The following is a 72089-nucleotide window of genomic DNA, read 5'->3' as shown; positions in this document are numbered from 1 at the left end:
CCTAATTTTTGTGTCCAGCCTTGGCAGATCTCAGGAAGGATGGCTAACAATGTTTATGCTGCCGTATTAGATATCACAAACAATTTTCTTTTTCAAGGAATGAGTCATCTTTCCTCATTTTTAAGGAATAAATCATCTTTCAAATCCTGTGTATTTGTTCATCAGGATACATCTTTAATAGGCACATCGGTGCAGTCAATTGCTTCTGCAACATCGAAAATCTAGCAATCCAAACAAATCATTTTCACGTGTTGCAGGTGCTGTCTATTAAAGGAAAGATGCACTTTGATGTTCTTTTAATTAAAGTTTCAATTAAATTAGTTAGCATTCTGCAAAGAGATAATTCCGTTTCCTCTGGTTATCAACCTGTCAATTCCAGTTTCTATAGACTGTTAGTTCTGTGCTTCCAGTAGTTTTATTTTGGCACGCACACAGGAACCTGGGAGTGCTGGTTTATCTTTACATTCAAACTTGCCTGCAACGCTAAATTACACTTCATATGGCACAGTTTAAAGTCCTTGTAAACATTCTGTCTTACCACTGCAAGTTTCAGAATTCAGCTAGAGGTTCTATTTGATTTCCATTTCCACTTTGCAAGGGGTAAATAAATTATTTGAAATAAAAAGAAAAGTGTTATTTTCCTAATATTTACCAGAACCCATTACTGCTTGTAGTAGAAAATCATAATGAATTAAAATTTCAAAATCTAAGACCTGCTTTTTTTTTTTTTTTTCTTTTTTACCTCCGTGGTGACAAGATCTTGAATAAATAGTCTTCTTTCTTTGGGTTTAAATTTTGTCATTCACAAATTCAATAAAACTGCAGTTTTTAGGGCACTGAGACGTAGGCACTGAGCAGGCATTGATTAGCAAATGATGATGAACAAGATATAGCCTGTGTCCTGTAGCAGTTCAGCCTAATGAAAAGCTGTACATTGCCTCGCTGAACTCTGCAATTGTGTGGGTTTTATAGAAGCATCATTCCTATTGGAACTACAAGTGCGTGTACACACACACACACACACACACACACACACATACACACAAGAAAATCACTGCATCTTTACTTGAACAAAGTGAGACTTCTCATTGGTAAGACAGAATTAGGTCTTCATCTAATCCACAGAGGTAAATTCAATTAGTTCTATACTCAAGAAAGAGTGAGAAAATAATCTAAAATGTGTATATCTGTTTTCTTTTTCTAAGTATTGAAATAATGTTGCATATCTAAAGTATTTGGGGACACAAATGGTTAATAACATTTGGAGAAAATAACACGAGCCTTCACGACATTCGAGACTGCCTCCCCTTGTTTCTAACATGGTGCATTCTAGAACAGTGTCAATCCTTATCATTATTATTGTAATATTTGCTTTTGATATAATTATCTTGAAATCTATGGTAACTAAATGACCCTCCAAAGATTAGTTTTTCCATAAAGGAATTTTGTAAAGTTTTTAAAAAGTGCATTTCCCAGCAGTATTAGAAAATACAGGAGGAATTCTAAGATATTCTGTGCTGTATCTGCCCCATTATGCCAAACACTTTAGAGTCCATTAGAATGATCATTTAACACCTGTATCAGTGCCTTCTCATAGTGCAACCCGTAATCAAAGTGTGAAGCAATCACTATAGCAGTTATAATTTAGATTATGACTTAATAGCACTAGTCGTGAAGGACGAGATTTGAGTATTTGGAGTTTCTCTAACCATTGATTGCTGTAAGTGGGCACAATTGAGTCAGCAGCAAAAAGCTATTCCTTCTTTTCTGAGGCAGGAGTGATGACTGAGCTCGACTGATCTGGCTGTTATGTAAGAAAGGCTTTGCACGCTGGTAGTATCTTCCCTATAAAAAGTACTTTCAAAGCATTGAGTTTTACCATCATACCACTGATGAGCCTCTATATGTTTGTATTTAGTAATCTGGAAAAAAAAATGGAGATTATTTGAAAATCACGGTCATCAAATTCCTCTCTTTAGACCTCTAATAGTTTGGCTTACTTGAGGGATTAGAGAAAAAGAAATGAGGGATAAATATGTACAGATAAAATGTCATACATACAAGTAATGTAATATAATGTTTTGGAATATGTCAATATATTTTCAAACATATTTTCAGGCCATTGAAGGAAGAAAAAAAACTATTGAAATAGCTAGTACTTTCACAGGAAAAATATATGTTTACTCCTTACTGGAGAAACTACCTTCTGGAATTTTCTATATTGGTAGATAGAGATTATGTGCTCTATTGTCTGTCATTTCTAAATGAACTTACCTGGAGCACGCACAATCACTACCAATTGATAACGACTTCTGGAGAATAAAAGCACAGATATTGGAGTCAGACAAGCCTTTGCTAGGTGGAATTTTTATAAGAAGCCCTACATTGCCAATTATTACATAGTCTTGAATCATATATGGCTTCTCTCATCTTCAGTAATCTTATCTATACAATACAAAATAATATCCTGTGAGTTTTGTGAGGATTGAGAGAGGTAATATATGTACAATATTCAGCATGGAGAGTGTAACAGAGTAAGTACTAAATACACAATAGCTAAGATCTGTATTACTATTTTATTTGTATATGCTTGTATGCATCAAATTGGATTTGCTTGTGCTGTTACTTTTCAACTTATTGATTATTCTCCTTGTTAGCAAGGCTTTGAACTTTAGGTGACTAGTCATTCTGATATATTCAAATTTTTGCTGTTGCTCTGTAGAAATTTTATCCAGGAACAGGAGTTTTATATTTAAATACTGCCCTTCCAAAACACTAAATTTTATATCTTTTTGTTGTATATCCTCTACAAAAACATATATATATATATATATATACTCGTTCACCAGAAAGACAGAGAGATAGAGAGACAGAAAGCAAAAATCCACTCCCCAGGGGGGATGGCCATGCCACAATCCCTTCTCCTCCATTCTTCTCTCAGGATCTTGGGCATGCATGCACACATGCCTGGCGTGAGTTTAAGCCACTGGGACTCAAAAATCGTGGTTGACTACATGGAAGTCCAGTGACATAGCCATTACGGTAACTGCTGGTCCTTATATATATCAGTATATAAACTTTTGCTTATTTTGATTCTCCACTTTACACTCAGAGATATGATCAGATTTTACAAAAAAACCCATGTACATACTTTAATTTCAAACAGTTAAAAGAAACAGTATTTTTTCATATTCACCATAAAATACCCATCTGTGGAGTTTATGAAAAGTATTTTAGAGCTGATAGATCATTGCACACAATGACGATAATTATTTAATTAATCTCAAATAAATATTACTATTCTACCAAAGTCCCTATGGGCACCATCCTGTGGAACTCACTCTAAGTTTGATCAGTTTCCTTTAGCTTGAGGAAATTTTATTTTCTCATGAAATATAATGCAAATCAAGCCACTGGACAACATTTATCTTCAGAGGGCTTCTCAAAGTTGGCTTTCCACTTTTATGAAATTCATGTACCAACTGCTAAGAAGCTAAACTTTTTTCTCTGACTCTTATATTTGCACAGTTCTAGTAATTAGTATAGGTGATTCCCATGGGAATAGGGACAGGCTCTATTTTTGAGGAGTATTCAGTCATTTATGAATGACAGGCTTATAAACAGTGTAACGAAGTTAGCTTTCTAAAAGTTAAATACTCACACTACTGTGCATTGGAAGGCTGACCACTAACTTTATATAGTAGCCAAGAAAATGCTTTAGAACATTTTCTCTATGAAAGGTAAGTAGGATGAGTAAAAGACTGAGTGAGCAGATCAAAATAAGATGAACACAGCTAGAATGCATAATGCCATTGAGGGTCACCAAGTATAATTAAGTCAAGATAAGTTGGGTCATTATCAGAGCCAAGTGTGCTCTCACGGCTTGTATTAGCACTGGAGGGTGCAGGACTAAACTGGAAAAAGACGAGCGAGGGCATGTGTTGTAATTAGGACATTTCTCAAATTATATGGGAAATAGATTGTAGTTGTCTAGGACCTTGATAATGGAGATAAGAAAGATGGGAGCAACTTGATTAAAAAAGTAAAGTTCAAAGATTGATCAGGAAAGGGACAGAGGAAAAATGGTGTGAAGGATTCCAAGTTTCCTAAGGTGGGTACCTAGGGAGCGATTCTACTGACAAAGGGACAAAGAGGGACAGTTTCTAAAAGGAAATGCTGAAATCAGTTGTGGACATTTTGAGGTGAGTGTGTATTCTCAAATACATGTGTCAAGGGAACAGTAACATCTGGTGTTAAATATGTTGATTTGTTGGTATGTAAATGATAACTGATTCATGGAAGACAAGTACCCAACATGTAAGGAATGGATTTCAAAATGGAGTGATTAAGCGGAAGTTCTCTTCTAGGGTAATGTATCCTAAATATCTACAAGATTATTTTAATCTACCCTCCAAGAGTTTGTTTACTGGTCCATGACTGTTCCATTAACACAGTCCAGAAAAATAATGTAAGGCTGGTGATGATCTCTTCTATTGGCAATTAGGGTAAAAAGATGAGGGGAAACTAGTGAATTCAACACAAACAAAATTCTAGGACAAACATTGTTAATGGAGTATATGATAGACATTTCCTAATACTCTATCTTGCTTTGTCTCCTTATTTGTGACATGAGAATAAAATTAGTATCTACTTCAAAGAGTTAGAAGTAGATAAAATACGATAATTTATGTAAAAGACTTTGAACAATGCATGTGTAAAAATACCATTTCTATTACCTGGAGAAAGTATCAAATACTGGCATAAACATTAGTTAAACAAATTTACACCAAGCTGATAAGAAGGACCACGAAGGAGTGAAGGGAAAGTTGTGCATAAGCAGCATGAAAAGGAAGAGGATATGGAATTTCTCAGTATAAAGACACCAAGAAGGGAAATACTAGAGGGCATATTTGTACGGAAGATAAGAGCTGTTACTCAATATTGATGACTCAAACTGATTTCTTTGAATCTAGGACGATTTTCATTATTCAGTTCGTGGGCTGTTGTTTACTTTTCCTTCAAGTTTGTCTTAAAGGCAACACTTGTCTAATTGACATGAAAGAGTAAGTGATTTGTGGGTGAATACTTAATGAATCCACAAGTAGAGTAGATCATAAATATTTCCCTTAAAATGTAGAACTCTATACTAAGTATTTTCTTAGAGATACTCATTATCCAGTAAGTTGAGTATGTCCCACAGAAAGTTTGTAGGTGACATAACATTTCCCTTGAAGCTTCAGATTCCTTTTTGTCCAAGTGTGCAGATAAGAAAAATGAACTTCATTATTCCGATCTTTTCAATTCTGTTTTCCTACTGTGATTTACAATGAACCCATACCATAGCTCAGCTGGTTGAGATATGTCAAAGCAAGAAAAATAGGACTTAAGTAAAGATTTAAAACTATGACACCACTGGGATCCAGAATAGGAACGGACATCTAAATCTTGGAAACTCCAACAAATAAAAGCTCTAGAATTAGAAAGCAGTCAGAGAGAATCTTTGTAATTCCCAACTAAAAGTGAAATTAAATTTGTCTCACAATCTTAACTTCAAAATGTTGATGATCAAATATGATTTTCACCCAGGTAAATGTCACTTTTGCCCTTATATAAGTATGTGTCCCTGGAAGCATAGATTTCATGAGTTTTCCCTTAATCAAAAGACAGTTTAAAGTGGACTTTGTATTCTGGATAAAGAAAATCACACAAATTCTTTTAACAGAATATTTTATCATTTCTTTTGAGCTTTTTGAAATAAGAACTAAATTACATACCCTCAAAGCTAAACACTACTTCTGGTGTAAATAAAAATAAAATATTTTAGTAAACATAACTAAAAGTAATTAAGTTAATATAATATTGATTTTGAAAATGCTATTTCATGGTGTTAGGAAGATTAGGATAGGTCTCTGCTCATCTTATTTCCAGATCACCATTCATGAAAACCAGTACTGAATCTCTCTATCAAGAATTTTGTAGTGAGCTTTTCTATACATAATCTGTATTTCTTGGAGTACCATATATTGAAAACCTTAAGCACTATTTAATCTTTAAAAGAATGAAAATATGAAAACACTCTAAAAATAAAATGGCAATAAAAACAAATGTATTCTACATTGGAACTCCCAGCCTGTACAGCATATAGTGGATGGCTAGTCAATGTTTACTTCTAGTATTCTTTGTTATTCTGATACTCTTATTTGCATATGCATACATACACATAAGCACATTTGATTAATATTCATTGAAGGAATTCCTACATTCAAAATATTTAACTAATGCTTTAAAAGAAAGAGTCTCAACTACTCTTCATTGTACTGTGTAAGTATTAAAAGTATGTGGAAATCTCCAGAATAACATTTTCTGTTTTGAAGAGACTCTTAAGACCCTAAATCTCTTAGCCATTTAATATCTGTGGTGTGTCCTAGTACTTTCAGGTACCAAGGTAACTAAAGTTATGCTCTAAACCTCATCTCCTAGACCCTCAAAACACTCAGACAATGTAGGGTGACCTCTGTCCTCTCTCTGTCTGTCTCTCTCTTTAATTTTTTAAAATTTTTTATTTATTTATTTTTTAAATTTCTAAACCATTTCTCACCTCAGGCCTTTTCTTTCTCTTGCTAATTTCAGAAGCCATTTGAAATCTGAGGTGTGTCCTGGCACAGCTGCACGGTTTTCATTTTTTTACCTTGTAAATACGTATTTTTCTTTTTTGGTTGTTTTTGTCTATTTTTTTCTGTTTTTTGTTTTCTTTTCCTTTTGCTTTCATTTATTTATTTTTTAACCTTACTTTCCTACTCTGCTCTTCAGTCTCCACACAATGAGTGTCTAGAAAGGCTTAGATTCACAGTAGCCAAGCATCTGAATATTTTAGGGTCATTGGAATCCTCAACACTTACTGAACCTCCTGCTTTAAAGAAGAAATTTCTTTTTATAAATCTGAATTCATAATCTTCCTGTGGATATCACATTGCAAGCACAGTAGAAAAATGATTTTGTCACAGAGTGACTGGAAACCACAACAGAGGCACAAGAAATATGAAAAAACAAGGAAAGTATCTCTCCCCTACATGAAAAGAACAATCCTTCATCATCCACAGACAGTACAGTGGAATTTGTGGAAATGTCTAATAGAGAATTCAGAATTTTTATAGTAACAAAACTAAACAAGAGGCAAGAGTTGAAAGACAATGATCTCCAGAAGATGCAGGAGAAAAGAGACAATGAATTCCAGGAGATGAGGAAGATCTTGCAAAATCCAAAAGAGGAAATACACACCTTAAAAAAATCAAATGGAGCTCTTAGAGATGAAGGATCGAATCTCAGCTGTTGAAGGCAAAAATTCTGACCTAGAAAGAAACAACCAAAGCCTGAGAATATAACCAGAAATAATGATAATACTATCTTAGAAATATTAGATACCATTAAGTGCCCAAACATCTGGATAATTAGTATCCCAGAAGGTGAAGAAACTAATAAAGGCATTGATATTCTATTCCATGAAATCCTAGAAGAAAACTTTCCAAATCTAGAGAGGCATTCAAATATTCAGACCCAAGAAATACAAAGGACCCCTAGTAGAATCCACCAAAGAAGAGCTTTTCCAAGGAGCATCATAGCCAGTTTGGCCAAATCCACAAAGACAAGATACTAAAATTGGCAAGAGAAAAATGTCAGGTTACTTATAAAGGTTATCCCATCAGGCTAACATCAGACCTCTCATTAGAAACAATACAAGCAAAGAAAGAATGGGAAAATATATTCAAATTGTTAAGTGAAAAACAGTTTCAACCAACAGTTTCAAACAGTTTCTACTTGGCAAGATTATCCTTCATATGGAAAGAAAAGATAAAACCATTCTCATAAACAAAACCTGAAAGAATTTACCAACACCAGACCAGCTCTTCAAGAAGTTCTAAAAGGAGTGCTTTACCAAGAAAACTAAAGACACACATACAGAAATAAAAGAACAAAAAGCAACCAAGAAAATGACCAACTTAATGCTAGGGACAAGAAATATCAATAATAATGTTGTATGTTAACTTCTAGGATTTAAAGGGAAAGACCCGAGCAAAGTAATACTGCAAACTCAACAGAAGAAAGATTAATTACTTAAGAATGAACTGGGGAAATAGAAATTTATGACTTTTGAGTAAAACATTACTGTCTTTTTTATTACTACGCTTAGTTTCTCCAATTTAAGGATTTGGCTTTCTTTTGAGCTATTGATAGGTTTATCAATTTGTTAAAATGTTTTTTCTTCTTGTTTGTTTCTTTAAATGGAAACATAAACTTTTCTCCCTTTCTGACCCCTCTGAAATTGGAAAATATTTGGGAGTTTTCTTATTTTGTGCCAGAATGTTTATTTGCTTAAGTTCAATAATACCTGTTGCCTTTAATCAGAAATTGGAAATACTTGTTATTATACAGGGCACTGAGTGGAATATCATATCTGAAAATTAATCCAGAAAACTGTGGAACTAAGGTAGATCTCAAGTAAGCCAACAGAAGCTCTTAGAAAGATGGCCTGGTACCATAAACAGCTCTGCCTGGCAGAGAGGATTAGAGAAGCTATATGAAAGAATCCATACCAGAAAATAACCTGGACTTTTTTAGTCCAGCATTGTAGTCAGTAGAGATTGTAAAAGAGCAGTCACAACCAGAAGATTATTTTGAGGAAGATTTTGTAGGAAGAAAAAGAGACTGATCTTTGCTAGTAGATTGTATACCACAGAAATTTCAAAGGCAGGGCTGAATTGAGAAGGTTTATGTGTGACTTGTGTGCTGGGCAATTGCTTTTCAACAGTTTGAGTAGCTGACATGTAAATATTTTGTCAACAATATTTAAAACCATACTGTCTCTGTTATAGAGTCACCAACAAAATTATAAAAAATATTTGGAACATTATCTTTAAAATTCAGTTTTTTTAAATTTTGAAAGTTGTTTATTAACTGTCAAGAACTATGGAGTTTGAGCAGAAATTATTTGATATGTAAAGTAAATGTTAGTGGAAAAATGTAAAAATAAATAAGTAAATGATTAGGAAAAATAAATCTCTCTAAAAAAAAAGACATTAAATCTCTTGAAAACCTACGAACAGAAGATAAGTAGTTAGCAAAATATAAAGAAAAAAATACAATTTTTAAATGTTCATATCTGCTTTTATATACTTGAAAATCAATTGTTTTTGGAGTTTGGTCGACTCTGCTTATTCTAAGAACTGAGTTTCAGATTTCATCAAGTAGGGACCAGCAGTTAGTGTAATGGCTATGTTGCTGGACTCCCATGTAGTTGACTGTGGTTCGAATTCCTGTCCGGTGGCTTAAACTCATGCTGGGCACTTGTGCATGCGTGTCCAAGATCCTGAAAGGAGAATGGTGGAGAAGGGACTGCGGCGTGGCCATCCCCCCAGGGTATGATTTCTTGCTTTCTGTCTCTCTGTCTCACTCTGTCTTTCTGGTGATCGCATGCGCCCTACAGCAAAAACCTCTTAAAAAAAAAAAAAAAAAGATTTCGTCAAGTAGTTTTAACATCTAGTAATCCAATTAGAAAGCTCTTAATTAATGATAAGTGAGTTGCATTCTTCATTCAATTTCTTCCTTCTACTGCCTCATCCTGGACAAATTATAAAGTATAAGATGTTATTAATGAAAGACAGGTCATAAAATATTGATTATTCTCTTCCAAAATGATGTTTGAAATTTATAGGCCCTACATAAACTTTCAGAAGGTACTGTTATCTAAAGATAGATTAAATATATAAGATTAAATATAACTTGAAGGTAACACAAAAGAAAATAATATTTGTATTTAATGAAAGAATTCTAGTCCAAACATTATGAACTTTTGACCTATTATTAGTAAGAATAAAACAGTAGGGACAGCTGGTGGCATGGCATCTGAAACAGCTGGATCCCACATGGCCAGTGGTGCAGTTCAAGTACCAAACTGACTGGCTTGAAAAACACACTGCAGATGTGTGTTTGTATCTGTCCCAGATCCTGAGACCAGGGACAGAAGGAGAAGAAAGGATTGCAAAGTGACCATCCCCCATGGATGTGGTTTCTTGCTCTCTCTCTCTCTCTCTTTCTTTCTAGCAAGTGTAAGTACCCTCTGGAAAATTAAAAAAGGAAGAAGAAAAAGAGACAAAAAGAGAGAAAAAGAAAGAGAGAAAAAGAAAGGAAAGAAAGAGAAAAAAGGAAAGAAGGAAGGAAACAGTAAATTATTAGGACTAAATTTATCAAACAGAAACGTATATAGACAGGACACATGGATTGTGGAATAGCATGCCACAAGCGTAAAAAAAGAGAGACTTTACCAATCTTATCTACCTATACATGATTGAGATACACACACACACACACACACACACACACACACACACATATTTAAGAAAACCTTATATAGAAGAACATGAAGATTTACATCGTAACGTGGTGTTCTTTGTCGAAAATGACGAATATGTAATATCCTTGATTTGACTTTTGTACACTGAATGCATGCAAGTCAATATTGTGACTCACAAAGATATACAAGAGTTAAACGTAAGTGAGAAATTATTTAAATTTTGTTTACATTTTAAGAAAGTCTTAGGTTCAGTGAATTAATAACATTTGGTTAGCTAGGTTCTATATTTACAAATAAAGGTAAAAAAAGATTAATGGATGAAATATTTGGGGAAGAAGAATGATATGTTCAATACCTTATATGTCTGATCTCTCAGAGTTCTGCCTTATCTTACAGAGCTTTATGCAATGCCCCACGATTATTGAGATTTGTTTCAGTTAATTTGTTACAGGTGTTTTTAGTTGTAATGGTTAGAGGTATTAGAGTCTTACCAATTAAAATAAAGCTTCCCTTTGTTAAACCATTGAAAAATCATTAAGCAGGGTTTAAGAAGTTGAAGAAAGCTGATTTGTTCATCCAGCTCCAGATAGTGAAAAAGACAAATAAAAGGAAATTTATTTTAAATTTGAAGTGTTATCAACTACTTTTCTTTGAATAAAAGTGATATAAATAAAGCGTTAAACCATGGTCATAATGGATTACACTTGTGCTAGTTATTCCCTAGCCAGGACTTTAGTCATATTGTTTGCATTTAGCCTGTGCTAACAGCTCTGCTTATAGTGTTGTCAGAGTTATTATACTGCCTTCTGCAAAGAAAGGCAATATCTGTATTCCTAACCTTCTAGAACATAATAAAGGAGCAAACACTTATGCACAAAGCCTCTTTGAGCTATTTAAATTACTTTTCTTGACAAAAAGAAAGAATGACACTGAGCATTCCACAAAGAACAAAAGCAATTATTCACACCATGAAATGCAAGTGTTAATTTAATCAGTACTAGAAATACTGTTGCTATAAATTCAGAAAAAACTCATAGCCTATACTTTTCTTATAGACCCAGTATAGCTTAGCCCCATGACATTGTACAATTCCTTAAGAAAAACTTAAAAAAAATTATTTGAGATGAAAGACAGCTAGAGAAATGTCACTTGACACTAAACCAGGAGTTTGGGTTAATTCTCTATCTCCTGATAACTTTTTTTAGTATAATATGTTCATAAATTCTTGTAATTCTAGGAAGGACATGCACATCTTTATTAAAGGAGATTTTTGAAATAATACTTCAAACTAAAAGAGAAAAAGAAATATAGGCAGATCATGAAATCATTAGGTCACCATATAGTTTAGAATCATCAGTTGAATATTACACATATATTAATTGCTAAACTGAACATTGTTGATCGTGAGAATAAAACATTTTTTTCCATAGGATTATTTGAAATGAATATTCAGTAGTAAGAAGACATGTATTATAAAAGCAAAATTACTATCTTATATATATAAGGTCTTACTGTTTTTACTTTTTAAATTGTAAATTCCATAAAAGATCAAGCGATGCCCTAGACCCCAGATGACAGTATTCCATGACAGGAAAATGCAGAAGTGAAAAAGTTCTTGGACACTGATACAGCCACACAAATCAGGCCAAACCATTTTGTGTAAACTGAGAGTACATGGGTCAGCCAGCGGTGTGGTGGTGAAGGTACTAGAACCCAAATGGCTGACTGCATAAAACCCAGCAGCTTGAAAAACTTACCAGGCACATGTGCTTGCATGCCCAAAATTCTGAAAGGAGAATGGAGAGGACAAAAGACATGGCTCTCAGATTGATTCATGAAATAATATATTCTTTCACCCTTCATGAACACACATTTGCAGACAACAGCCTTGACATTTGCCACCTTAAATACTTGGAATAGCCCATCCATGCTCCCGTGTCTCTTTTAATTTACCTCTGTGACCAATGAAACAACCTGGTTTTCAGCCTGAAATACATAGGGATGAATAGCTCGCTAACTTCATCTTCTCTCTTTATTATCTCATTCCATTTCCTGTCATGTATTATTTAGTGTACTTAAAACTGAACTTATTGTCTTTACCATCAAATAACTCTTTTTGAGAGGAACTTCTGTTAACATCATCCTCCAGGTTTGGAAATTAGGAGTCTATTTTTCTGTGTTCCCAGAATAAATGGTTACTCTGTTTGACCTCCCTAGATCATGGTTTTATTTTTATTATTTATTGATCTTCCTGGCAGTAATTATTTTCAAGGCCTCATACTTTTATGTAGGTTCTTGAAGTGCTAGACCATCTCTAAAATTTATTCTATACAGGACATCACACTCTGAAACACAATTTTGATTATAATTTAAATTTCAAGAAATGCTTAAATTATTGGTCATTCGTATCATTAAGAGATTCATATTTGTTAACATGAAATTGTTCAGTGTAAACCTCAGTAACTTTCAGACTTTACAGTAATAGCTATATATCCTTTATCACATCTCTGTTTTTAGTTAGTTACAATGGTTTCCTTTATCTTTAGTCAATTGTCTAAGAAAATTTAACATCCTACTAACATTTGAAATAATCTATTTTAGTTTTTTTATAATTGTTCTTTAATTTCTTTATTGAAAAACCATAATAATTTATACAAAACAAAATGATGTTATATGTATACAATGTGGAATTGTTGAATCAAGCTAATTAGCATATCCACCACCCTAAATAATTATCATAACTTTTTCCTATCTAAATTAAACTTTAAACCCTTTGGCAAGTAACTCCCTAATTCCACCACACCCTAGCCTTTGGCAACCACAATTCTCTCTCTGTTTCTATGACTTTGATTGCTTTAGATTCTTTATATAGTAAGTGAGAACACAAGATCTTTCTGTGCTTGGCTTATTTCATTTATTTAATTTATTTCAGGTTCACCCTCTTGTCTCAAATGAAAGAATTTCCTTCTTTTTAAAGGCTGAATAATATTCTATTGTGTTTGTATTCCAAATTTCTTTACTGATTCATTTGTTGGTGAAGACCTAGGTTGGTTATATAACTTGGCTATTGTGGATAATGCTGCCCTGGACACAGAAGCATAGACATCTCTTTGATATATTTATTTAAAATCTTTAGAATATATACTCACCACACACACACAAGAATATATACTCAGAAGTGAGACTGTTGGATCATGTAATAATTCTATTTGACGTTTCTTTTAAAAATATATTTATTAATTTTTCTCATGAGCAAGAAACAAAAAGAGAGAGGAGTACCTTCAATAGGTATTTTACAAACCCTTTCACTCTCCCAGCTCTCTAGCCAATCAGGATCATGAGTATGCCTTTACATCCAAAGGAACATTGAACAGGCTCATGTGAACCCAAGATTTAAACTCACACATGGCTTCCAGTGTTGCAATCTAGCACCCCACTGCCTGAGCCACCAAAGCAGGGCTTATTTTTGTTCTTTTGAGAAAACTCCATTTTTTTTCATATCCTATCCTAATTTAAGTTTCCACTAACAAGCTATAAGGGTTCCCTTTCTCCATATTCTCAGCTACACTAGTTATGTTTCTTTTTAATAATACTCATTCTGAAAGGTATGAGGTGGTATCTCATTGTGCTTTTAGTTTACATTTAGTTTACATTTCTGTAATGATTAATGATGTTGAGCATTTTTTTCACATATTAATTGGTACTTCGTATATCTTCTTTTGAAAAATATCTGTCTATTTGTGTCCTTTGCTCATTTTTAAATCAGGTTTTTTGTCTTGCTATTTAATTGTTTGAGTCCCTTGTTCATTTCGGATATGAATCCCTCATCAGATGTATGGCTTGCAAATATTTTCTCCCATTTCTTTGGCTGAGTCTTTACTTCATTCATTGTTTTCTGTGCAAAACCTTTTAATTGTGATGTCATTTCATTTGTCTATTTTTTGTGTGCATTGGTTTTTAACTGGGTCTATATTTTATGTGAGTTATTATCTTATTATTTAATTATTATTAATATATACTTTTTATGACTTCTAAATCACCTATCATTACAAGTGCTTTAAATTAAATTAACTCAGTACAATTAATTATAGAATAAAATTGAAGCACTTAAGCTACATTGAAGAGTTTTCATTCTGACCACAAGCTATTTCCTAGTTTTAAGACCAATGAAAAGTTTCTCTTAAGACTTGACTTTTCCCATTTGCAAATGACATGATTTCGTACATAGAAGACTCAAGGGTATCCATGAACAGACTCGTGGAAGTAATGAAAGAATATAGTAAAGTAGCAGGATACAAAATCAATATACATAAATCTGTAGCATTTCTATATACTTACAAGAAGCAGACTAGGTAGAACTGAAGAAAATAATCCCTTAGCCACAAAAAGTATAAGATACCTAGGAAAAAAATCTTACCAAAGAAGTCAAAGACCCCTACAAGGAAAACAATGAAAATCTGAAAAAAGAAATCCCAGTAACATGGGATGTCCTTCTACTTTTCAAAATTTCTGATATATATAATATCCATGGAATACTACTCAGCCATAAAAAAACAAAACCCTGGTATTTGATAGAAAGAGGATGAATATCAGGAACCAGCAGTTAGTGTAATGGCTATGTCACTGGACTCCCACATAGTAGACCGCGGTTCGTGTCCCGGACCCGGTGGCTTCAAACTCACGCCGGGTGCATGTGCATGTGTGCTCAAGATCCCGAGAGGAGAATGGAGGAGAAGGGATTGTGGCGTGACCATCCCCCTGGGGGGTGATTTCTGGTTTTCTGTCTCTATGTCTCTGTCTGTCTGGTGAGCACACGCGCCCTATAGCGAAAACTTCTCAAAAAAAAAAGAAAGAGGATGAATATGGAACCTATACTGCTGAATGAAACAAACCAGGCTATGAAAGAGAGACATTGTTTGTCTCCACTTAATATATACTGGCTGGGCACACTCTATGGCAGAAAATGAAATATTAGAGAATATAAAAGCATGACAAATTGTCATAGATACTAGACACACTGTGGAAAGAGAGTGGAACAAGGTAGAGAGTGTGATGAAAGAAGTTAAGGAGAAAAGTAGAGCGGCAAGTCATTTATGGGACACAGAAATGGGTTGTTGCCTGTTGATAACAACATATATAAGTAACCTCGGCTGGACTGGAGTGAGGTGTATTTGTATTGGGTAAATTCACTTATTAACCAGGTAATGTACAGGGATTGAATACATAAAATAAATTAAATATATATACACACAAATATTTTATATTTATATTATATATTTATATATTATATTTACATTATAAATAATAAATATATAACTTATATTTACAATTATACAGGGATTGAATGTATAAAATAAATTATATATATTTATAAATATTTTATGAATATTTTAAAGGACCAATTTATAACTTTTTTTAAGAGAGATTTTGGCTACAGGTGTGTGAGCTTGCCGGAAAGACAGAGAGAGACAGAGAGAGAGATCACCCCCTATAGGAGATGGCCATGCCACAATCCCCTCTCCTCCATTCTCTTCTCAGGCTTTTGGGCATGCATGCACACATTCCCTGTGTGAGTTTTAAGTCACTGGGTCTGAGACTTGAACCATGGTAAACTATGTGAGAATTCAACGACATAACCATTATGCCATATACTAGTCCCAGGGCCTTTTTATATCAAAAAAAGAAAAAAAACCAAAGCTCTATTTTTTCTTTTAATGACCCCTCCCACTCTATTCCAAGTTTCCCCATATTAATGCACTAACCCCCTAACTGACTTCCCTACTTGGATCCTTTTCTCTTCCTTTAGTTCATTCTCAACACTGAGACCATTGATCGTGATCAAATTTAGACCAGTTTATCTCATTCTTTTGCTCAAAACCCTCCAAAGGCTACCAATTTTTCTCATAGTAAAACTCAAGTCTTCATAAGAGCCTATAAAGCTAAATGATCTGACATAGTATCTCTCTGGCTTCAACACCTACTGGCATCCCTAAGTCACCTCTTACCTCAAACCAACAAATGTTCATGTTTTTTACTTGGTGCAGTATCTACTTTTCCACCTTCATGTTCCCATAATTTCTATCTTGCATTTCTCTGATGATGCACATCACTTTTTACAGAGTATTGTGTAATCACTTATGTCTCTCTCACTCCTCTCCTGCTTGTTTATACAATATTTAAAAGTAGAGGAGGGTATTTTCCAGTTTAGACAAATATGTGTCTAATGTGGCAAATAATAATTGTATATCAACTCATAATAAATAAAGTTTGGAACATTTAATTCATTGAGGGTACAAAATAGCATTATGCCAAAATTCTTCTTAAATCAATATTTAAAAAAATTTAATATATAATTATGCATTTTCTGATAACATTTTTATGAAATAAATTATTTAAATATATACACATTACAACAATGGATGCATTTACACCCATGAAAATGTTGAAATAAAGTATGTGTTTATTTTAGTGCAAGAAATGTTGAAATACATGCATTTTTCGATTTCTGGCTCACATATATTGAAGCGTATCTGTGTAGGATAGAGTATGTTTTCTTTTTTAAAAAACTATTTATTATTATTATTTTAATTTGCTATATGGCATATGTTCTCATGAGAGAGACAGAAATAAAGAGGGAAAGTGAGAAAGCAAGTCACCAGGTCCAGGACTCAAACCACAATCGGCTATGTGGGAGAGTCCAGTGCCTTAACTACCACACCACCTGCTGGCCCTCTTTTTAAATTTGTATTTATTATTATTATGGAGTATTTTTTTCTTAAAGTAGGCACATAGTGTATAATAATTAAATTCAGGATATACACATATTCATCTTCATCAACAATGAGCATTACATAATGTTGTACACATCTGATAATTGTTCTAATATATGGACAACCATATATATCTTTGGCTGTTCATATCTTTTAATAATATGCATTTTCTATGAACTCTTTGAAGACATCTCATATGTTGCTTGCCAAAACTAACAAGAATATTAGCCTTTTCTCAAATCATTCCACTCACATCTTAGACTCAGGACACACAATGAGCAGATACTTAGATCAGTCCTGTTTGTATGCTGTGATTAAATCTGACATTGATCAGAGTGGCTAAAAAATATATATATATGGGGCTGATTTTATTACTGAACAGTAAAGCTAACTCCATGAATCTGTACAAGTCATTAGTTTCCTGTAGAATGTACTACACAATGATTCCTGTAAGAGAATATACTACAGCTGAAATGTGGATCAGCATTATTACATTGGGTGAGAGTCCAATTATTTACGTGTATGCTATTTTTGGCAAATGTGTCTGTTGAAAATTTAATAAGTATCGGCGCCTTTGGGAAAATCTACAGTTTTGAAAGAGACATGTTGCAAAAACAGTTCTGTGTTCTTTTTCTTTGATTGTTTTTAACTATGTTACCCTTTTCCTAATGGACTCCAAAAGAATAGCAACAAAAATAAATGTATCTCTAGGTTTTACCTTAGTTTCAAGAGTTTTATCTTTTAATAATGATAAGTTCGGCATATGTGTTGAAATACCTTTTTTATGAATGTGCCTTTTATGATGGTGAAAGAGAAAGAGTCCTGTCTCACATTTTGTGATTTTTAGTTCTTGCGCATGTTAGTGAGGCACAGTGGCTTTGGCATCAGATAACTTGGATGTCCCAGTTCTGCAACTAGCAGTTAGTGAGCTGTGTTATCTTCTAGTCAAATTTTCACACTGTTAGCAAACTGTGTCAGTAAAACATGCCATCTTGTTCACATTATTTAAATTATAAGAGCCTGTATTTTCTCCTAGTTAAAATAGTAATAATAATAACAGTACAAGTATCAGAGTAATACTATCAGTATTAAGTGAATAACGGATATAATGAGGTTAGCACACTGCCCGGCATAAAGTAAAAAGTGGTAACTTTGTTTTAAAATAATCTATTTTTATTTTTTTTCCCTTCTGCTCTTCTGTTTTGCTAATCAATTTTTCTCCCCAGGGAACATTTGACAATGTCTAGACACATTTTGGTTGTCATAACTGGGAAAGGGGAGCTGCTGGGATATAGTGAGTATTAAATATCCCACAGTGCACAGGACAGTCCTTAAAGTTGAGAATTATCTGACCCAAAATATCATCATTCCTAAGTTGAAAAAGTCAGTGTGCAATGTTGAGAAACCCTGCCTTCATTTATGTTCTTCTTACTATTTACCTGCACCTCATTCTTATTCCTCTACTGCCATCTGCTTTTTTCTTCTTACTTATTACTAAATTTTCATCTTTCTCTCTTCACAGGAATGCTTGAGTATACATGAAATATTTTACTTGACTTTTTATATCTTCAAAATATTTTGATGGAAAACGTTCCATACCATTCCTAGATTGATGTTGAGGAAGCCAGGCCACAGTGTGCTCTGAGCATCCATGACTTCCTGGCTGATGGTGCCAAATGACATCAAAGAAAGTTATCATTCCCCCACCCCATACTAAAACTAATAATAGAAGTAACTACTTAGGTCACCGTGTCCAGAGCATATCCACAGAGCAACTGCTTTCTCCCCAGGACAGAAGGACTGCTTGTTTGCTGCCTGTTAAAGAACATCCTAGACCCTGAGGCCTGGATCCCTCAGCCATGACGCAATGTACTGGGTGCATTGGTCCCATCTGGACCCATCATGTCCCCGGTGGGATGTGAGAACAGAGGAACTGGCATTATCATGTTCGCTTTACTGTGAGTAATAAACTGTCCTGCTGCGTGCCATCGAGTCTCATTGTCTTCTTTTGGCACCAAGGGAGTAATGACAATTTACTCTTATCATCCTCTGTGAGGTTGAAGTTGTCTCCTGAGAATTGTACACCCAATTGAATACTCTATTCAACTGAGAGGACCCTGTCGCACTCCATTTGTAAGGTTCCTTTATTCCCTTTATTTTGTTTATTATTTGTTTCTATTCAACACTGATAGATCCTAACAGGTTTATTTTACTATCATTATCACCATCATCATTATTCATTATTGCTGGAAGAACCAAGATTTAGTATAGTTCTTTCTGACTTTAAACACTATGCACAGATCAGGTGTGGCCATCTTGATTTTATCTTAAACCCTTCTAAGTCTTCTACAGAAACATTTCCTAATTTTAGATTTGCTACTACCTCTGTTGTTTATTGTTATGCTCCTTTAAATATGTAATTGGGTTTTTACTCTTTAACACTGTAAATTCCTGTCTGTTTCTTACTAATTTGGGGGTTGATATACTACAAACTAGAAAACACCTCAAATATATTAAGTTTTCTATATTTAATAAAAATAATATAGCAGCATAGATCTTATTTTTAGATTTATTATTTTGTTAACTCTAAATATAATTTTGATGTGACAAGTCTTCTTTTGGTAAAATTATATAAAATTATTCGATGGATACTAGTTAGAAAACATCTCAGTATTATATTTTTCTGTGAACACTCATTGTTCTCTAGTCTGAAATTTCAGCCTCAGTCTCTGTATCAATAGTCCTGCAAGGACCTTTCAACTATTAGCAAGTCTCAGAAGATGGGAGATACTTACCTCCACCCCCACCCCTCGAAAAGGTTGAGCTTGACCCTGAAATTACAAGAGAACCACACTAAAAGAGTAAGAGACTTCAAGTATTTTCATGGGGTGATTTCACTAGGTGTAGCCATTGTTTAATTCGTTTACCTGTCTTTTTGCATTTTCTTCTCTGTTTTCATCATATTTCCCTCAGTTTGATTTTAGCATATGATTAAAGTATTTTATTTATTTAAAATTAAGTTTTATAGCTCATATAAACATTCATCTGCCGCTACAGTGATGTAGCATCACAAACCGAAAAAAGTAATTTCCACATCAACTGATAACAGTTATTAACTTCTTAATATTGAAATTGTAATATTGAAATTCTTTATAATACAACAAAAACCAATGACATAGTATTCTAGATTTTATTTCCCTTTGATGTCATCCTCTAGGAACCAAATTTTTTTCTTACACTCTCCTAAATAGAAAGACATTTTATTAGGGCAGTGTGAGTTGCTTTTTAACTTTTTAGGAAAAATTCTGGGCGGTTGTACTAAATCACCCCTCTATCACAACTGCACAATCAGCAGCAGTTTTTCTGCCATTGCAGGCTGTGTAGTTAAAATAAATGTCATTTTTTTCAAGCTTATAGCTAATTCGGAACCAGAGAGCATAAAGTGTATGTTTTAACTACTATTTATATAGAAAAATCAATATTTTTTTTAGTTTTTCTGGCATTGTATGCAAGAGAATGAATGGGATAAGATTTGCATTACATATCTTTCACGGAGTCTTTAATGAGTCACACATAGTATAGAACAGGTTTATCTCATATTCTATACCCTTATGCTAGGATAAGAAAAAGACTTTTTGGGAACCAGCAGTTACCATAATGGCTATGTCGCTGGACTCCCACGTAGTCGACCGTGGTTCGCGTCTCGGACCCAGTGGCTTAAAGCTCATGCCGGGCATGTGTGCATGCGTGCCGAAGATCCCGAGATGAGAAGGGATTGCGGCGTGACCATCCCCTCTGGGGGGTGATTTCTCGCTTTCTGTCTGAAACGTCCCCAAAAAAAAAAAAAAAAAAAAAAAAAAAAACCCTCTCCAAAAAAAAAAAAAAATACTTTTCAAATATAGCTTCACATATTCTACAGACTTTACATTGGGAATATATGATAAATATATAGAATAGTGTAACAGTAATTTGAACATGGAAACAAGAAATAGAAGAGGGAAGTAAATTTACTGATTTTAGAACATGTAATCCCTTTTAAATCTCCCACAAATTCATTATATGGGATTATTTCTACATTTTGAAAACACTATTGAACTTTTATAACTATCAGGATTCATGTTTTTTTTTTTTTTTTGGAGAGGTTTTTGCTCTAGGCGCGTGCACTCGCCAGAAAGACAGAGAGACAGAAAGCGAGAAATCACCCCCAAGGGGGGATGGCCACGCCACAATCCCTTCTCTTCCATTCTCCTCTCGGGATCTTGGGCATGCATGCACGCGTGCCCGGCGTGAGTTTAAGTCACCGAGACCAGGACTCAAACCATGGTTGACTACATGGGAGTCCAGTGACATAGCCATTATGCTAAACTGCTGGTCCGAAGGAGGATTCATGTTGTAAAATTTGCCCTTTTTGTGCATTGAGTTATGTATATTAGTTAGACTTCTCGTGCATTTCTCAAACTTCAAGAAACTGTAGATGCGTAACTTCATATCCCAGGCAAACTAATGCCTCATACATTGGAGAAAACGTGGCCTATCACAAAAATCTTTAACCATACTTTACTTACTCTCTCTGGCATCTGGCTTCCAGCTTCTGTGTCTCTGCTGTGTTTGTCAAAGCTGGATTTAGAAGCCATTCAGCTGACTGTATGTGTTCTGCCATGTCTAATACATTGAGGGATAAATGGCCTCTAGTCAGCTGGATTCTTCCAGTGTGCTAATGACTTCCTGGGAATAAGTTAGCACATGGGGTACTGCGCTCACTCTTTCTGATCACTAGAGTACCATTTAGCAAATTGCCACTGAAATGAGCTCAATGATACCCCAGTGTTCTGAGAAAGTTAATTGCAGATTGTAAGGTACCTAACTTACTCCTATGACCTAAGTGAAAACAGGAATTCGGGCAGTTCAGTTTGCCTCGAAGCACAGACTTGATGATGTATTAAGTGCTCTGAACTTCTTACAAGTCTATGTAAATGAACAGGGTTTCTCAGCTTCAATTGCCCTTTCACTCTTGGGAGTATCCAACCCCTCCAGGAACAGAAGAAATAAAACTATTCTCTACTTGTCTCCATCTTTGGGGAATCTGACTTTTCAGCTGCAGGCAAAGAATTCCCCTAACCTCATCTTCATGACAGAAGGAAGTTGTGTCAGACTTGGGAAACCAACGCTGCACATTTGATTTTGAAGCTGAAATAGGACTGTGCAATGCCTTAATTTTTCTAGGTTTCCTGAGACTGTTTTAAGCACGTAAGTAAATAAACTTCCTTATAAAGTACTTGAGGGTGAGAGGAATCAATTTATTTTCTATTTTTTTACCATGTTTCAATCAACAGAATATGCAGCCGAAGACATAGGAAGCCTGGACTCTTCGATTAGCTCCTACACAAAATAGGTTTTGGAAGGGGCAAAGGTCAAATGAGAAGAGACATGTTGTAGTTACTGCTATCTTTCCTGAACATTATCCTCACTTTCCAGGAATATTAATTAATATTTTCTGTTTTAGCATAAATTACTTTTCTTCATTAGACAACATTCTGATCGTGCAGTCAAACTTGATGATAGGACTTTGAGATGTTGGGTTTCCTAGGGGGGACAGAGCCGAAGATACAGACTTTTAGAACAGCTCAATCAAGGGAAAGAAGGAATTTGGATAGACTAGAGTATATAATCATCTTCCTAAAACTATTGTAGCTGGGAGGCCTAAGGCAGGCTCCTAAACTTTGAGGAAAAGGATTATTCTGCATTTGATTTGTGAGAAGGACTGTTGCTTTCTAAAAAGTCCTAAATGAAATAACTGAATATAAATTCATGCATAAATTATAAAGCAAATGTAATGTGCATCACTTTCCAGGAACTTTATATTATATGCTGGATTGTTTGGGGTTCTTCAGGGAGACAGAACCAGTGGATATGTACAGGTATATAAGAGGAGATTTATTGGGAGAATCAGCTCATGTGATTATCCCGCTGAGAAGTCTTATCACAGGCATCCACCCTGCGGTTCTGGTATACTGGTTCAGTCCAAGTCTGAAGGCCTCAGAGGCAGGGAAGCCGATGAGGTAAGTCAGAGTCTGAAGCTAGAAACCAGGATGTGAGTGCAGCACTGATGTGAATCCTGAAGTTTCAAGGCAGGGAGGCCTTGAGTTCTAATATCCAAGGCAAATACTGGCTTTCTGTACTTGCTCTCTCCAGGTGCCTTGTTAATCTGATGGTGCCTGCCCGTACTGGGAGTGGATCTTCCCCACTAGTCTACTCAAACGCACGTGTTAATCTCTCCTGGAAATATCCCTATGGAAATACTCGGAATAAAGCTTTATCTGTTTCTAGATAGTCCAGTTAAATTGACATCCAAAATTAGCCATTATATATACCTCAGTATTTGCTGTGCTGCTGGGATTTGTAACTGGTTAGTCAGAAGTATGATTTATAAAAAACTAGATTGTTGATTTGTTAAAGAGTACGGGATTCTGAAGATGTCTAAATTAAAACAGGATAAATATAAATCTATTCTCTAAACCTATCCATATTTTGAAATATTTAACAGATGGATATATACATATATGTTTATGTATATTAATAACATATCATATATATATATGTGGTGTGCATTTATATGCATATAATTATTGATGCATGAAAATTGAGAAAATATTGCAACACAAAGTAATAATATATACTTCTCAAATTCTTTAAGCACAGATATAGATAGTGGTAGGGTGCTTATGATTTTTTCAGAATTTATTCTTAACTTTTTATTATTCCTTTAATATAAACCCTTTTTTAAAAGAGGGTTTTTTTTTTTTTAATTTTAGGACACATACACTTTCCAGGGGAGAGAAACAGAGACAATGACAGGGAAAGTGAGAAATTACAACCCCCCTCCGCCATGGGGAATGGCCAAACTGCAATCTCTTTTCCTCCATTCTCCTCCTGTAATACTAGGAAAGCATGTACACATGCCCAGCCTTTTCAAGTCACTGAATCCAGGACTCAAACCACTGTTGGTCATGTGAGAGTCCAACGACATAACCGCTACACCATCTGCTGGTCCCAATATACACTTTTTAAAAATAGATTTTTATTTCCGGATTTAAAATAAATGTATTGGTTTCTCATTTTGAAAAGAGCGAGACCTATCGTTGCATGTTCTTATGACTGTCAGGAGCCTATGTTTTCTTCTGCAAGATCAGTGTTTATAAATTACTTGCTTTCTAAGCAAGCTCTTCATAGACATCATATCTTCACAGCTCACAATATTCCTGGAAAAGAGCAAATAACGTTCTTCTCACCAATCAAAATCTGAGGCCTCTCACTGAATAGCAGAAACATGACAATACTTGGCTCATGCCACACAGTGAACGGAGAGCAGCGATTATGACCTAGGGCGCAGTGTTCTCACTGCTGTGGTTGCAACTGTTTCCTCAGTGCAGCTGCATGTCCTTTTCCTTTTTTTCTAAGGGGATATGGAACATTCATGATAAAAATCAGTACCTATTTCTTCCAGCAATACCCTTACAGGTTAAAATAATTTTCATTTTCATGCTCAAATCCCCCAATTAGATTTAAGCAGCTTATAACCTAATCAATCAATCAATCAATAATGTTCACCATATTTGTTTACATTTTATTTTTCAAAACCCTTTCTACCTGAGTCAGTTATAACAATCAAATGACAGTTTATTCTTTTCTTTGGCCACACTCAATATATATCCATAATCATGTACAAGCTTTTTTCCTAGAACATTATGATATTTCCATGTGATTTGTTTTCTGGGTAAAAGGACTCTTTTACAATGAAAAAGGTTACTAGCAGGGGTGGCAATATGAATGTGTAATGTCCTACATGGTTGTTTGGACATTATAGTGAAGGCTGCTTACAGCTGCCCTGAGTGTTTATTGTTGGCAGGGAATTAATCTGCTGTTCTAATGTGACATGTTTAGTAAAATGACATGGATTGTTGGCTGGTTTAAGGTCTCTGCTCTAACAGTAAGAGGTAAACAACAAAAAAAAATTTTTCCCAGTGTAAAATGTTCTTAAACCTTGTCCACATGAAAATGAATGGATTATTGACTAAAGTTTCACTTATCATCACACTGTGATGATAATTCTCATTTGTTAGAACTTATCACTAATAACTTTTCCTGACTTGGGAGGAATGACTGTGTTAAGCTTCATAAAATTCTGGTGTTTTGGCCACCCATCATGTGTGGTAGTAATTCAGTGGTCCAAAAATGCTGATGCCACATGGGAAGGTCTTGGGTTCTCTGCACTTGGTGTGTGCAATGCTGGTGATTCTAGTGAGGTGAGACTGGAAATAGATTGTGATAGGAATACCTCCCTGGGGGGGGCATATATATATATATGTTTTTATAGGAAACATTCATACACTCATCAGGAATTTTTCATTGAGGTCAATGTAAAGTTTTTGTATCTTTTCCAGAGTTCTAATAGCTTGATGAAAATATATGTATGTGCACAAGTTTATTCCTAGTTAGTATTTTAACAAATTCAATTTGTATGAGAGATCCCACTTAGAACTTGAGCAAAGACACAGATTGTTAAATATTAAGATTATTTAAAGCATTGTGTTTGTAATTTGACTCTGAGAATTTCCTTAGAAATAGGCAGGAGGATCAGACCCAAGGCAAACAGACTGAGCTTCCCTGCCACTGCGTCCTCCCTCTACCCCTGCAGCTCAGCTCTTGTTCATAGTAAGTTTTGATTTAAGATTTAATTTAGGAAAAAGGTTTGTGTATATGGGGATATAAAAAGGGTAAATTCAGCTCCATTGGTACATGGTTTGAACCACTTTACCTTCCTTAAGGAAGACTGAATATAGCAGCCAGGTGAGAGTTCTCCGTTGTCATCTTCATATTTGTACTATGATACATGCAGGTATAATCAACACCTTCCTCCAAGTGTTGCTAGGAGAACTGAATGAGAAAATTTGAGGAGACCTTTGAAAAGGATTACTCATGATTACTTAAATATTTATGATATGTAGATGATTGCTTACTAATAAACTTGGGTTGTAGGGTATCATTTGTAAGAATTCTGAACTGAAGAAATTTTAAGAGATTAATGAACTAAGATAAATCGAGTTTTGTCCTCATTTTCTTAGACTATTTGATCATGTAGGTTGTTGAGCAAACTACTTACCTTTTTCCAAATCTCTATTTTCCTGATGAAGGAAAAAAATGATATTAACCTCAGGGTGGTTCTGAGTAGAGGATGACAAGCTATTTATGAAAAGCAGCATGGTACATGGCACAGCCTAAGTGTAAGTGCTCAATAAATGCTGGTCGTTCTTACTATTTCATCATTTGCTTTCTTTTGTGATATTCTCATAAATTAACCTCCTGATTATCTATTGGTAATTGGAAATAAGAAAGTACTTTAAGTAGAAACAGGAATAAAAACATGACTTTGAAAGGACCTGATTTTATGACTCTGCCTCTCTCTCTCTCTCTTCTTCTTTTTTTTTTTTTTTTGAACATCTACTTAGATCAAAACAAACGCATCTGAGTCATTACGATCTCACAAGTATATGAGATGCTTCCACTGAAATTTCACTGAACTCTTAATGCAACCATTATGGTTCTTCCACTGAAATTATAATCATATGTTCTGAAGCCATCATGGTGTATCGTGTCAATGCATACTAAGGGAGTCCTCATGCACAGACCATTGACATGATAGACTATAATGGCTCTTTCAGAGCTGCTATGGTCCACTGTGTCAATGCATACTGAGGGAGCCTTTAACGCACTGATCCGAGCCTGCAGAATACTTCACTCTGTGGAGGGGAGATGTTCTTGTGCATATTTTGATAAAATGCTAGTCACTTGATTTCCATTCATTTTTAATAAACCCCACAGTGACACAGTGATTAGTGTGTGTCATGATACTGTAAAGTTCAGGTTTTATATAAGAATGTGACTAGTTGTCGTCTTTCTACAATACAAGACAAATTTAAAAAGCCACTGTCTGTATCAAGGACAAGAGCACTTTGTGCTCATTGGTACATCCTTCAGGGTAGCCTTCTGACCCAGTCATCCCAGAATCATTGCTGACCACACACGAAAGTTGCAGAAAGTTCTTACTCATTATTTCTTAAGAATATGTTTTTGCTTGTAATTTATTTCAGAATTCCGGATCACAAAAAAAAAAAAAAGTTTTTCTAAATATATTTGTAAGTGAATAAGAGACATTTAGATATATTTGCAGGAAATAGTACAAGTGTTAACTTTAAAGAACAAAATGTAGTCATTTTACAATCTTAATTACCCATTCATGACCAGTTAAAGCTTTCTTTTCTTCACTATAAAAGGAAGTAAGTGTTGAGCCATACAGAGGATTACTCATGTTACACCGATTTTTAAATTTTCTTGCTTAAATAAAAGTTCAAACTGCCTTTAAGTATTTTGTAATTAACCCATAGTGTTAAATAATCAGGGTACCCACTATACAGAATAATTACACAGAATAATTCTAAGACTAAATGCCCAATAGATGTCAAAATAAAAACAAAACAAAACAAAACAAAAAACACATTACAGAATTTAACCCATGCTTTGGCCTTCATCCAGGATGGACCTTTGTCAAAGTTTTTCAGTAAATTCCATTACCCTTCAATAGTAGCTACTAGGGACAGTATGGGGAAGGTAAGTAAGAGGTAGGAAATAGAGAGTGGGTGTGAGGGTATCAGGGATAAAACAATACATTTAATGGACACAAAAATGAAAAGCTTATCTGCTTATGATAATGTACACAGTAATATCTTTGACTTGACTAATATGCACTATATTCATGCTGAGTAAAACCATGTTGTACACTGAAAGCAGAAGGTGATTAAATATAAATAAAATTTTTATTGCCCTTTTTCACTAGTACATATCCTTTTCTCCTCTTCCCCCTTATCTTACTTTTCTAGGTATGTAAACTATTTTTTTAATCTGTTTTCACCCTTAGCTGAATATAAGCTTATTCTTTTCAAAGTACTAATTGATAACTGTGGTTACTTGTTCATAATTTACTTTGTTATCTATGTCTCAAAGGATATAGTATTATCATATAAAAATAACATCTTGAAATTCAACACTAAAAACATGCCAAAGAAATTATTTATATATATATGTGTGTGTGTATATATATATATATACACACACACACATATACATTAGTGGTACAAAATCAGTAGACATAAAACTGAAGACCAATTAATAATAAAGAACACAGTAATAACTAATGTATATTGGGTTGTATTGTCAGAAAAGTCATGATGTATTTTTTCTGTTTCTCTATGCAAAAATGTATCATGACTTTTCCAATAGTACGCCAATTATTTTCCATCTGCCTAACGAGATTCATTCTTCCCCTTCTCTGCTTTCTCTGAGTTGGTTGGTTTCCACGTAAGAATTTTATCTCATTGTCTTCTTTGGCCAATGGTAAGGAGTTGGTTCCAATCAATCAGAGGCAAAGGCAAAAATTCAGAGGAAATAAATAGTCAGCTACATTTTCCTCTGTTCTCTCTCTGTTTTAGTTTAGGGATACTGGCTGTATCCCTAAAGATGAGAGTATAAATAACTTCAGCTTTCAGGGTTCATAAATGTATTAGGCTTGTGTGTGAACGTGTCTTTCAGTTATTCACTAAAATATTCACTAGGATTCTCAAAGTGTACTGTTGATTCCTTTACACCAGGATGCATGCTTGTAAATGATCTTACTAAAATGTTTTAGTTAAACTCTTTGAGTAGAATTCTCTCTCCTATTGAGACTATTATTTATATAGTAAGTGGACTGGGACTGGTCTAAAAGAAATAGACTGCGAAGATGAGTTTTTGGAATTTGGCTTCTTGCACAGCTAATGAAAACAGAGGTCCTCCAAGCTGATGGGTGAATATTAAGATTCTAAAATTTCAGGTAAACAGTGACATGACATCACCTTTATATAAATGTAGTGCTAGGGGAGAGTTAGACTATGGTTATGATCCCTGAAGATGGTGAGTAAAATGAGGATGATTCATAAGGACATCTTTTGATTGCAGTAAATTACAAAAAGTAAAAGATAAGGGCAGTTTCTTGAAATTTCAATTTAAAGCATGGGATGGGAATCTTAAAATTTCTATGGTCCTTGGTTTGGTGTTTTATTTTAGATTTCTTCAGAAGAATATTCAGACAAAATTTGGGTTTAAGTATGCTCTTTTGTAGATAATACCAGGAAATACTATGATAGACTATGGGATTAAAATAAATAATAAGAGAAAGCATGTAAAATATTCAGTAATAAGCAGATTACCCTGTGGACAACTAAGGTTCAATCTCATTGGGGATTCTGTTGGAAACCATATAGAACATTATCCATATCATCCACATAGAATTTTCTATCTTCAGGAAGAGAAAGCTAAGGTGTATGATCTGGGGCAAAGATTAATCAGTACTTGAGTTAGGAAGCACTGACAAAAGTTCCTCTGGAGTTGAAAGTAATCTCTAGGATATGCTGAAGGCAACTGGGTAGTGCTCTAATACCATCTGCCATACTTATCTTTTTTAAAAATTATTATTTTGTAATGACCAGAAGGTGAGTACACTCAGCAGAGAAAAAATAGAAGAGAGAGAGAGAGAGAGAACTCTCCCAAAGTGGTAGGGTCAATTTAGTATGGCCACCATCTTTTTTCTTCCATTTCTTCAACCCATAGGGATTTTAGGTGCAAACACATACATACAGGGCATGGTTTTCAAGCTTCCAGGGCCAGAATTCCAACCACAGCTGGCCATATGAGCTCTTACTCCACATGCACAGAACTTCACTGTTACAATGTCAGGCTGGCTGGCGCTGATGTAGTTATCTTAAACATAATCTTCATGTAGCCATAAAGTAGGCAAGGGAAAAATTAGGACTAATACCTAATTTTATGATTTGTAGACTTGCAACTGCAATTAAATGTACAACTCTTTCTTTTCTTTTTCTTTTTTTTTTTTTTTTTTTTTTTTTTTTTTTTTTTTTTTTTTTTGTGCCCATCTGAAAGCACTGCTTGGAAACAAAACAGGTCCTAAGGCATGATTGGGACTTCAAGCAGACACATAGGAAGCCTAAACCCATACATTCCTTTTACCAAAAGAAGCTGTTTCTTCCACATATTTTTCTTTGGAGAAAAGTAATCTCTTGAGAAAAGTTATTTCAATGACTGCCATTCTTCATAAGACTCACAACCATCATGTTCAATTACTCCTAAGCCCATAATGAGAGTTAAAGTTCAACACTTTTCAGAGAAAACTGCGAAGTATTTTCTGGGAAGAAATAACCTATACAGAAAAACAACAACAATAACAAAGAACAGCAAAATCTTGCCAACTTGTATGTCAGTGGCCAAGAACTTGTGTGTAGTAATGAACTCTATGGAAGAGGATTAAATACAACACATATTTGGTAAACTTATTGTATGTGGTTATATTCACTGAAGATTTGCCATTGTTATGATAGCTTGATGACCACAGAATGACTAAAAATTTTACCCCTCATGTTGTTTGCCTGGTCCTCTGACCAAAGAGTACTTGCTTCATTAATTTCACTTTCTTGAACCTGCTTCAAGTTCTATTTTTAGAAGACTTTCCTTAAAACAGTTTACTAGCAAATAAATACAGCTTCTCTTACTTCTTAGGTAACAAAAAATTTTCTGCTCCTACTTTCCCAGGCCATCTTCTAAGTCCATATTACATTATAAATCATTAAAATTCTTGACTTTATCTTGGAGGCTATTCTTTTCTTCCTTTTTTTAATTTTCTGTTTTCTAGCCCTCTTTCTCTTTCATTTTTATTTTGTGCTTTGTTTACCAAGCAAGATATGCTCAATCACACAAAGTCATATTCATAAAAACAAACATCTAGTATGTATTTACCTGATGAATTAGTCTGATTAGTTGATTTCTTATTAATTTTTTAGATAAATTTTTGCTATCAGTCATGTGTGCTCACAGGAGAGAGACAAAGATACAGAAAGTGAGAAATCACCCCTCAGGGGGATAACCATGCCAAAATCCCTTCTCCTCCATTCTGCTTTTGGGATTTTGGACACACACACACATACACGCACACACACCCAGCATGAGTTTTAAGTCACTGGGTCCAGTACTCAAACTGTGGTTGGCTACATGGGAGTCCAGAAACATAAACATTATATCATCTGCTGGTCCCATAGTTGATTTAATTTTTTAAAATATTCACATTCTAAAATTATAGAAATAAATTTGAGCAACAAAGTCATCAATCAGTATGGATGGCAACATTAAAATAAAAAAATTAAACACTGGAGCAAGAAACTAAAATCACAACATCTGCCATCCAGTAAGTATACATGTGGAATTCACACTTATGTAAAAATGAGAGGTAGAATCACTCTCAACGTGTCTTGTTAAGCTTTAAAATACCCTGCCCCTGCCTTTCAGCTCTTCAGGATATTGGACTTGCATGCATGCACCGGCATGCTTTCAAGCTCACCCATGAATCTGAACCCTCAGTCAGCTATGTGGCTTACAACACTGCAGCTCGGTTTACTACTGACTGTGTTACCAGGCTGGGCTGGATAAAACATCTTTAATTTAAGAATTCTCTTAAACCAAAGAAGGCTTATTTACATAAAGAAGACACATTACAAGCATATATTTTTAATTTGAAAAGTCCTGTCTATGTTAAAAAGCTCAAACATAAAACACTGGGAGATATCTAAATAGAATACAAACTTGAAAAAATTTAAAAAGAATAGTCTTTTTAGTATATAAATTATCTAATACAATATTAGATTTGTTCTCGGAGTGAATTCATAAGGGACACAAAACTAGTCTCCGGTTAATAATGAAAAGTAATAAAGATAATTGTTGCTTTTCTTAAGAATGAAAAACATAATGTCATTCAAGAGATCAGTTCTTTATCATGAACAAAACCTCTACTTTAAAAATCATCTAAAAAATGACTATCCACGTGATTAGTAAGAGACTGAAATTGTTTTAGAGAAAATAAATGAGTCGCTGTAGTGTCTTCCCTTTCTGCAGAGTTGAACACAGTCTGATCAAGCTTATTTTCAGCTGGAGCTGAGGCACCACTCCGCATCCTTTTTCCTCACGCTCAATGATTCATATACAACACATTCAAGGTAATCATTAGTGATTGAGTTGTGTACTTGGTTATTATTGTAAGTAAAGATTTTAATGAGTAAAGTTTTAAGACAACAGCATGAAAACTGAGGTATGAATCCATTTTTTGTTTGTTTGTTTGTTTGTTTGTTTTTACAAAACTAAATAACAACTCATTCAAAGTGATCCCACAATAGACACTTGAGTATGGACTTGGGGAAGAGGGAAAGCGTACAAATGTGAAATACTTTCAACCCCCAAACATCTTTCCTTCTCTTTCCTCTGTCACTCTACACATTCATTTGTTCTTTCTCCTTTCTTTACTCTCTGATAATCATACCAACTCTTTTTCTTTTATCTCTTCCCCTAAACATTGTTGATCTTTCTTTTCTTTTCTCCTCCATTCTCTTTTCTTTTTCTTTCTTTCTTTTTTTTCTTTTTTTTCTTTTCTTTCTTTCTTCCTTTCTTTCTTTCTTTCTTTTTTTTTTTGAGAAGTTTTTACAATAGGGCACATACGCCCTATAGAAAGAGAGAGACAGAGAGACAGAAAGTGAGAAATCAACACCCAGGGGAGATGACCATGCCACAATCCCTTCTCCTCCATTCTCCTCTCTGGATCTTGGGCACGCACACACACACACACACGCACGCACACACACACACACACACACACACACACACACACAGATTTCCGGCATGAGTTTAAGCCACTGGGTCTGGGACTCCAACTGTGGCTGACTACATGGGAATCCAGCGACTTAGCTATTATGCCATCTGCTAGTCCCTCCTCCATTCTCTTTTCTAACTAACTCCTATATCTTGATCTCATTTGTCTCATTCCTATAAATACTCAACCTTTTTTTAATTATTTTATTATTCTTTGAAAAAGGAAGAAAGGATAAACTTTCTGGATATTGTAACCGCAAGTTATATATCCATATGGCAAATTTAGCTCATATACATTAACACTAATGTTAACATTTGGTTCAAAAGTTATAGGTACTTATTGAATTACAGCAAATTTATTTTAAGCTTTTAAACATGAGGCTTATCTTTTAAAATAATTATGCGGTGGTCTGGCCAAAGGATGGGATTGTGTTTGTAATGAGAGAGATCAGCCAGAGATCAAGCTGGCCAGCATCTCAGCATTGCCCTGCCTGAGCAAACTGGCAGCTCATAAATGCTTTGGTTGATGATGCACGCAAAAAATACGTGCATAGGAGGCCAGTCAGCCTGCTGCTGTGCGTGGCCAAAGCCTTGCTCTTGCCAGCTGCTAAGTCCAGTTGCAGAGTTGCTCCTGGCAGTCAGAGGCTTCCCGGGAGCAGGAGAAACTGAAAGACTTTCCTGTGCATATGGAAGGGCATGTTGTTAACTATCACTCTGAGAGATGAAGAAGAGAAGATCGTTCCTAATGAACTTCACATTCAGAAACATCACTGTCTAGTGGAGAAAAGCACTCAAATTCATTCCAGGGTTTAGGGCACGTCGTATGGAACCACCTATGCTACAGAGATTGAAAATGCCTAATAAGAGAAGCTGGAAAGAGGAATGGAAGTTTTAGAGACACAGGCTGAGCGAGGGCAATAGTGTACAAGTGGGAAGTCTAAGGAAGTTTTTTACCTTATTTATACTGCTGGTAGTGTAGATTTAGGATCTGATTTATGCGTGAAATAAGCATATGTCTTTTCTTATGTAGCAAATGTACACTGGTAGCTCACCTGTCTCAGGTTGGAGATAGTAATCCAATTTTCTATACACTAGGCATACCTTTGTTTTTCCTTTTCACTCCTTTCTCTGCATTTTTCTTTTTCTTCCCTTTGCTGAGGACATCAAAGTGACTTCACTACATTGCATGTACTGAGGAAAAAGAAGCAATTTGCCTAAGAACGAACTAGAAAAATGACTTTGGGAGCTAAGGAACATGAAATGGAGAGGGAATTGGTGGCAACAAAGAAAACATTTTTAATTTTTTTTTTTTTTGAGAGTTTTCCGATATAGGAGGCGTGCGCTTGCTAGAAAGACAGAGAGACACAGAGACAGAAATTGAGAAATCACCCCCCAGGGGTGATGGCCACACCTCAATTCCTTCTCCTCCATTCTTCTCTCGAGATTTGGGCACATACACACATACGTCTGGCATGAGTTTAAGCCATTGGGCCCAGGACTTGAACCTTGGTCAACTACATGGGAGTCCAGTGACATAGCCAGTACGCCAACTGCTGGTCCTCCAAGAAAACACTTTTTAAAAAACTGTAACAATGATGTCATTGTCATACTTAACAGAGGTACATTGACTCTTTAATACTATATAATATAGGGTACATATTACATTTTTTCTGGTTTACTCACAAATAATTTCTGTAAAATAGATAATCATTCTCTTATCTTTAAAGAGAACTAAGTATGAGGTTTATGTGATTTTTTTAAAATAAAAAACATTAAGTGCCTGTATTTTGCAACAAATATCATAGTAAAATTTATAACCTTTATAACGATTATATTATTTTTATTACTATTTTGTATGTTTATTTGTATCTGATTCCAAATAAGTTACCACATTCAATTTGTCTCTTGTGTTACTCAAGTGTGATAATTCAAATAAATCTCTTAAGGCTGGAAATTCAAATAAAACCCAACTTATTTAATGTTATCTTGGGATTAAGATTTCTGAATTACTTGATATGTACATTAGGAGCAGTATATTATTATGTATAATCTGGAAAATAATGAATTTATTCAAAAAAGATTTAAGAGAAAATGTAGAAATTTTACTAAAACTTTTTTTCAAATTAAAAAAAAATCATCATTTTGGGATCAGCAGTTGACATAATGGCTATGTCGCTGGACTCCCATGTAGTAGACTGAGGTTAGAGTCCTGGACCTGGTGGCTTAAACTCATGCCAGGCATGTATACATGTGTGCCAAAGATCCTGAGAGGAGAATGGAGGAGAAGGGATTGTGGCATGGCCATACCCCCTAGGGGATGATTTAATCACTTTCTGTCTCTCTGTCTCTCTCTGTCTTTCTGTGCACATGCCTTATAGCAAAAACCTCTCCAAAAAAATTCATAATTTAAACACAAATGTATATATTCATCTAAAATATATTTAAATTTATAAATATATTTATATCTGCATGCATCTCAATTATATATAATAAAATGCTAGTTCTCATTTTTACTGTGTTTTACTATTGGAGGAAACATAGTTAATATATACTAAGGATTGGATAATCCAGATACTGAATTTGAATTTAGATAATTCTCAAAATAATTAGAGCTAAATATAATAGTTTCCTAAAAGACCACTTACATTGAAAGATATTTCAAATGATACAATATCACAGTTGGAAGAATGTAAGACCAATGCAAATATGACCCTAAAATTTTGGGTTTAGGGAAGCTACACCATAACTCAGTTTCATTAACAATTACATCAGCTGGGGTCAGTAGGTGACTCAGTAGGTTAAGGAAATGGTCATGTCCCACATAGTGGTTTGAATCCTAGAGCAGCAACTTGAAAAAAAAAAAATCACACCAAGTGCACATATATGCATGCCCAAAATCCTAAGAGGAGTTTGGAGAAGGGATGGCAGCATGACCATTCCCCTCTAGGGTGATTTTTCACTCGCACTTTCTCTCTGACTTTCTGTCTCCAGTTCTCCGTATGCCCTACTGCAAACAAACAAAAAGAAAACAAACAAACAAAATACATCACATCAACTTAATTAATTAATTAATTAATTTTTCATATTGTCTTTATAACAATGGCTCACCAATAATCTCCACTCGTTCCTATTGACACAGTTTGATTCATCTCAATAGTAATCAAAGTGGGATAAGACTAATGATAGGGATCTGATAATGTTCAAGGTAAGTGATAATGAGGGTGATTTGAAGACAAGTTTTTCAAGAATCAATTATGACCATGTAGGCTATTTTAGATCCTTGGAATAAAAAAGTGTATCCTCTGAATTAAATTAAATTGGTATAGAGTTTTCTGCTATCTCTGAGGGGTGTAAAGTGTAAAGTTTATGTGATCATTAAAAATAAAGAAAGATTGGGATCAGGAGCTGGCATAATGGTTACATCTAACTGGACTCCCACATAGCCAACCAGGGTTTGAGTCCTGGACTCAGAGCACATGTACATGTGTGCCCAAAATCCCAAGAGGAGAATGGAAGAGAAGCGATTATGGGGTGACCATCTCTCCTAGAAGGTGATTTCTCACTTTCTGTGTGTGTCTCTTTGTCTCTCTGGTGAGCACACATGTTGTATAGCAAAACCTCCTGAAAAAATAAAGAAAAGATTAACATCTAGGGTCAGGTGATTGCATAACAGTATTGTAACTGGTCATACCTGGAAAAGGTCTTGGGTTCACATCCTGGGATCTCCCTGAGAGGGGCTGGTCTTGGGCTCACTTGTAAGACTTACCTGAGAGTGCACACATGTGCTTATGAATCAGGCTGGTTGAGACTGGGGATGGGAGGATGAATTGAAGTAAAAAGACCTTGTCGAGAGTTTCTGCCTCTCTGTCTCTTTGTCTCTCTCCCATGAAAGAAATAAACAGCAAAGTAGCAAAACAAATTATTACTATACTATATTTTGCAACCAATGTAGAGAAAATTTATAACCTTTATATAAGACCTGTCCACTGCAGGAGAAATGTGGCTATTACCTAAGAAGAAAGAGAGACAAGTGGAGAAGAGATAGCACTGGAGAGGAGGCACTGTCTTCACCTTCAAATTCTGAGCTTCGATTTTTTTCTTTAGCATGGGCTTCAGCAACAATTTCTTCCATGTTACTGTCTTTGCTCTTCTATGGACATTGTCAAAATGAAGCTTCTGATTTCTTTGAAGTCAATTTCTATGTAAATAAAAGATTTCCCGAAGTTAATTTTCTTTCAGCAATTTTAAAATACCAATTTTTTTACCTTGTTTTTTTTTTTAAGATTATAGTTCAACTTCTATATCTTTTTCATTTATAATTCTAACAAAGGTAACACCTTAAAGTTTCTTTTCATAGCATAAGAAACTAATTTCCTTAAACATTGAAGGAGCTCAGGTTTATACACTTAAAATGTCTGTTGTCTTTTTTTTTCTTTTTTTTTTATAGGCTGCGTGTGCTCACCAGAAAGACATAGAGAGACTGAGAGATAGAAAACGAGAAGTCACCCCCCAAAGGGGATGGCCATGCCTCAATCCCTTTTCCTCTATCCTCCTCACGGGATCTTGGGCACACAGACACATGCACCTGGTGTGACTCAAACCACGGTCGACTACATGGGAGTCCAGTGACATAGTGATTACACCAACAATATCTGTTGTCTTTTAAAATATTTTAATTATCAATTGTCATTCCTATGAATTTAATAAATTGAAGCTCTAAATATGGTGAACTCAGACATTCTTCACTTAACAAAACAAAATCTTCATTATCTTTACCTACAGAGTACAACAGTCTTTCCTTATCTATAAGTTTACTTTCCACAGTTTGTTACATGCAGTTAACTGTAGTCTAATGATATTAAATGAAAAATTTTAGAAATAATAATCTATGTTTCAAATCACACATTACTCTGAATATTATAAGGAAATATTGTGTTTCACCACCCCATCTCCCTCAGACTTGAATCACCCCTTTGTTCAGTATATCCAGGCTGTAAGCACTGCAGCACTGCCCAAGTGGTACTCTCTCATTTGGTTATCAGACTGAAAAAAAAAAAAAAAGAAAAAAAAATCTGGCATATTTAAGGTTCAGTGTTACCCTCGGTTTCAGACACCCACTGTGAGTCTGGGAATGTAATCACATGGGTAAGAAATGAATACACTGTAGGCGTAAATTATTACTTTGATTAACATGGACTAAAAAAAAAAAACTAGCTAAACGATTGGGTTTTGTAATACATCAAATTATCTTCAACAGGGGCACCAGATATGCATATTTTTCTTACACTTAATGTGACACTATTATTGCTATTAGTTTACTTTCCTTCATTAACTCAGAATTTAAATTTAAAACTTTCCATGACTGAATGACACCAGCAAGATGGAAGAATAGGAAGTCCTAGACACCCATTCTCCCATAAGAACATGAATTCAATGATAAGATTCAGACTTCTGCCTTTGGGAGAAATCCAGAATCTAGTTGACAGGCTCTTGCATCTTAGTCAAGTGTGAAATAAGCTACATCAAAACGTTGCAACAGTTCAAAGTACTTTTTTTTTTTTTAGACAGATTTTTTTGCCATAGGGTGTATGTGCTTGGTGGAGAGACAGAGACAGAAAGGAAGAAATCACCCACCCAAGGGGGATGGCCATGCTGCAATACTTTCTCTGTTCTCATTTCAGAATTTTGGACTCACACACCTGCACACACAGCCAGCATGAGTTTCAAACTATCTGGTCCAGGACTCAAACTGTGGTGGGCCATGTGGGTGCCTAGCAACATAACCATTATATGGTTTCCTTCTTTTCTCTTCTTTTTTTCTTTTTTAAGAAAGAGTTTTATTATAGGGTGAGTGCTTTTGCTAGAGACACAGACAGAGAGAGGTAGATAGTAAGAAATCACCCCCAAGGGGTGATTCTCCTCTTGGGATTTTGGGCATGCACTCACATGTGCCTGGGGTGAATTTTAAGCTGCCTGGGTCAGGACTTGAACTGTGTCATCTACGTGGGAGTCCAGCAATGTAACCATTACCTCATCTACTGGTCCCTCACAGCATCTCTTAACAAAAGCTCTTTTGACATAACACCACACAATCAGGAGAAAACTCTCAGCTACTGAAAGTAAGGAAAGTTCTGAATGTCTGATTTTTTTTTTCTCTTTTCTGGTGACTTTCAAAAGTACTGCCTTATGTGTCCTGAAACACTGTCTCACTTCTGTCTCACTTGTCTTGAAATACTGATGGGACATGACATACTATAAATGCCCAGGGGGAGGTGGGAGGCCACTAAGAACAAGAATGGAACTTTGAAATATCAGAGATTAGCGAGGCCACAGAGTCTCTGGCTGGGCTGATTGATTAGGGTGTTTCTTGTACAAAGCCAGTCAGCAAAGACTGAGAGAAGTGTTTGTTTTAATCTAATGAGCAGAAGAGATTTTTGCAGTCCTGTGTTCATTGCAGCACTGTTTATGATAGCTGAAGGATGGAAACAATCTAAATATTCATTAACAGAAGACTGGATAAAGAAAATGTTGTATGTACATATAATTAAGTATTATTCAGTCTTTAAAAAACACAGAGATCCATAAACTTTTTAGACATGACAGTAGAAATATGCAAGTCACACAAGGACAACTACTGAAGAATTCCACTTACATGAGACACATAAAGGAGTCAAATACTTATGAGCAAAGAATAGAATGGTGGGTGCTAGAAGGTGGAGGGAAGAGAAAGTGGTGCATTGCTGTGTAATTGTATAAAGTTTCAGTGATGCAAGCTGATTCTGTTATGCTATGGAGATTCATTGTACATTGTTGAGCCTGATGTTAACAGTGCTATACTCTACACTAAAACCTGTGTTAAGGAGTAGATCTCATGTTACTGCTCCAACTACATAAAAAAAGAATCATTTCCTCATGAGTAAAGATCTTTCACAACTAAGACAAAAATTATATAACATAATTGGAAATACTGCCTCGATTAAAATGGGTTAATTTATTTAGATAGCTGAGATTCATTATTGGTAAACAATTTATTTAGGACTTGAAATCTGATACAGAAGACACCAAATAACTTTTTCTTATGACCCAATTACAATGCTGAACCATTTTGAATCTCATAGCTAATAAACAGCAGCTACGTCCAAATTGTAAAAAGACAGAGTTTTAGAGTTGGCATGTGGCATTATGGTAAGGCACTGGATTCTCACGTGGAAGACCGTGGTTGGAGTCTTGGACTTGGTGGCTTGCTTTCTCCCTTTCCCTCTCTCTCTTTTACTCACTCTGGTCAAATTACAAAATAATATTAATAAATAAAGTTAAATAAATAATTCTAAAAAAAAAAAACCCACAAAGTTGTAAGCTAAACAGGTAATAATTATTTAGCATCTTCTTTCAGCTTTCCTGATGTATCAGTGAATACAATAATGAAATTCTTGACCAAGTTCTTTTACCAGGAGATTGGTTTCACCTCACCGATTTATTTCTTGGTTATGTTTGAACTCATTTATGTTTTTTCTTGTAGAGAAAAACTCACAGAGATATTTGAATGGCATTTGATTGGGTTTTGACCATAATTACATGATCCTACAAATTTCTTTTATTTCATACATCTTCAACTGAGTTTCTGTAACTTGAAACTAAAAGAACTTTCACACAGATAAAAAGAAACCAGTGAAGTAGCTTTCCAAGGAGAGTCCTTAGCTGTAAAATGAGAATGAGGAAATTATTTCATTTGGGAGCCAAAGGAAAAATAACTCCTTTCTCTACATTTCATTTCCTTGTCAGCTCTCATACACAAATATCCTGAAAGTCATAAAATTTAGGGAAACTTGAAGATTTCTCATCTTTACTTATTTTATAAAATTAGAAGTTATCATGAAATCTAGTCTTAGGGTTCCAGAGTAATTCTATAAAGCAACTATTAAGATATGTCTTAGTTAATGTTTTATTATTTTGAATCTATTTCTGTTTCCAGGGTTTATACTGATATTTGTCAATCAATAAATTTTTAGATTGCTTTTAATTCTGATTACAAAATGACTCCTGGCTCAGCAGATTCAAATTATAGTCATGGTGAATTGTTAACAATTAATCATCAATATGTGTAATGATAAGCATGTAATTGTGTAATTAACTTGACTTACAGGTATAAATGTAGAGACTGGATTTTCAACTTCTTTCTTATCCTTTAGTCACATATTGACTTTAGTCCACTCTATAAGAAGAAATGGAATGAATTACGACTGTGGAGTTAAAATTTTGTTCCTATAAACAAAATTTGAAAAGATTTATTTTGTTTTTAAATTATTTCTTTACTAATAGTAAAGTGTTGTGATGTTATGAATGTTAAAGAAAATTATTCTGGCCTAAAATGGCCTCTGTACTCCCACACTTGAACCCTTCTGGATAAGCCAAAATCACACCTGTGAGGCTGATTCTAATATAGGAAGTATATAATTTCCTATTGTCATAATGGTAATGTTTTTATTTTAGAGTATTTTTTAAAAATTTAACTTTATTTATTTTTTCATTTATTTCTATTTTACCAGAGAGGAAGAAGAGAGTGAAAGAGAGAAAGTGAGAGAGCAAGCTACCAGGTCTGGAACTCAAACTGTGGTCAGCCATGTGGGAGTCCAGCACCCTTAACTATCACAACACCCTTAACCTAACCACCACGTCACTCTAGAGTATTTTTTGTAGATGAAATACTTGGTGTTTCCTACTCATCGGCAGCTGCAATTTATCTAATTTACTCACTGGACAAGCTTTCAGAATTTTTCTGTGGCCTAAAATTACACAATGCTTTCCTTTTGGTTGATTTTTCAAATAATTTAGCTTAATAAAAAAACTGTAATTGACTCGGGGGCAAATTAACAAACAAATGAAAACCCAAGTAGTGTCAGTTGAATCTCTAATGTTGATAAGAACAAACGAGTTCAACCTGGGCTAGTAGGTAGACTGTCTGGCATGAAATTCATAAAGTGTGTGAAGATGTTTATAATCTTTTCCTCTTGATCTTAATAAAAATTGGAGTTTATTTTTGTTGTTTATAAATAGATAATACTGTCATCTGTGTTTCTTAATTTAAACAGGTGATTTTGTCAATTTCTCACATTTACTATTTTGTTCATGCATTTCCACCTTTATAAATATCAGAGGAGGTAGGTATGGTCGCCAGACAGGTACACCACAGGATTGTTATGGAGGTAAGTTTCAGCAGGTTTACTTTTAGCTTGTTGTATCAAACATCATTAATTTATTGTTCTTTTTTATTTTTAATTGATGCATTGACTTACTGGCCTATGATGACTTTAGGTCAAGGATATTTCTTTGTCAATTATTCTTACATAATAAAAGGCTATTTGTGAGAATTTGCCTTGTTGCTACTTATGAAGCAACTACCTTCTTTGAATATGAAATTGACTAAGAGATAAGGTTAGGATGCTAGCAATTAGAGCACAGAACTGTGGGGCTGCACCTGTAGCACAGTGGTTAAGCCCTGTGTGTAAGGGGTTGGATCCCACATTGACAACCAAGGTTGACTCTTGGCCCATAAGTTTGCAAAGCACACCAGGTGCATGTGTATGTTTTCCCCAAATTCTGAATAGGATGGAGAAATGGAGAAGGGATTGTGATGTGACCATGCTCCATTGGGGGATCCTGTCTCCCTCTCTTGTCTTTTTTTGGCAAATGCATGTGCACTCTGGCAGTTAAAAAAAAAAAATCATGGGCCTATTTAAGCCTCTCTTTTCATGGAATCTAGGCAAGACAGTAGAATCTCTAATCAGAAACCTTAAGGATAAAGTGCTGGCTGATGAATGTGATGTTTAGAATGAAAAGGAGCAAATTGGGAAGAGGCCTTGGGGACTAGAGAATAGGGACATTCACTGCTCCTTCAGTGTCCTACTTGTGACTTTTATCATTTATCTTTAGGATGATCACAAGTGGGAAAGTGCTGCCTTTCTCTTATTCACAGACATGGGTGAAGGTCCCTGACAAAAAGTGAGATTCACAACAACTGTCAGAATTGTTTGACTAAAAATAGGTTACAAATTAGCATAAAGTGACAACTATCAATCTCGGTGATTGTTGCGCACATTCAATTCTCTTATTTAATAAAAGTTAATAAAAATTCATGTTTATCCAGTAAAGTTTGTGTTGGAAGAGAATGGGTAATATTGAACTAGTAATTAAAAAAATAAAATTTTCAGACTCGTAGATATTCCACCCATATAAAACTCATATTTCAATCTTTTTAAGAGTATGATTTGGAGGATTTTTTCCTCATTAAAAAAAGAAAAATTGGGAAAATTACCTGTGGTGGTGAATCAGCATTTCTTTTTTTGTTATAATCCCACATAGTTTAAAAAGTGATGTCATGAAAATCCTTAGGATGTACTTGGAGAGTAAGAACAATTTCCTCCTTCTATTCGGAACATTTAATGCACAGCTTGAGTTGGGGGGGCATTCAGATATTTTATGAACAGACTTAACATACAATATACAAATTTTTTTTGTTTGTCTCATAACACCAATAAGAAGCTAACAGAGCTCACAAGCTCCTTTATAATAGGATGAATGACTTGTGTATTATAATTGCAAACAAAGCTGCAGACGCAGTTGAAAATTTCTTTTTATGCTTACAAATATGTTGTTCATTGTTCCTTGTTTTTGAAGCAACCTTAATTTGTGCTGAAAATTTTGTTAGCATTGTATTTTCATAAGACCATGTACCTTTTAATATGGATCTATTTTTTTTTTCAATTGGTGAATACTGTTCCAGGGAAATTGTTTACTGAATTCATGAGACCGGCACTATTCCTGCTGCTATAATTAAGGTACAGTGCGTATACTTTAACAGTAAAAATATTCACTCCAGAGTCTCATCTCATGGGCAAATTTTTAGCTTACAGCTATCCAAAAAAATAAAAAGCTTTGGGGCATATTTTATTTATATATCCATGTATACAGAAGTATATTCAGCATATTTTTTAAAGAATCTTCTTAGCAGTCATAAAGCATTTTTGCAAGGTGTTTTTCAGACAAAATTTAAGTGAACCACATCAGAGATCCTGTAAATTTATCTTGTTGACTGATTACTGAAATTATTTGGTATTAATTTTTATTCTGAATGTCCTCCTCTTTGTATAAGTGGACTTTCCACATAAAAGTCTACATCACATTAAGAGAGAACTTTGGAGGGACATCTTATGCACACAGACTGTTCAGACTGTTTTCCTTTATTTTCTAAATGTGGTGGAGTTCCATGCAACTGAATCTAACAAAACATGGTGAATGATAAAATTCACTTTTTGATCCTTTACAATATTCTAGACATTATTCTCTTTAGCAAAATTAAAGTTCAATTATAATAAGCTTATAAAAGTGGGCCATATTTTTTTTCCACTTAATCCATCATTTGGGAGACTAAAATCTGTATAACTATCATCTTAACTCATCTTGGAAGAGGGAATTGGAGTCTACTAACATATAAAGAAAAGCAGGATATTTTATAAACCTTGTTTCCAAAGGAAACAAGTTAAACACATTAAAGGCTTTTTACATAATTTCCTTTTTTTCTGTGATGAAGAAGGAAACAGCTGAAAATGTCAATCAGCTAAGAAAGAGTAAAAAATCCTAGGAATGACAACTTAGGAATATCCGTTGTCTTTACAGCCTGAGATGTTTAGTTTGTGTCTATTGTGCGGGATTTCTTAGAGAATGCTAAATTGTACACTTGTCTGTTTTAAGTCAGAGGCCATCTGTTGGGTAGATGTTGCTTACTGGTGATGTGTAATTGCAGAATCTTTCAGGCCAATCTTCAAATCCAGCGCCTTTCTCCTTTCTTGCAGTTTGTCTTCATTTTTTCCTGCTGTAAGAACTTGTAATGAGAGCAGGAAACAGCAATATTCTAATCTTCTTGCAAATGTGCATGCAGGAAAGCAAGTAAATGCATATTCACCATGTGCATAGTTCATGGAGTGATGAGGACAATATGAGCCGCAGAGGGAATGATTGTTTCACAACAAGGAACTCATGCATTTCAAATTGCTTGACACCTGGGCTTGAAATAAGTCCATACTCCTGTTGGTTAATGCTACCACTGCAGTACTGGCAAGAAGACTGACAGCTCGAAGGGGCATTCACAAAGTCATACCATACGTTCATTCTGGTAATGTGTCTTGTTTTATTGTTGTTTTTGTTTTTTTGTTTTTCCTTTCCTGATTGGCATAATTACAAAAAAAAAAAGTATGGCTATATTTCCCTGGTTCCATATCTGGTTACAAGGCTCAATGATAACAGGGGCTCTGCATTGAGTTCTTAGACTTTAATTTCGATTATTTTTGCCTGTACAAGTATATTTAACTAAGGATATATAAAATATTGAACAATCTCTAGCATAGGATTTCTTTCAAGTTCCTCATTAAACTAAATAGTTTTATTTATATCCTTGTATTTTTGTTACCTTTTCTTTGACTCTCCATAATGCTTGGCCTTTCTTCCACAAGATTATACATTGCTGTAAAAAAATGATAAAAATCTGATTACTCTGGTCTGTGCAAAGAAATGGTTTTCAATAGATTTATTGTTTCTATTGAGTCCAAACTACTTAAAACATATATTAAGAATTTCTTTCTCTTTGCATTATTATTGATGCATATATTTATGCATAGGTTTATACAGATACTCTTGAGATACATAATTCCAAGGCTCACATCTCCCACCTTCCACCCTGATTATCCTACATAGGCCCTGCATACTATGCTTAAGGTTTATTTGGAATCTTTTCAATTGTAGCTACACTATTGACTTTGCAGTTACTGGGAACAGAAAACAGAGTTGAATCAGCTAATCACGGGTTTCAAAAACAAAACAAAACAAAATATTTTAAAAACGATTTGTTTCCCTGAAACCTTAGAAAAAAAATCTGACAGCACACATGGTAGACATTCATATCACTTTTCTAAAAACAAGCCCTCTCTTTAATCTGTTATTTGGTTTCAACATTGCTTTTGATCCATTATTCACTTTGAAATTCAACCTTTGTCCAAACATTCACTTTAGCCACATATTCTAAAATTACAGCCACTATTCAGAAAGATGGAGCTTTGAAACAGCACCATTTTCTTAATTTCACAGATCACAGAAATGCGTAGACCCTACCTACCAAAATGCCATACTCCTCTCTATTGGCTCAAGTTCCAAGCAACACAATAATTTAGATTCCAAATACTGGGGGAAAAATTCTTTTTGTATTGTTGGCTCTACACAGTAATAATGCGAACTTAAACCTAACCAAATTTTGAAATGTTTCCCAGTGCTTCTTTCAATGAGTAAAATTCTGTAATTAGCACGTTCTCGCTCTGTGACGGTTTGTCTTTAGTGCCCAATGAGTAACACTTTTCTTTATTTCCTGGACACTGTTTGAGAAATAATATAAAACAATAAAAAAAAAAACCTTTTGTTATTACAATGGTGAGGTTGAGGATATAATAAAGTATGATAGCCAAATACAACTGTTTTCTGAATGCCACAGTTGCCCAGTCTTGGGGGGGGTGGGTAAAGCATATTCTCTTCTGAACTGATGCTCTGCATCAATAAAGGCAGAGCTCATCCTTGGTACTAGATTGCACTGAAGTATTACTCTTCCTAGTTTCCCAATCAGTAAATTAGTTGGTCTATTTACAGGTAATATAAATGAAAAGTAGAAAGTACTACCAGGAGAAGATTTTTCCTTAAGATATCAGAAGTGCAGTAAAGATACTCATTTCTAACAGTATGAAAAATTACTTTACAGGTAGAGGGAACCAGCAGTTAGCATAATGGCTATGTTGCTGGACTCCCATGTAGTCAACCGCGGTTCGCGTCCTGGACCTGGTGGCTTAAAACTCACGCCGGGTGCGTGTGTGTGCGTGCCCAAGATCCCAAGAGGAGAATGGAGGAGAAGGGATTGTGGCGTGACCATCCCCCCAGGGGGTGATTTCTCACTTTCTGTCATCTGTCTCTCTCTCTCTGTCTGGCGAGCACACGCGCCCTATAGCGAAAAACCTCTCAAAAAAAAAAAATTACAGGTAGAAAACACATTTTCTTTCTTTTTTCCTTTCTTTTGAGGCATTTTTTTTTTTTGAAACATTCTCTTCCAATACTTTGCATTAGCTTAAAATTCAATTCAGTCTTTACATTTGTCAACTGAGGTCACTGCCTGAGTGTATTATATGCAAGCCATTCTTAAGGCCAGTAGGAGGTGTAGGGGTTGAGGTGCTAGATCCCCACATGGTTGACCTCAGTTCAAGTCCTGGACTTGGTAGCTTGAAACACATCAGGCACAGGGTGCATGTCTGCCCAACATTCTGAGAGGAAAATAGAGGGCAAGGGAATGTGGGTGGTCATTCCCTACCCCATGGGGTGGGATTTCTTGCTTTCTGTCTCTCTGTGTCTCCAGCAAGCACACACGCCCTATAGCAAAAAATCTCTGAAAAACAACAGCAGCAACCAAAAAAACATTTCTCTAGCAATCAGTGTGACAAGCATCCACATGGTGAGCCCCATGGTCAGTCTCTTTTTTGCCTTAGGTGAACCAACGAGATGTTAGTAGTGCTCTGCTACCAGGTAAATGCTCCCAAGTCAAACGTACAGGAAAAGGAGTGAAAGTTCTGCAAAGTGCACCTTAGGGAGTGGTACTTTTTCCTTATAAAAAGAAACTAGTGAATCCTCTAAGAATTCTTATATGAATTTACTCTTCACTAATAATTCGTTTCAATGATTTATCTGATTACTGAATGCTGTTTTCATGAAAGTTGAAAAAGTTAAACTTTAAAACAATGCTTAAAAATTGGAATGAATGTGTTTTACATCATGAGACTGATTTACAAAGCCTCTATTATAAATGCTGTCTTGTTTCCAGGAAGTGTTCAGTATTTCTTGCATGTAGAAGCTTTTAGGACAAAGAATTTTCCGAATAGGAATTACACTTTCTCACTGTTGAGTGCTAATTTATCTTGAACTACCTAAATTATATTAATGCATTTTAATAATAATTTGGTTGTCCTCACACAGAAACTAGAATACTTAATATTGTTTTATTTGTATATAAAATTTATTATTTTTATCTGATCATAATTAGTCATTTTTTGATTAGCCTTCAAAGAACTTAAACAATTTGTAGTGAAAGTTTCAATTTAAATATTAATATTAAATTTAAATTATGTTTCTTTGAGAGGTTTCATGAAGTTTTCTTTGTCTTTTTTTCTCTTTTGGGGGAGGTTTTTGCTATAGGGCATATGTGCTCACCAGAAAGAGAGAAACAGAGAGATAGAAAGCAAGAAACCACCCCTCAGGGGGGATGGCCATGTCACAATCCCTTCTCCTTCATTCTCTTATCGGGGTCTAAGGCATGCATGCACATTCATCCAGCATGAGTTTAAGCTGCCGGGTCCAGGACTTGATCTGTTGTTGACTACATGGGAGTCTAGCGACATAGCCATTATGCCAACTACTGGTCCTGGTTTCATGAAGTTTTAAGCAAATGCCTTAATCAATTTTTGTAGTACATATATTTTATCTCTCTCTTGAGTGAGACAGACAGGAAGAGAGAGCACCAGTAATAAGGTCTTGATGCCATGACCCATACCCAGTCTTCAACTGTCCTGGTAATCAGGCAGGTCTCAGAACTCAACCTGAGAATCTTCCCAAGTGGAATTGGCTCACAGAGCCTTGTGTATTACCATAGTAGTCTGGCCCCTTTAATACATATTTTTTAATACACATTATGACTTGATGACCTGGTTGTATAATGCTAATACTTCTTTAAAATATTTACTATTACAGGACCAGCAAGTGACATTGTGGTTACGGTGCTGGAGTCCCACCTGGCCAATTAAGTGTTGAGCCCTAGACTCAGTGACTTGAAAAATCACACTGGGCATAATCACCCTATGATGAAAACCTAAAGAACCCCCCTCCAAAAAAAAAAAAATTATAACTTTCTCTTTCTCCTTCCTTACTCTCTCTGGATGTCTCTATGTCTCTAATTTCTGTGTGGGTAGTATCCTGCTTTTAAAAATTGCTTTCCTCACATTATTTTAATAAATGTGTCGTAATGAGTAAATAAAGAATGTTCTGGGTAAATTCAGTAAAAGTAATGTGGAATTTGAAGATAATCACAAGTAATAGTTATACCCTAGACTTATAAACTTTAACCTAATTTCCTTTTTTTTTTTTTTTTAAGTTTGTTGCAGGGTGCATGCACTCATCAGAGAGAAATAGAGGGAGAGGGAAATTGAGAAATCACCGTCAGGAGGGATGGCCATGCAGCAATCCCTTCTTCATTCTACTCTTGAGATTTTAAGTACACATGTCCAGGGTCTTTTTTAATCCACAGGGTCTGGGATTTAGACCATGAAACTGACACTGTAGGATCCAGTTACCTTAACCACAATGTCATCAGCTGGCCCCACTCTAACCTAATTTCACTTCCTGCTCTACCTAGCCGAAGAGCTGATCATTCCAACATCGCTCCTACCAGGATCTCTAGTTTCACTATTCCTAAGTCTTCTATTCCATTCATCCTGCCAACACCAACTCTTGTGTTAACTTCCATATTGTTCGTGAGTTTGGAAAAGTTTCTTAAGTTCAAGGCCAATTTGAAATATCAGTGTTCAATGAAGTCTTTCTAATTCCCAGTGTTGGAATTTTTTTTTTTAATAACACTTATATGCTTAGTTCAAATTGTTTCTTTCTTGTCTACTTTTCCACCCTTCGCATTGGCCTTGCCTATTGAAGAATAGAATCCCATTCCATTGAAAGGTAGACTCTCACTGGTCTTTTCCACCTTGCAACATGGCCTTGTCTCCTGTCATACACATATACAGGCAATTAATAAAGCAAAGAGTATTCACTAGGTATTTTGCTATATATTTCAATTTTTTTGGTAGCATGTATACATAAGATCAAATACAATAATAGAAATATGATTACTTAATATATGATATCACATTACTAGTCAGTTTAATATTTAAATTAATACTACAAAAACTTACATTCTGTATATTTTATTCTCTGAGGCTCAGAATGATTTAATAAATTGCTTTATTACATGTGTTTGTTTAGTTGGAAACAAACCAAGAGCTTTTCACTATTGTTCTTTCATTAGAGAGTCATCTTTGAATACAAATTCCTATTTATCATTATGGAAGCTTAATTTTTGAAAGAAGCTAATTATACACTTTGAAGAAAATCAAATTCGTTATTACAGTAGCAAGAGAAGATAGAAACAGATTTATATACTTGAGAATAGTTACTCAGAATTCTGATTAGTGAGGGGAAAATTTCTGTAAACCAAACAGCCAGCCATTTAGTGTCTACCATATTCATGTAAGGTAATATTAAACACTAAAAAAATACCGAAACTAAGTAGAATTTTGCTTCCTGTATTTTGCTACTCTAAGTTGTATATGCATAAAAATTTATGTTTTTTCATGTTTTTTGTTGAGAAGACATCACTCAGAGTCTCTCATTTGAAGATAACCTCTCTTTCATCTGACTGCCCTTATGACCTATTTCTTTGTGTATTCTGAAGTTTTAAATTTATATGACTTGACTTGCCTCTCCTGTTTGAAATTTGTTTGCTTTTCTTGTTTTTGTTTTGAAAATACAATATTTGTTTTTTTCACCAGTTGAATAACATTTGTATTGTTTCAATTTTGAGGTGATGATGAATAAAGCTGCTTATAAACATTTGCATACTAGTTTTTGTGTTAATACTTTTTATTTTTTTTTTAGATAAATACTGAAGAGTGAGATTTCTGGGTCATAAGGTAAGTGTATGTTTAATTTTATAAAATGTTTCAAGAGTCATGCAGTAGCACAGTGGTGGTATAACTGGATCCAGGTGAAAAAGGTCATGGTGCTTCCCTGAACTAGCTAGGTACATGAGCCCTTGATTCAGGCTGGTTTTTGTTCATATTAAGTGTGTCCAAGGACATTTTATTCCTACTTTGTTACATGAGTAACACATACAATGTACCTTTACGATTATAAAGTTAATTCATTATTGCTAACAACAAAGTGAAACATTTTGATATCTCAAAATGCAATGCTCAATTACAACAACAAAAAACAGTCACTAAATATAAGATTGTATTTAAATGGCATGTGATTGTATACCAGCTTTTAAAACTGCCTTTAATATTCTATTAAAATAAATAAAAGAACAAAACAGCTTATAGAGTGATTATAGAAATCAGCAAAACAAGGTTTTTCAACCATGATTATTCATGGGAAAAATATAGATTATAATGCCTTCTCCTTCTGTCATCTGTAGGAAAAGATATCTTTGTTTATGGAACTTGTATGCCTTTGCTCTGGAACTCCTAATGTCTAACTGTCAAGTCCTTTGAGTAAAAGTAGCATACAGAGACATTTAATTTATCACTGGACAATTTTAATCTTGATTTTAAATGAACACAAGAGCTATCATGTTTTCTTGAAAAAGCAGAATGGAGAGGTTTTGTCTCTCCTCCACAAAACTCCCTAAATTGTCGAGAATCCAAGCAACTACTTTGATTTTTATCAGTGGAAGAGCTGACTAAATAAGTGCAGTTCCATTTCTGCAATTCTTCTTAGAATAATTTTTTTTCCCTAAACTATTTTTATAATGGTCTATGTACCAGTATACTTGATAGTTTCAAACTTAATGATTTTAGTTTAAAAATTATTAATAATAAGGAATTAATAAATAGTGGGGAAAAAACCTCCATTTTCCAAGATATTTACCAGTTAGATGTTCTCATAATTATACTAAAAATGATTATTTTAGCATAATCATAGTTGTATGGTTTATGTTTAAGAATTATAATAATCCTCCCAAATACAAGAATTATTTTGAAATTATTTAATTGAGTTTGTCAGTCTGTTGTGCAAATTGCAGGTTCATTTCTGCTTGTCTGTTTCTCATAGTAGCAGAACAGAACATCGGAACTACATTTCCTTCTGAGGAGAATAATATTATCAGGAGAAAATGTATTGTTAAATGTATCAATAACTAACAAGACAATGAAGTATAGCTTAAGGAAAAAGAAACTCAGAAAAATAAATAAATTCTAAATCTGTTTTTACCTAAAAGCATATGCAGATTACAGAACATTGAAAATGTCCTCTGTGTAAAGGTGGTTAAATTTGAATCGTTAAACAACTACAAGCAGTCAAACCAGCAGTTAGTGTAATGGCTATGTCGCTGGACTCCAATGTAGTTGACAGCGGTTCGAGTCCCAGACCCGGTGACTTAAACTCACTCCAGGGGCTTGTGCGTGCGTGCCCAAGATCCCAAGAGGAGAATGGAAAAGGGATTGCAGCGTGGCCATCTCCCCTGGGGGGTGATTTCTCGCTTTCTGTCTCTCTGTCTCTCTCTGTCTGTCTGGCAAGCACACGTGCCCTATAGCAAAAAACCTCTCCCCCCAAAAAAATAAACAAAAAAAACTACAAGCAGTGACTCAAAAGAAAATGAAAAGAGGGTCTGATCCAGTAGCTCAGCAATAAGGCACTATTCAGAAGAGGCTTGATGCCACATGGTGACTATGGCACCCCTGTTGAGCCCACCTGGGTCACCCCATGTGAGTGCTCTGAATCCAACAAGCTGGAGCACTATAGAAAGGGGGATGCGGCATGGGTAGATTGGAGGATGCTCATCTCTCTGTCAACAGCTCTCACATGTGTGCTTTGTCATGAATAGAGAAAACAAAACAAAACAAAACTCCAATAATGAAAACAAAACCCCAAAACTCTTTTGCCACAATGTGCTAATACCTCTACGTTCACCCTCAGGACAAGATTGAGAATTAGGGTTGCCCTTTATCACAGAATTTTGCTTGGACAGTCTAGAAAAATATATACTGTGAAATTGACTTACCCTAATCCTGTTTGCAGATCCTTGGCAAAAGCAAATGCTATGTATTCTAAAGGGAAACTTATCAAGGCCTCAAATTGTTATTACAGGTAATATTTTAAGCCCATGTCCATCACATTTTCAATGATAATCAGATATGAAAAAAAGACACTATAAGTGAGAACTTCAGGGAAAATAAAAACGAAGCAAGGACAGATGATTTAAGGTTTAACTGTGGGTATAACAAATATGAAGTATGTATAAAAAATAAATAATGAACTTGAAGATAACTTCAAGGAAAATAAAACTATACAAAAGATCAAAGAAAATTTGGAAAGGAAACATCAACACTTTTCGAGTGAAATCTGTGCTAACCGTAAAAACAATGAACAAAGTCAAAGAGAAAATTAGTAAACTGAAAAATAAGCCAGAAAAATTATCAAGAGCCTGAAAAAAAATGCAAAAGAGATAATTTCCCAATAATAATACTGCCATCTAGCAAAGATGCTTTTCAAGCTGACTAAAATACAAGAACTTCCTCCTTGAGGTCTTCATTTTTATTTTGTAAGTTTAGTGGTGTAGACTAAGCCAAATTACTTACATTTCTTATGACTCAATTTCATTAGCTATACAAATTATTTATTAGATTATATACCTTAAATGATTTTTTTTTAATATCAGAAGTCCTATTCTATTCTAATTCTTCAGTGAAAATTCTGGTAATATTTTTTTGAGAAGGAAATCAGAGTTTTATCTCTATTAATGAATGAACAAAACCATCATTGGTAAAAATATTTTCAAGGTTTTCAGTGGAAATCAAAGAATTTGTCTTGTAATTCTCTTTAATAAACAACAACCAAAAAAATGCAATCTCTGCATGAATTCAGTAATGGACTGTAACAGGGATGGTGAAAAGTATTTGAATCTTGAGGAGAGCTGAAAGAGTACATAGATCCTTTAATAGCAGATTTTCTTTTTTCTCTCAAGCTAGCCTATAAAAGCTCAAGGAACAAAACAGAGAGGAGGAGGAATTCCATTTCAATTCGATTCTATAAATATTCCATAAAAAGTAGATTAATGTGAACATGAAAGTAGAATGAAGTCAATACTATTAACTCATGGAAAGCATAATTTTAGTCAGGTCGATTCTCACACAGGGGTATCATTTATTTTGCCATATAAAAGAAATGTAAGACAATTAACAGTTTCCAAATTAGCTTGATGGGAGAAAACTTACAATAGAGCAATCCATTACTTACTAATGAAGTTACATTCCATAAAGGAGTTCCTCCAAGGAATTTCCTTTTGAAATAATATTTATGTACAGTTTAGCAGAGGTGAACATTGATTGCTTATCTCAATTGCAAATTTAGCAAGTTCCCCAGAGGAAAAAGCACACAGATTGTTTGACTGAATTGTTGTGGGTGGTTTAAAATGATGATGAAAGGCAATGTAAAAATAGAAACCATGTGGGTTTCTTTATTTTGCTTGAAGGAAATGTTACTAATTTATTTTCCCTATAAAAAGTCAATGAAATTAGAATTTACATTTTGCTTCCAAATTGGCAATGATAAAGGGAGAATTAAATTAATCAGCTTATTATATTTATTAGTTCTACATTGCTCATTTTAGCCCTGCCAATGAATGTAAGTGCTGACTCCATGGCAGAAAATATATGATAAAGAAAAATAAATGAAAGAAATTGATATAACATAATATGGGTTGTTAACTCAATATATGAATGTGAGTTTGGAACAGTCAATAAAAATTTAGCTACAAAGTGTATAACACACTAGATGCCTTATAGAAATACAGAAAAGCATACAATATCATCTTTGACTCTTGACACTTATTACTGTAGTTGGTTGTTTACATGTGGCTATTTCCAACACGTAGTAGTCTATTATTCATTCATTTATAGAATAAGGTATTTTTAGTACATACTCATTTCTAAGAAAAAGATGAACATACTGAAAGCATGAAATGTAATGTATAATGAGGAAAGGAGGACATAAACATGCAAATAAATAGCTTTATAATAACAAACGAAATTCTCTAAAGAAATGAGAAAGAGTTCAGTGAGAGAGATGAATGAAGGAGGTAGATGATTAGATGGGAGGGTTATAAATGTGATGTAAGATTAGGCAGAATGTTTAAGAAGAAATATCTGTTAATGAACCCAAATAATGACTCATGCAGTGCAAAAGGTTTCTGCTAGAGTGGAAGAGGTCTTGGTAGAGTTAAAAGACACACAGGATCTAGTATGAGTTGAACATAAGAAACAGAGTAAGAGTTGTTTAACCATCATTGAAAATGTACATAGCGACTAGATTTTATAGCCATGTATAGGATTTAGGATTTAGATTTTTTTTTAAAGATTTTATTCAAAGTTCCATGAAAAGCTGCTAGATTTTATAGCCATGTATAGGATTTAGGACTTAGATTTTTTTTTTTTAAGATTTTATTCAAAGTTCCATGAAAAGCAATCCAAAACCTCTTTAAAGAGACATAACCAATAAGAAACTAAAGACTGATGTGTAAGAAGTATTTTTTTTTTCTTCTTAAGAGGTTTACGTTATAGGGCGCATGTGCTCTCCAGAAAGACAGTGAGAGACAGAGAGACAGAAAGCAAGAAATCACCCCCCAGGGGGGATGGTCACGCTGCAGTCCCTTCTCTTCTATTCTCTTCTCGGGATCTTGGACACGCACGCACATGTGCCCAGTGTGAGTATAAGCCACTGGGTCTGGGACTCGAATTGTAGTCGACTACATGGGAGTCCACTGACATAGCCATTATACCAACTGCTGGTCCCCTTTCTTTCTCTTTCTTTTTTTTTTTTTTGCTAAAGAGTGTGTGCACTTACCAAAGAGACAAAGAAAAGAAAGGGAGAGGTGAAAGCAACCCCCTTGGGTATGGCCACACAGCAAACCCTTCTCCTCCATCTTGTTCTCCTTTAGGAATTTTGGGCATGTACATACACACACATGCATGCTTCTCAAGCCTCTGGCATTCTTCTCAAGCTGGTAGGTCGAGGACTCAAATTTCAGGTTGACCATTTAGGATCTAGCTGCCCTAACCTCCAGCAAGAGCCTATCATTTGGTCAGTTTTATAAGGTACGACAGTGTTTGACTTATGACTTAAGAGATGACCCGAGAGACTTCATGTTTTAGATTATTGATAGTTGAGAATTTGGAGGATAAAAGCAGAACTCAGGAAACAATAAGAGATATGATAATAGTTCAGCAAAGAGGGGGCATAAATTATAATAGTTGTATTGGAGGGAAAGACAAGGTTATTAATAAAACTTGCTGGTATTTGGACAGAGGACAATAGTGAAGAGGGAATTAAGGGAGTTTTCAGTTGTTTTTCCTTTGGAATGTGTTCTAAATGATTGTGCATTTACCAAGTCAAGAAACACATTCAGAAGGCCTGTTAGCCCACTGTAATTTTAGTCCTGGATGCAGCAGCTGGAAATTCATGCTAGGTATGTGTGCATACATGTCCAAAATACTGAGAGGAAAATGGAAGAGGAAGGATTTCAGCATGTCCATACCCCTTGGGAATTGATTTCTCACTTTCTTTCATTGTATCCTGGTTAGTGCATGCACCCTATAGCAAATCCTCTCTTAAAGAAAAGAAAGAAAGAAAAAAGAAAAAACGTCCATATTTCTGCAGAGAAGGAGAAATTATCATGCTCACTGTGGACATGTTACTTTAAGATTAGTGTATTTAAAAAAAAAGAAACTTGACATTAAAAATAGATAGTAAAGTTATCCAATAAGACATTTAAGTCATTAGAAGCCATAAGAATTGACTGTGAAGAGAAAAGAGCAAAGGGCCAATGAATAATCCCTAGAGACTCCCACATGAAACTGTCAGGAAGGTTATTGGAAAGGTTATTAGAAAAACCAAGATAAGATCGATGTTCTTGAAGCTAAGAGAGGAGATGGTTTTCAGAATAAGGGGACTCTCAGTCATGATAAAGGTTGCAGAAAACTAAAATGAGGACAAAAAATGATCACTGAACTTGGCAAAAATCTTTCTCTGCTAGAGATCTTGACAATAAAACCATTTTATGTAGTAATGGAGAAATAAGCTAAACTGTGGAGCACAGAGACACTAATAGAAGTAAGAATGTAGAGTCCAAAAGCAAGTTTTTTGGTAAAGTTCATCTATATAAGTAAACACAGAAGTGAGCATTTTTTTTTAGGGAAAGGGAGCTTTTAAAAGACCATGAAATAGCAAGGGAAGTTGTGAGCACTCTGCTGGAAATGGAGAGAATAGTGGTTTAGGAGAGGAGGAGAGCAAGTGTCTAATGGAAATATCTCAAGGCAGTTAAATGGGACAGGTTCCAGAGTAAACATGTAATAAGGAAAAAAGCATAAACTGGATGAAACACAAGGAAAGATGAACAAAATGGATGCACATGTAAGTGGGTTAGAAATCAAGTAGGAATCAGTGCAAATTCTAAGTCAGTAATTTCTTTATTTTCAAAAATTGGAAGCAAGTTTATCGACTGGAAGTGATTAAGCAGATGGGATAGTTCAAAATGCAAACATGTTTAAGAGAAATTACAATATATGGAATTATTATTTTAGGCTAGAAATGTATTTGAATTGCCAGAAAATGTTAGGAGTCCACTCGATATATCAGAAATTTATCCTTAGATTACACTTTCAGTCAACCAAACTTATTGTGTGACTTTTATTCTCATTTGCCCATACTTGTTTTGAGGGTTAGACCTCATAGATTCCTTATAACATGGAAGTCCTTTTATGATAGAAGACAGGAAATGCACATATACTTAGGGTATAGGCCCACAAGATAGTCTCCATCATCAAGCTTTCACAGGAAATCACTCAATAGAGATTGTTTTCACACAGCTTCCTCACACAAGGAACTGCTTGCAGCTCAGTTCAACACTAGTCAGAGAAACAATTATTGCTTTTTCCAAGTACCACCACATTCCAAGAATAAAATAATAGTCTTTATGGCCCAAAGCTTTTGGACCAAAAGCTGAGTACCTTTTCACATTATGAATGGTCTCATGGCCTATGGACCCATTCCAAAAATAGGAGGAAAAATAGCATAATCCATTTGGCAGGTGACCTCCCCCTCTCATGAAGGGGAATGCATATACAAGTTTCTATTAGCTTGCATATAAACCCCAGACTCGAGCTCTGTCATAACCCGTATTTAGGACCCCTCCCTGCCTGGAGCTTTCTTCTTTCAATAAACTTTGCTTTACTGACCCCTCCCTTTGTCTATGCTTCTAATTCTTAAGATCATGAGACATGAACTTGGCAACTCAGAAGTCCTGCAACGCTCAACTGAGCAAGAAAGAAGGTAAATGTAATGGAATTTTATATTTTTTATGAAGAAGCATTTATTTTAATGGGTCATCCACATGCCAACTGAAAATCAAGTTGTAGAAAACTTATTGAAATCTAAATTGGACATATGAAAGAAAATGGAAGGGTGTTGATAGATAAGAAAGGATGGTGGATTTAATGTCTGGGAGAAAGTGATGAAGATCTACTTGCAAAGGTGAGCTGGAAGTGGGGAAGAAGTGAGTGTAATGTGAAATGTTCATGTTTGACCATTTGGAATTTGTAAGCTTGGGCATGTATGACTGAGAAGGAATAGAGAGGTCAGCAGAGATATAGTTATAGAAACTGGTAAGATGGTGTATTTCTGAAAATAATTACAGAAGAAATGGTGCATTTATAGATCTATGTCTTCAATTAGCATAGAAAAATTATCTGAAGGTTGATAAGTGATAGCTATATTGAGCATTCCCAATTTTAGATCTCAATTATATAATATTTCTAATAAGAAGCTTAGACTGTTACTTATTTTATTGATTTATGATTGTTGACTTCCTGCTTTGATGGAAAGAGATTATTTTTTAGTTACAGCAAATGTTGCTTACATTGCCTTTTCTCCAGTCTCCAAACACAGTTTTTTCAAGAGTTTTTTTTCAGCTGGAACACACTAATATTTTACAAAGTTGTTAAATATTAAAATAAGCCCCAAAATGAGTTTACTAGCTGCTTCCCAGTGTCTCTGAGTGTCCTCTGCTGCCCCTCCCCACAAATCTTTTTGAATAGAGGAGACTTCAGCTATCTTTTTTTTTTTTTTTGAGAGATAGTTTTTTGCTATAGGGTACATGTGCTCACTGGAGAGACAGAGAGAGACAGAGATACAGAAAGAAATCATCCCCCAAGGAGGATGGCCACTCTACAATCCCTTCTCCTTCATCTCCTCTTGGTGTTTTGGGACGCCCATATACATGTCCAGCATGAGTTTCCAGTCTCCAGGTCCAGAACTCAAACCACGGTCAAACATGTGAGAGTCATCTGCTGGTCCCAAGACTTTCCAGCTATATGCAATAGCATTAAAGCTGGCTAATGGGTGTATACTTGTTGATCTAACCTGCTATACAAGTTGATATATTACTTAAATATAATCCCTGATATCTCTATTGTAAGGTTTTTGGCAGATCACTGTCCAACTATCAAACAATATATTTACACCCTTATTTAAAAACACTATCCACTCTATAAAATTATTTCTTGATTCTTTGCTCTTTATGATTAGGCATTAGTGCCCTTACTCTCTTGCTTTCTGTCCTGCCATATGTTGGCCTTACTCTATGAAAACTGATAATATCTGCATTAAATTATATGTATATAAGTAAGCCATAATAACAGAAAACCATTTTTAGAATGTTTATGTGTCCCACTATCGCAGATCATGGCAATAATTGGGAAATTATCTATAATTACTTTTCTTCTCACTATTTGATGCAAAACCAGAAAGAGGAACTTGTCGGACTGACTAGCTCTCTACAGGTTGTTCCCCAGCTGGCATTGCCAATAGTTTGGTGTGCTATTTATTACAAAAGTGAAGATTCCCATTTTTGAAAGTTTGCACAGATATAATTGAATGAGAAAGCTAAATTCGATCATTGCTAGGAAGTCATTCCAACTTTTTTAAAGGCCTTTCCTTTCTATTTTAATGTGGCCTTTTCTTTCCTTTCCTTTTTTTTTTTTTTTAGAGGTTTTTGCGATAGGGAGCGTGCGCTCGCCCGACAAACAGAGAGAGACAGAGAGAGAGAAAGCGAGAAATCACCCCCATGGGGGATGGTCATGCAGCAATCCCTTCTCCTCCATTCTCCTCTCGGGCACACACGCACACACGCCCAGCATGAGTTTAAGCCACCGGGTCCGGGATGCGAACCGTGGTCGACTACGTGGGAGTCCAGCGACATAGCCATTACGCTAACTGCTGGTCCCGAATGTGGCCTTTTCTTGATTGTGGTTCTATTCTGTGCTTGGATGGTGACTTTCTAGTGTAGTTTCACATCTCAGTCAATTCTTTCATCACACCATTTTGATTTTCTACCCTCCTAGTAATACTAGGTTACCCCTAGAGTCTACTTCTTTCCCAAAAGGTGATCCTCTGGAAACATTATTTAAAACTGGATGAACAATGAAATAGAAAATAATAAGTTTCCACCAGTAAGCTTAAGAAATAAAAGATACAAATAGAGGTATGTACTTCTTGATTTTGTTTGCTTGCTCTTAACTCTTATACTCCCTCTGTCACTAGACTGAACTAATTATTATTATTATTATTATTATTATTATTATTTTCAGGTTTTTGCCAAAGGGCTCATGCACTCACTGGAGAGACGGAAAGAGATAGTGAGAAGGAAAATGAGAAATCATCCCTTAGGGGAAAAGATCATGCTGCAGTCCCCTCTCCTCCACTCTCCTCCTGGGATTTTGGGCACACATGTGGCCGGTATGATTTTCAAACCACCAGGTCTGAGACTTGAACAGGGTTGACCATGTAGGAGTCTAGAACCTTAACCATTGTGCCACTTACTGGCCCCACTCGTTGGCATATGATAATTGTATTTGTTTTTGAGGTACATTGTGCTTTTTCTAATTGTGGATATAATGTATACTGATCAAATCAGGATAATAAACATTTCAAACCTTTTGTGAAAGTTTCTTCTTTTCTTTCATAAGAAAGAGGAGAGAGAGAGAGGGAGAGACCCCCCAACAAGGTTTTGTCACACTGAAACTTTCCTTCTTTCCAGCCTCTAACAAGTCAGGATGTGGGTGTGCCTGTGGGCTCATCCAGTGGGTTCAGGTCAACCCAGGGACAGAACCCATGACTTTCCTATGTAGCTGTGAAGTTACTCAGCAGTGCACCACTGCCTGTACCTCTGTGGCCAGGTTACAACAGAAACTTCTGAACTTATACAATTGTGAGTCTCGGAAATAATTTGTGTATGTATACACACACACACACACACACACACACGTATATAAGTATACATATGTATTCATATATATGAGGATAATTATAAGGTCATAGGCATATGGAAATAGCTTCAGTTTTTATTAGATACTACCAAATTCGTTTCAACAATTTATATTCTCACCAACTGACTTATCTTTACCCCCAATTCTTGCCAACAGCAGAAGAAACTTTCAGAAACATAAAAGCTTCCAAAACTACTGAGATAAAAATAAAAATTAAAATTTTTTGTTGCTTAATTTGCAAGTTCTTGATTACTAGCATTATTGGGCTTTCCCCTTATGCAAATATCTTGTTTATGTGTAGCCATTTTTCTACTGAGTGCAATCATTTTTTCTTATTGATTTGCTAAGAAATATATGCAAAGAATATGTATTTATTGCTTTTTTACTTTCCCACTGTGTGACTTTTGTTTGCATTTACCTAAAGCAAGTTTTTGATTGACAGAAGTTTTAATATAGCTTTTAATATTTAATGTCATTTTTCTTATGGGTTTATGCTATTTTTTATTTAACAAATAAATCTGATTATGAAGATACTTTTACCTATTTTCTCCTAGAAGTTACACTTTTAGATTTTTTTCCATATTGAATAACCTATGGAGCTGTTTTCCAATGAATAGAGTAGGAGCACTTCTTTTCTTGGTACCAGAAGAATAACTTTTTTTTTTTTTAATTCTTTTGGGAGGAGGGTTTGCCATTATACTCATGCACTCACCAGAGAGAAAGAGAGAGGGAAAGTGAGAAATCATCCCACAAGGGGGACAGCCATGCCACAATCCCTTCTTCTCCATTCTCCTTTCAGGACTTCAGCACATGCACACATGTGCCAGACATGATTTTCAAACTGCTGAATCAAACTGCTGAATCTGAGACTTGAACTGTGGTCAACCATGTCAGTCCAGCACCTTAACCACCATGCCATGTACTGGTCCCCGGGAGAGTAACTTCTGCCAACTTCCTTTGCTGTTGATGCCTTGCCCAGTGAACTTGACTGTTATCACTCTCTTCTTGGTTCCTCTGGCCTTGTGGCTTTCTTGATCTGCTGCACAGCTGTCATTGCGAACTTCCTTCTTTCTCTCTCTGAGTTAGATCTGAACTCATCTGGATAGTCATCTAACTTCCTAAGAACACGTGGGAAGTAAAATACTTTATACTTTCTATGGACAAATTATATCATCATGGCAGATTTTGAAACCTACACATCAGACAGTAAGATTAAAAGGAAAAAACCTCAATTTCCAAGACAGAGTGTCAGGGTTTGCATATTGGTTCTTCAAACTGGTTATATGTACTCTTTGAGAGCACAGGATGATCAGAATGAATAAAAAGGCATATATAGTCCAAAGTAACTGATTTTTAATTTTACAAAACTGCACACACATAAACATGCACACACACACACATACACACACACGAGGGACTTCAAAATGTTCATGAAAAACACAAATAATAAAATTATGTATAGAGGGGCTGGCAGGTAGTGTGCTAGTTAAGGATGCTTCCTTTCTCACTTTCCCTCTCTCTGTCACTCTGTCCTTCTCTGGTCAAATTAAAATGAATAAATAAATAAACAAAGTTAAAATAAAATAATTCTTTAGATTTTAAAAATTATGCATAGTTTTATCATTTTTATATAGAAATACATTTATATTCTATTTATTTTTTCTATGAACTTTTTGAAGCTTCCAAGTGCGTATATAGACATATATAGAGATTGATCAAGATAGATAGATGGGGAACCAGCAGTTAGCATAATGGCTATGTCGCTGGACTCCCACGTAGTCGACCGCGGTTCGTGTCCCGGACCCGGTGGCTTAAAACTCACGCCGGGCACGTGTGCGTACGTGCCCAAGATCCCGAGAGGAGAATGGAGGAGAAGGGATTGCGGCGTGACCATCCCCCCTGGGGGGTGATTTCTCGCTTTCTGTCTCTATGTCTCTCTCTGTCTGTCTGGCGAGCGCACGCGCCCTACAGTGAAAATCTCTAAAAAAAAAAAAAAAAACGGGGGGAAAAGAAAAAGAGAGATAGATGGACTTTTTTTCCACTAAATATATCTATGAATGTGTCTTGTTTGACTGAGATTTCATTCTTTTTCTTCTCTATTCATAATCATCCTTCTATTATTTTACCAAAGTAGCATAGCCTTCTCATTCACCCTGAATCTACTAACAATAGTATAATCTACTGTTTCAGTGGGTAAAATACTTAAGGCAAATAACAAATGGGAAATTCAAAATGTTACTTGTGAGTAAACTTAACAACCAGGTAGCAAATATTTTTACAAAAAAATATAAATATTTTGTATATGTAAATTTATAATTTACTTTCCACATAAACAAAAGCCAATTTTATCAAGCCACCAGTTGAAATGTTATTCAAAATAAGTTTTATTAATGATAGATTAGTTTTTGATATTTACCTCAGAATTTAGCTAGGAGTCAAGTTCTAGTTAAAAATCTATCTGATCTATGTGTAGTTTTTTCTTTTCTTTTTTTTTTTTTTTGAGAGAGATTTCACTACAAGGCATGAGTGTTCATTGGACAGAAAAGACAGAGAGATAGAAAGCAAAAAATTACTCCTCAGGGGGATGGCCATGCCATAATCTCTTTCTTCCATTCTCCTCTCAGGATTTTGGGCATGCACGTACACATGCCTGGTATGAGGGTTTTTTTTTTTTTTTTTTAAGTTCCAAGTCCAGGACTCGAACTGTGGTCTACTACGAGTCCAATGATATAACCATTATGTTATCTGCTGGACTATTGCACTACGTGTGATTTTTAATGCTTGACGACAGGTAGTAATGCAGGCTATACTAGTCAGGTCTCTTATGGAAAGGTATTACTCCCCACATAGATTGATTGTATTATGAATACATTGCAATCTCTGAAAGGAGTTGCAGTCCAGGGCTTAGGAACTGACTTTTGGTCAATTCATAGAATAGAAATAACATCTCTGACAGCTATAGTTAAATGTTATTCTTTGCTTACTTGCATTCCCAGTCCCTGTGTCTTTTTTCTTAGACTCTTTATCTGAGGTATTAGAAAGAGGTCCTCCTCAGACACCTCTGTTGAGTCCTCTTTATTGAGGGGAGACAAGAAAACCTTAAAGACACTTCCCCAAGGTCAGTACCAAGTTGTTTCCACTCCTAGTCTCTTCTCTAGCCCTCATTTCCCCACCCTCTGAATCCACAAAACTTCCAGAATCATTTGTTAAGGAATCTTTCAAGAGTAAGACACCCCCCATCTGAAAAAATCCATCTGGGCTTTCATTGATGCACCATTTCATGGGAGAAAATGTTATCTATGATTTCTTTAGTTTTAGACTTCTTTTTCCCACCACAGGAACTGAATAAAGATTTAACACTTTCTTTTTTAGTTTATTGCCTTAATGGTTAACCCAAACTTGGCACATCAGCTCTCTAGCTCTCCCCAAATTAGTTGAGAACCTGACACATAGAAGTTGAAAAATTGAGTGACAGTGCTATGACAGAGCTCTTATTCTCATTAATACCTTATGTGGACACGCTTTTTCACTACTTATACCTATAAAAGCACAACAAAGCAAAAATGATGTAGAATTGAGGCTAAATTATTTCTCTTAACAACAAGTAACAGCATCTACAGATAAAAAAAATTGAGACAAAGAATTTATATTCATTTCACCAAAGGATATGTACGTAATTAAACATTTTACTATTTATAATTAACAATTATTTGTTATAAGTTTTAATATATTTTGTTCATTCGCAATAATTTGAAACCTAAACTAGAAGAAAACATTTTAAAAAATCTGAAATCTCTATTAACAGGAAGAAAATTCAATATTAATTCATGAAAATAAATAAATTTTTCTTCAGTGAAATATTAAAAAAGGATCAATGAAATACTTTCAAGAATAGAATTATACTATATGAAGTTATAATTCTGTGTGGCAGTTAAGTAGAGTAATAGGAGAAAAGAAAAATGATGTAATATTCCAACTTATAGAGTTTTTTAAATCACTTTTTAAATTGTGTGATGTAATATCAAATTCCTATTTTGATATGGTTACACATACATGATGTAACCATATCATATGATTACACACATATGATGGAATGATATGAGTGATACTTTAAAGTAGCTACAGTGACTAGAAATAACATCCCTGACAGTTATAGTTAAACATTGGATAAAATATATTAATGTAAGTTCAAAATATAATGGCAAACTTCAAAATATAGTAATGCATGGTCAAATATATTTAATGACCATGTATGTAAGAGATCATGATATTCTGGAACACATGGAATGGTATGAAAAACTGCCAATTTTGCCAAGTACAGCCCTCTTTGGTAAAATAACCGTATTGAGATAAAATAACATTTTTGGTGACTTCTTTAACAGACATTTAGGAGGTTATCTGCAAAATTATATTAGAGACCTAGTGGGTAAAGAAAAGGACATAAAGATTTTCAGGGAACTTAAAAACTTGAACAGGCAAAAGTCTGAAATTTTACACTTTAAGAGATTAATCCTCTCAGAGTTATCCCTCAATACACTGAGCCCTTAGAAGAGTCCACTGTAAATAATGGATATAGCGTGTAAGGTACTGTCTTTGTCAATCAAGGTTCTGGCAGGAAACAGATGGTGTATTCAGACGAGTGACTGAAGAGAATTTAATGCAGGGACTCTTTACAAAGGTGTAGTCAAGGTTAAGGGAGTGAGTAATGATGAAGTACTAACACAGCCGGGAAGCTTTGCCAGCCGTAGCCTTTACCAGACCCCACATAAAGAACCATAGGTATAGAGAGGTTACTTTACAGCACCTATGGTCTTAGGGAATATGACCAAGGTCAAACTGAGGTTAGCAGTGAGAAAAACAGGGAAATTCAAGTCCAGAGTCCCTCCCATTCTTCTCCTGATCTTCTATTAGGGTCTCTTACTGGAGAAACCAAACTGGGAGCCAAAGGGTAAAAGACCCTGATGAGAGAATCAGGTAGAAAGCAGACTCCCAAGGTGACCGCAGTGTGCAGAAGTGTACGATGCAGAAAATACAGACAAAACACTTTTCAAGAAAGTAATGACTACATTTGAGTATAAAAATGTAGGAAGTCCATCTATATTAACCCTAAATTACCAAAGCCAGCAAAGATATAATTTATTAATAATTTATTCATAATTTATAATTAAATATGCAAGCTTAAGGAAAAGATGAGTAAAGAATACATTTAAAATACGTATACTTTTTTGTATCTCCATTTCAATGTGCGAGGCATTCTTTGTCTTATAGATAAATGTGTTTATTGAATCCAAAAAGTGATTTGAGTAATGGGCATCATATACATGTTTTTAAAATTTCTTTATATAAGAATATTCAGACATCTAAAGTAACAAAGACCATTGTCTGTGTGAAAAGATGGTTGCCTAAACATCACTGATTGATACAAATATGATGAGAATCTAGTAGCTACATTTAAGAAAAGATAAATTAATCTTAATGTTCTATTTCACACATATACACATATTATCATTTAAAATATTAAGTGAAAAACTATTAATAAAATGTTTTACATTCCACTTTATTTCATACTGTTTTCAAAAGCCAGTGCATATTTTGCACACATGCTACATTTCAAGTGCTCAAGAGCCATGCATAGGAAGTGATGACCTTGTTGGTCAGTGCAGTTCCAAAATCAATTAAAAGGCCCTTGATAGATATGAAGAGACATTTGCTGGTAAAAGTGTGAAGGAAAGATTATATTTGGATATTCTTATTGAATGTGCTTTTATAGTTCTAGCAAGAAAGGCAAGAAGATAATGCAAATGAGTCTTATGAAGCTAAAAATTATACAAATTAAACCCATTTAAACTCAATAATTCTATCTCTTTCATTCTTTCTGGGTCTTGCTATCTCTTCGTAGTATAATTCTGAGGTCACCTCAGACATTTAACTCAGATAGACAAGAACAATACACAGGTTGAATAGTATGGTAAGGAAGTTTAGGAATGAAATCATGTTCATAAAAGAAGGGAGGAAATAAAAATATGAATTTTAAAACCTATTTTGAGAGATTTAATTCATGTACCATACCATTAAAATTAATTTAATTTTATTATTATTATGTTTTTTGCTAAAGGGGGTATGTGCTCACTTGAAAGAGAGGAAAAGAAAGGGAGAGAAAGTGAGAATATGCTTCCCTTTAGGGGATGGCCACACCACAATCCCTTTTCCTCTATCTCTCCTTTCTGATTATTGGGCAGACATGCATATGCACCCAGTGTTTCTTTTTTTTTTTTTTTTTTGGTGGGGTTTTTTTTGGTAGGGTTTTTTTTGGTTTTGGGTTTGAGGTTTTTGCTATAGGGTGCGTGTGCTCGCCAGAAAGACAGAGAGAGACAGATAGAAAGTGAGAGATCACCCCCCAGGGGGGATGGTCATAACGCAATCCCTTCTCCTCCATTCTCCTCTTGGGATCTTGGGCATACACACACACGTGCCCGGCATGAGTTTAAGCCGCCGGGTCCGGGACGCCAACCACAGTCTACTACATGGGAATCCAGCGTGATAGCCATTATGCTAACTGCTTGTCCCCCCAGTGTTTCTCAAGCTGCCAGTTCAGAGACTCATACCGCATAGTCAACCATGTAGGATCTAGCCATCTTCACCATCACACCAGTGGCTGGTCCTTAAACATTTTTAAGTATACAATTTGTGGTTTTAGGAATATGCACAAAACTGGGCAACTATGGGCACTACCAAGCATCAGAACATTTTTGTTACTAAAAAATAACCAACCAACCAAACAAAAAACACCCTGTATCAATTACCAGGAATTCACCATTTGCCCTCGTCTCAAACTTTGGTAAAGACAAACTATTTTGTGTCTCTATGGATTCAATTGTTACAGGAATTTTACATAAACTGAATTAAATAATGCACTTTGTGTTTCACTAACTAACATTTTCAAGATTTGCACATGTTGTAGCATGTACTGATACTTTATTCATTTTTATGATTAGATATTTCACTGTTCTGATATTTTATCGTGATTTTATTTTTCATTATACTAAAAATTCCAGGCATTAAGCATCTTTTAATGTGCTTATTGGCCATTTTTCTGTATTCTTGGATAACTGTTTAATCACTTTGCCCATTTTAAGTGTGGGCTATTTTATTTTATTGTTAGGTTCAGTAATTAAAAATATATATAATCCAGGTTGTAGTCTTTCAACAGATAGGTTTTGTAAATATTTAATCCTATGCTGCATATTGTCATTTCACTTTATGGTTGATGTCTTTTAAATCTGAAAATATTTTGTTTGAAGTAATCCAGTTTATCTTTTTGCCTTTTGCTGTGTATGTTTTTGATGTCATACATAAAAATAAAGAAATAAAAACAAAACTTTTGCCTAGTCTATATCATGAAGATTTGCATCCAGGTTTTCTTCCAAAAGTTGTATAATTTGGGAACCAGCAGTTAGCGTAATGGCTATGTCGCTGGACTCCCACGTAGTCAACCGCGGTTCGTGTCCCGGACCCGGTGGCTTAAAACTCATGCCGGGCGCGTGCGAGTGCATGCCCAAGATCCCGAGAGGAGAATGGAGGAGAAGGGATTGTGGCGTGACCATCCCCCCTGGGGGGTGATTTCTCGCTTTCTGTCTCTATGTCTCTCTCTGTCTGTCTGGCGAGCGCAGGCGCCCTACAGTGAAAATCTCTCCAAAAAAAAAAAAAAGTTATATAATTTCACTCTTTTATATTTGGATTTTGTTATACATTTTGATTAATTTTTGTGTATGATGTGAAGTGGATCCAAATTCATTCTTTATAGGTAGATATTCAGTTGTCCCAGCATCATTTGTTGAAGAATGTTTTTTTTTTTTGTCTTGTCATACTGTTGAAAATCAATTGGTCATCAAAACGAAGCTTTATACATGGATTTAATTCTGTTCCACTGATCTTAATGTCTATCATTTTGACAAGACCACACTATATTAATTATTGTACCTTTGTAATAAGTTTTGAAATAGGGAATTGTGAGTTCTCCAACATTATTGTTTGTTTTCAAGATTGTTTTGGTATTGAAAATTCTAGTATTTCTAAGTAAATTTTAAGATCAGCTGGTTAATTTCTGCATAAAAGTTGAGATTTTGATAGAGATTACAACATTCTGTAGATTAAATTGCATATTTTTTGTCACCTTCACATGATTAAATAATTCAATTTATGAATATGGGATGTCATTCCATTTATTTAGTTTTCCTATAATTCCTTTCAATACTGTTATTTTTCATTACACAAGGTGTGTATTTCTTTTGTTAAATTTATTTCTACTTACTTTTTTATTTTGGTGCTATTATAATAAAATTGTTTTCTCAATTTTAATCTGGGATTGTTCTTTGCTTATATGTAGAAATACTATTAATTTTGAATATTTATATTATACTCTGCAATTTTGTTGTACATGTTTAGTAGTATTAAAAGTATTGCATATCTGTACATAAATCTGTACATAAAGCATTGCAAAATTCTGTCAAATTTTTAGTTTATATATTTTTTTCTGTACATGGTCATTTTACTTGAGCTTAAACATCGTATGTTTAGAAATAGTAATTTTGGGGTTTATCTTTGTTCCTTAAGCATCTTTGTTATGTAGATAGTTTAATATCAAATGTGGCAAGTTTTCAGCCACATTTTTTTTTTTTTTTTAGGTTTTGCCATAGGGCACATACGTTCACCAGAGAGAAACAGAGACACAGTGAAAGGGAAAATGAAAAGAGAATGGAGGAGAAGGGATTATGGCACGTTGTTCCCCCAAGAAGTGATTTCTCACTTTCTGTCTCTCTGGCAAGCACACGTGCTCTATAGCAATAATTTCTCTAAATTTTTTTTTAAATAAAAAAGAAAGAAATAATATATGTTATTTTATGTTTATAAAATAAATATGTATTATTTATTTATTTATTTGAGAGAGAGATTTTTGCTATTGTCCATGTGGGCTCACGGGAGACACAGAGACAGTGAGAAATCATCCCCCAGGGGGATGACCATCATAATCCCTTCTCCATTCTCATGCACACGTTCCTGGCATGAGTTTTAAGCCATCAGGTCTATCTAGGATTTGAAATGCAGTCAACTTTGTGGGAGTCCAGCGACGTAATCATTATACCATCTGCTGGTCCCTATATACGTTATTTCTGACCCTTTTTCTCCCTTCTCTTTGTGACTCCTATTATTCATATGTTGGTATACTTGATGACATTCCACAGTTTTTCAGACTGTAAATTTTACTTCATTCTCTTATCTGCAGCGAGCTGCATAATTGCAATTGAGCTATTTAATTACATTCAAGTTTAGTGATTCTTTATTTCTGCCAGAATATATTTGCCTTTGAGCCTCACACAGCTTGAGATTTTTTACTTTTATTATATTTTTACTAAGAATTTCTACTTTTAAAATAATTTTTACTGCTTTATTGATAGTCTCTATCTTGTAAGGCACTAGTTTTATATGTTCTCTTAGAGATCATTACTTTCTTTAGATACAGTTTCTATTAGTTATTTGAACATATTTAAAATACTTTAACTTTTTGTCTATCAAGTCCAACAATCTTGATATTCTCAGGTACAGATTCTATTGCCTCTTTGTTTTGAATATGATTAATATCCTCTTGTTTCTTTGCATGCCATGATAGTTTGTGGTTGAGAATTGGCTGTTTAAAATAATATAATGTGGCAACTCTGGGAAACAAGTTCTCAATCAAAGCAAAATAATTTGAAAAATTATTAGAGGTATGAATAAACTGATTTTTAAAAACATATTATTTAATTTTATTTATTCACTCATTTATTTTAATTTGATCAGAGAGAGAGAGAGAGGGAGAGAAAGTGAGTTAGCAAGCCACCAGGTCCAGGACTTGAACCATGGTTGGCCATGTGGGAGTGTCCAGAGCTTTAACCACCATGCCACCTACTGGTCCCAAAAAACTGATTTTTTAAATATCACTTTTTTGGGGGGGAGACGATTTTGTTATAGAGCGCGTGCGCTCGCCAGACAGACAGAGAGAGACAGAGAGACAGAAAGTGAGAAATCACCCTCTGGGGGGATGGCCATACAGCAATCTCTTCTCCTCCATTCGCCTCTCAGAATCGTGGGCACTCATGCATACGCGCCCAGCATGAGTTTTTAAGCCACCGGGTCCGGGACGCGAACTACGGTCGACTACATGGGAGTCCAGTGACATAGCCATTACACTAACTGCTGGTCCCTTAAATATCACATTTTAGGAGATTACATTTACTTGCAATAATCTTTGTCAGTTATGTTAAATTATGTCATGCCAGCTATCTCCTTCACCTATTTTGCAGAAAAATTAGTTTTTATTATTGTATTGGGATAAGTTTGAAACTCAAAGGTAAATTCCAAAATTTTAATATTAGAACAATTTAGTAAATTTTAGTTGCAATTATATATATATGATACTATGTGTATTTTAACATACCTTAAAATTAAATATTAGGAGGTAAAAATATTTTATACAGCCAGAGCATCTGAATATAATTCCTTTACTTATTTTAGGTCATACAACATAGACCATTTGTTAGCAAAAAGGACTCTGGGATGCATTTTGAACATGAACTGCCCATTTTTTTATCATCTAAAACAAAACTAATAGAGACCTCTCTATTTTCTTACTTCTACGTTTATTTACTTAAAAAAAAAGACAAACTATTGCATCATTTTAAAATCGAAAGTAAATTCAAACAGTGTACTAAAATATCCATTAATTAAACATTTATGTCATCACTCACAATAAGGAAAAATTATTGATTAGAGTAAATAATTTAACTGAATCTTAATAGGGAGATGCATTCTAAGAACAGAAGAAACTACGTACAAAAATATTCAACTTTCCTTAGTAACTTTATTTGTTATTTTAATATTTTTAAATATTTCTAAAGTAATAAAATTAAGTAGTTATGC

This window comes from Tupaia chinensis, unplaced genomic scaffold, assembly GCF_000334495.1.
Source record: "Tupaia chinensis unplaced genomic scaffold, TupChi_1.0 Scaffold000654_1, whole genome shotgun sequence".
NCBI classification, from domain to species: domain Eukaryota; kingdom Metazoa; phylum Chordata; class Mammalia; order Scandentia; family Tupaiidae; genus Tupaia; species Tupaia belangeri.
Note: the sequence above shows the minus strand (reverse complement) of the source record.